The sequence below is a fragment of the Aplidium turbinatum genome, chromosome 3 (assembly GCF_918807975.1).
Source record: "Aplidium turbinatum chromosome 3, kaAplTurb1.1, whole genome shotgun sequence".
In the NCBI taxonomy this organism is placed as follows: domain Eukaryota; kingdom Metazoa; phylum Chordata; class Ascidiacea; order Aplousobranchia; family Polyclinidae; genus Aplidium; species Aplidium turbinatum.
The window spans coordinates 10,310,609-10,379,051 of NC_137474.1; the positions used below are offsets into that span (position 1 = coordinate 10,310,609).

At 37.9% G+C, this 68,443-nt stretch overlaps 3 protein-coding genes and 1 non-coding gene across 4 annotated transcripts; all 4 read right to left on the reverse strand.

Annotated features, from left to right (window-relative positions):
- Positions 1-257: 257 nt before the first annotated feature.
- Positions 258-376, reverse strand: LOC145767659 (5S ribosomal RNA). Its single transcript, XR_014288828.1, has one exon. It is a non-coding gene; the product is annotated as a 5S ribosomal RNA (ribosomal RNA).
- A 2,217-nt stretch (positions 377-2,593) lies between these two features.
- Positions 2,594-10,810, reverse strand: LOC145767057 (uncharacterized). Its single transcript, XM_082578796.1, has 4 exons — positions 10,280-10,810; positions 7,760-7,968; positions 5,467-5,559; positions 2,594-5,314 (listed from the first exon to the last, which is right to left on the reverse strand). Exons 1-4 carry the CDS (start codon positions 10,746-10,748, stop codon positions 5,165-5,167), a joined length of 921 nt encoding a protein of 306 aa, XP_082434922.1. The 5' UTR covers positions 10,749-10,810; the 3' UTR covers positions 2,594-5,164.
- Positions 10,811-13,974: 3,164 nt separating this feature from the next.
- Positions 13,975-14,634, reverse strand: LOC145766531 (protein FAM200A-like). The gene has a single exon (XM_082578256.1). The coding sequence runs from the start codon at positions 14,632-14,634 to the stop codon at positions 13,975-13,977; it is 660 nt and encodes a 219-aa protein (XP_082434382.1).
- An 8,662-nt stretch (positions 14,635-23,296) lies between these two features.
- Positions 23,297-44,645, reverse strand: LOC145766532 (fibronectin type-III domain-containing protein 3a-like). The gene is made up of 22 exons (XM_082578257.1): positions 44,535-44,645; positions 44,156-44,234; positions 42,651-42,892; positions 41,859-41,940; positions 40,469-40,939; positions 39,638-39,693; positions 38,892-39,055; positions 38,250-38,309; positions 37,334-37,472; positions 34,430-34,608; positions 33,840-34,089; positions 33,376-33,514; positions 31,721-31,852; positions 31,270-31,428; positions 30,824-31,008; positions 30,200-30,316; positions 29,267-29,416; positions 28,788-29,098; positions 28,245-28,448; positions 27,666-27,832; positions 26,995-27,122; positions 23,297-26,581 (listed from the first exon to the last, which is right to left on the reverse strand). Exons 1-22 carry the CDS (start codon positions 44,643-44,645, stop codon positions 26,126-26,128), a joined length of 3,981 nt encoding a protein of 1,326 aa, XP_082434383.1. The 3' UTR covers positions 23,297-26,125.
- Between the last annotated feature and the right edge of the window lie 23,798 nt (positions 44,646-68,443).

Genomic DNA, 68,443 nt, shown 5'->3' on the forward strand with positions numbered 1-68,443 from the left:
TCAATTAAAAGGTTACGATGACAAAATCTTTGGAGTAAAAATTTCACGATAAACCAATAAGTGAATTTTGAACGTTACGGACAAACATGGTGAAGGATACCGCCATATACTGTAGCTGCCCAGGCTAGGATTCGATGCCAGGTTTTTCGCGAAATGGTCTCCTTTCATGACGCAAAGTGCATAAATTTTAGTCCAAAATGAAATAGTATCGAGATATCTTTCATTAAAGATCAAAAGAAAAGAAAAGAAAACAAAAAAGCCTACAACACCTGGTATTCCCAGGCGGTCACCCATCCAAGTACTAACCAGGCTCGACGTTGCTTAACTTCCCAGATCGGACGAGATGGGGTGTTCTCAACGTGATATGGTCGTAGGCGTCAGTGCAGTTTAAAACAACGCTTTTATCTTGCTTTCTGAACAAAGCTCTAAAAGCAAATTGAAGCAGTCTCGTTTCAAACGTACAGTATATATTTTTTTTTCAATGAGGAAATAGGTTTTTCATTGCTCGAAGCTGCAATATGTTTCGTCTGACTCTCTTCCGGAGCTCGTCATCAGCATAGAGTCAACGTTAATGTGTCAAGTAAACACTTTGCAAATACAAGTAAATACATTTAGGTTGATTTTATTCTACGTTGTATTCTTTGAATGCAGTGTATTTTTGTAAAAGTGTGTTTATTTGCGGCCCGAAAATCTCACTGGTATCGGGCCCAATTTATTCTCTCAGCGGCGCTGCTTGTGTTCCATGAAATAGTATCATTATTATCATTGGGGTTGTGATGTTGTGTCTTTGTGAATTGAGTTTTCACTCTGTTGCCCCCCAATTGTCCTAACAAGTTTCGTGAAATCTTTGGTTCCCATCAAGGTTTGGTTTGGTTTTGAATCTTTTCCTCGGACTGACAAAGCCTTGATAGGTAGTTTCGCATACTTGTAGAAGCTTTTGATGCAAGGCCGGTTACCGAGATTGACAGAGTGAAATATTTTGATTGTTGAAGTGTTGTTGCCGGGGAATTATTCCATCCATTAGTTGCCACTGAATGGAGAGCTGTCCTAAAATGAGTTGCTCAATCGCATACCATGAGAGCCGAACCAGCGCCGCTTGATCTTGAGTCGGGCGCGTACCACTGAGCTATCCAGGATAAAGGAATTTTTGATCGTAAAAACTCAAAAACTCTCCGGTAAGTGGAGCCATCGAGCTTTTCAATTTTTGTCTTGGCGGACCCCTTTTGGTGTCTTCGAAGCGGCCGCGGATCCCTGAAAAAAAATTATCTGAAATTTTTGTATATCTAGTCTCCATGGAAACAAATGTTTTATTAGTTTCGGAAGCGATAAACTTAGAAGAATTTTCCAAAGAGCTGCAGTCCCGACATAGCAAGTGTCATTTCCAGCCACAACAAAAAAGTCTTCAGGCTACCATTTCATCATCATCATTTATGAAGCTTTAATCACCGACGCCCTAGTGCTTCTGAACTGTTTTGATTGTTGTGAAACGCCTTTTAAAAGTCGCTACCGATACTGCAACCATAAATCCTCATTTCTCAATAAATTTTAAAGGAATTGCTACGAGCTTTCCAAAGCATGGTCTCTTAAAGACAAAGATATAGAAGTAATAGAACCCAACATTTCGTGGTCTATTCATAGCTATGCCCGACCTTGTGGTGGTGTCCGAAGTCTCTGCCATTTTCGCCTTGCTGAAAAGCTGGCAAGATTGCAGGCTGGCCGCAACCACCTATTAAGCCCTTCGCGTTGGAGAGTAAGTGTCTTCATCGCAACAAATTTAAGCTGAGCACTGCAGCTCTAACAACACCTATGCTGCAGTCAATCCAGATTCAGTTAGGGTCAGAATGCTCAGAGCTACTTATAGTAACATTTTCGAGTTTTCTGTGAGTTTTGCTGAGGACTGAGCCATGCTAATTTTTATCTACGCTTGCTTAATATTTCTGGTTTCTCTTTTGCATGTAGTTCAGCACCTTTTGACGACCCGCAAAGGTTGAAACTGGCTGTATAGGTTACTTTGATAATGGTGATTCAATCAACTCTGTATATTGACAGTTTTTCTTCCGTTTCTGTAGGTGTCCATACACAATAGAAGAAATCTGCTGCATGTAGTAACATAATCATCAAAGGTGTAACCATGTCCGTATCAACATACCGAATGTGGGATATTGGAACTTGCTGAAGATAAACTTTTCAGAACGAAATTCCAATTGCATTAAAACTTTGGTAAATGAAACTAGTAATAGCTAACACAGAAGCTATTATCTGGCTGGTGAGCTATAACGTTCATCGCTGTTTTGTAGTTGAAAGATAAAATACAAGCATAAATCACGTCTACAAAAAACGCAAGTACTGTTTTAGTTTAACAAATAACGTGCAAACAGGGAGTTTTTCTAATGAGCAATAACTTTTTCTTTGCATCGTGCTAATTAAACATGAGTGTAATAATGGGGAAACAATATCGGGAAAGTTCTCAAGTTGCAGTTGTTGTTTTTTGGAGACTGAAACACTCAAGATATCGTTTTGCCTTTTATGTTCGTGATAACACTTTGAATAAACCCAAACTTATTCCGAAGCTGTAAGGGAACACTCTGCATGACAGTGTCTTATCACTTTTATTATCGCATTTGCAGTAGCCACAATGAAGAAAAGTACCTGCTACTGTAGGCCCTACGCTATACATAAACACATCAATAAGCAAGAACAGTAAGAACATGCATCAAATTTGTGAGACTCCTTTCAGGACTCATTCCCAACTAACTTTAATTCAAATGACAAAGCACAAAATACAAAGCTTTCTGATGATAAAGGCCATTTCATTTCTAAGTGTAATCGTGGTTTAACCCAAAGTTTCGATAAGCAAATCATAATAGCAGTCCTCCACCTGTCGTGTATTGTAGCCAAAGCATAACAAATACTTTAACTTTATTTTTGTTAAATTTTTATTTATTTTTACTTGCGATTTTTCTGCATGATTTAAAGTTTTGATGTACAGATTTTAATTTTGTAATATCACTTTTGTAGACGAAGACGTTGCAGTTGAACAAGTTTCGAAGAATTCTTATTCATTTTTCGTCGACAGAAGTTTGATAAAATCCCTATTAATTACATTACGTAGCAATGGATTTACGCGCTACAAGTGAAATTACGATGCCTTTTTCAAGACAAATAAGCACCATATGACATTTTTTAACTTACGCATTTTTAGCTTGATAATCACTTTTTCAAAGTTTTTAATAGAAACCATAAACAGACATAACTAAGCAACAACACTACATTTAACATTATAAAAACAAAAAACAACAAGCGAACGTTTTCGGCTAGTCATACAGCCCTTTTCAAGCCTATAAGAAAAATACATTATTGAAAGAAATGCTAAAGAATCACATAGTATCACAGCAAAATTATGGTCAAATCTAAACATTTTAGAAACTGCCTCGCTCACACAAAATGATAACTGAGAATTACACAGCGCAACGGGTCAAGTATTTCAGAGGTAAAAATAATTGATTGTTCAGACAAGAACTCAGGCAGATTACGCAAGAAAGACAGAAGCACAAGAGATAGTGGCACAAAACAAAGTAATGCGAAAAGCACAAGACGTGATAATTTAATCAAAAAACTGTTAAAAGGTAAGAAGCTCCGCAAGCAAATAATTGCCTGTTGAGCCCTGGGTTTAAAGATTTGATGATCAATGCCTCATGAATTTTGGTTTCGAATTCGGACAAACACTTACGTACAATTTTGAAAGACTGCAATGACGGTTTATTATTTGAGCACGATTGGCAGTTTCTAATATGGTCTTTAATTGCACTGTTTTTATTAAAATTAGCCAAATTCAAATGCTCTCCCACTAGCCGAAAACGTTCGCTTGTTGTTTTTTGTTTTTATAATGTTAAATGTAGTGTTGTTGCTTAGTTATGTCTGTTTATGGTTTAAAAGAGTTACCTCTCTACCCAAATTGTATTTAATAGGAACATAACAGAATATTCACATTTTTCTAACTACTAAAAAATCTCATCAATTAGCATGAAATTTGCTGTTACCCAAGTAAATTTTTATGAGACAAAATCTCGACAGACTTCAACTTCAAAGCTTGTTTTGGAAATCTTGAGCAACCAAATAAATTTCAGTAGGCTACAAGTTTTATGACGCAACAACCTTCATCATTTCGATAGCTCAGTTGGACAAGAGCCGGAATTTGCAGACAAAGAAACAACAAGGTCAAACAACCTCGTTCAACTTTCGGAGTGTGCACTTGAGCGAGGCACTTCATGGGAAGTTTTCCATTTAGCGGGACCTAATGAATGTAGCATAATAATTCCCAGACTACACTTCCACAACAATCGAAAACTTCAATCTGTTCAACTCAGTGACTGAACATTCGTCAGTGGTTTAAAGGTTTGGTTTTAGTTTTGAATCTTTATCTTCGAACTGACAAAGCCTTGATAGGTTATTCCTGGTAGTTTCGCATAACTTATACAAGCTTTTGAAGCAGGCCCGGTTACCGAGATTGGCAGAGTGAAGTTTTCCGATTGTTGAAGTCTTGTTGCCGCGGAATTATTTCATCCATTAGTTGTCGCTGAATGGAGAGCAGTCCTTAGAATGCGTTGCTCAAGCGCACACCCCGAGAGTCGAACCTGCACCGCGTGATCTTGAAGCTTCCTCACGAAGTCTCGCGCTAACCAACTGAACTATCAGGGCGGATGTAGAAGTAAACGAAACTGCCGGAATCAAACTTCTAAAGAGGCTTTTTTGTCTGGGGATAAAAATTCTCACTATCAATGAAAGCCTGAAAACGTAGTGGGCTTCAATTGTAGCTCTCGTGGGCTTAAAAGTTTACAAACAGTAATAGCACTTGTATAAGTTTGGGATGGTTTCGGTTAGCGATCCGGTTGAAACCAAGGCCTAACCGACGACGCTATACTGAACTGACTTACGTTTGTAAAACATTAACTGAAAGAAAATACAGAAAATAGGTTAATTTTTATCAAAATCGGGCCCGAGAAGATTTAGGGGCCCATAACCTTGACTACCTTTCTTTTTTCCGGAAATGAATTGAAAAGTTTTAAGGAAAAATCCAATCGTTCCACTGAGTGCAGGTAGTCAGTAACTACGATGATTTTACAAACAAGACGGAAACAATTAAAACAACAAACAAAAACTACAATCACATAAAAAAATGAAAAGCAAATGTACTTAATATCGATAAACCAACCACACTTAACGTTGTGATAACGTATTTTGTTTCAGTTACTATATTTACAACTTTATTATCATGGTTTGATTTCTTCTGCTTGAAGTGTTCGGACATAGCCTTCTGAAAAATAAATAAATACATTTACAATAATACAAATTAGGCACAAAAACAATTTGTAGAGCAAATAACATGTTGAATAAATAAAATCAAAGAGTTTCCAGAGTTCAGTAGCCAACCAGTAGTTGTTGATTTCGATTTGTCTGTTTACTCACCCATCCTCCTTGGTTGACGATCCATTCCAACACGTTTTGTTTTATGTATTCGCTTGAAAATTTGACAACCTCTTCAACCAGTTCAGAGTGACCCTGAAACAAAAATACATTTCATTAGCTACGAGCTGCTGCGTGGCTTTTCTCGCTTAAGCTTCACTCTTGTAATTGTTGTTAGTTTGAATCTTTATTCTTGGGACTGAGAAAGCCCCTGAAAGGCATTTCCTCGCATTTTCACATACTTGTAGAGTAGAGGCTTTGAACCACTGACGCAAGGCCGGTTAACTTAACGAGATTGGCAGAGTAAAGTTTTCGATTGTCGAAGTGCTATCAGATGCCGCTGAATGGACAGCAATCTTAATAATGATGCGTTGTTCAAGAGCACACCCTGAGGGTCATGCCAGCGCTGCTTGATTTGACGGGTACTTGCTGCACAAAGTTGGGTGCTCAACTAACTGGGTAATCTGGCCTGCAATCAGCAAACATTGGGTTGTTCTGAACAATATACAGAAGAACTAACAATACCGTACATACAATCAATATGGAAACACCCATTTGAAAATTTTATGTAGCTCGTGGGCATTTAGTAACGCGATATAAAATTAAAGGACATTTAATTCCCGCATATGCACAGATTACCAGTAATGTAGGTTACAAATATACCAGTATCTTGTAGCCTATTATGTTGTGAGTGACATTTTTGAGTGTTTTATTAAAAGGAAACCTACCCCTGGAAAGGCAAGACTTCCTTAAAACCAGAAAAGTGAGTATGTAATTGTAACAATGGCATTCATGTGGTCTATCACCCACAGGAAAGAACATATTTCCAAGCGCTATGCATTATTTTAGTATTGACAAAGGAGGTCAGGTGGTACTTTTGGACCTGGGCCCGGGATGGTGGTATGGTGATGGGATGGTGGGCCCGGGATCGTGGGTCCGAGATGGTGGTATGGTGATGGGATGGTGGGCCCGGTATGGTGGTATGGTGATGGGATGGTGGGCCGGGGATGGTGGTATGGTGTTGGGATGGTGGGCCCGGGATGGTGGTATGGTGGTGGGATGGTGGGCCCGGGATAGTGGTACTTTTGGACCTGGCCAATTCATTTAGCAGAATATTCGTAATGGTGAGTAAAATAGAAAGCTTTGCTTCTAGCACTGAAATTTTTTAACGAATTTTATGTAGGCTGCTGAACAAATGTTTTGATACAAATGTCCACCAGTTTGCTTTCATTGTTTGTCGTATCCAGGCTTACACCCGGTGGTTGAAGATTTAGATTAACTGGACGGGAAGGCAAGGAAGCCAATCTTTGTGTTCGCCTTCAGGCATGCCTTTAAGTGTCCTGCCAGAGACACAGCCGCAAGGTTTTGAGCGGTGTCGAACCGGAGCCCCTTCGATTATATTTCCAGGGCTCTCACCACTCGGCCATGCATAATAATAATAATTATCGTGTTTTTATTTGCGCCCGTCACATGAAACTGAAATGCCATTCAGTTTCATGTGACCTTTCACCTTTTCGGTTTACCAAGCTAAAAGTTAGCCTCGTTATCCTTTAGTTTGTTGCGTATTAAATTTTGAATACCAACAAAAGTGATAAATTAACCTTAAGTGAAAACGTGTCCCTGTATCCACATTAGCTTTTGGTAGCATCACGATGTCATAAAGTACTTTCAGGCTCTTATATAGCAATGTCACTTCACTTATACCTCATTTGGTGAGATTTGCGTGGCAAATGTGTTTTTTAATAGCTATGCTGCACTCACATGTGACGCAAACAATCGATTGCCTTGGACATCAATGCATCGTGTGTACCGGAGTCGATTTATTGACTCGCTAATGGAACATGCAAATTATTCCATTTTTGTAACATAATCTCTTCAGATTATTTAATTTTTATACCTTAAAAATGTGCGACGAATTTGTAATTAATTGCAGTAATGCTGAAAATTGAATGAGGCTGCTCACCAGGCATTAAATTGAATTAATTGCACCAGTAGAACATCTCATATTATTTAATTGCAGTAATATTAATTCTATGTATTGATTTGTAGCCTTTAGTCGTCACACAGCTTTAATTTGCATGTGAGAAAATTTATAAATGCATGTAGTTTTGTTTACTGCACCATTGTCATTGATTTATCTGTGATATCGCTTATACGTTGCTCCATGATAGTTATTTTAAAGGATGTCTATTTAAATATAGAAAAATATCACAGCAGTACACATGGGATCTAACTGACATGTTAACTAACTAACTAATATGTAAAACTAACTAACATGGGTAAATAATAAAGTCACCTGTAAAACACAGTCCAGTGCCATGGCTCCAGCTAGGCAAAACAGGGAGAGGACTCTCCCCCAGGTAAAATCTTTGGACTCGAAACCAATTACATGGGTTGCCAGTCGAAAGTACAAACGTTTTGTAGTTTGTTCCGAATCGAATACAAATCCGATTTTCTTGGAAAGGTTTTTGTAAACACTGGGATATGTAGTTTCGAAAGAGTGACCTGCCAATGACAAATAGATGCACTCAAGAAAAAAATAACAAGTACTGTTCATAGAACTGTCGCAAACGTTCTGTGTAGAGAGTCAGTGCAAAGAAATTACTTTGCTTTAATGTCAGCAACTATACTTTTATGCAAATATGATACGTTTCATAAATACGTAGGCTACTGTTTGTTTAGATTAGAGAATAGCTGTTTTTCTGCTTGCATAAAATCTATAGAATTAATGTAGTACTTTCTTAATCGAAAAAAAAAAAAAACGCTATAAAACAGGTTGTTGTGCTTATATAACGATAGTCAAAAAGTATGAATTAAAGCATAATCTATTCTGCTTAGGCTATATAACAATCTATAGCGTGACAGGAAGATTGCCCGTCGGAAAATTGCCCGCCGGAAAATTGCCCGCCGGAAAATTGCCCGTGTGGGAAGATTGCCGTCGAGAAAATTGCCACCCGGAAAATTGCCCGTCTTTGAGGAAGAAATAGCTGCGAAAAAAATCCAGCTGTGAGTCTGTATTGAACCATTGTTCCTCAAATAGTCTAAACTTAGCACCCTTGCAACCAGATTGGTGCGACGAGATTTAATTATCACGTTTTGACACTGATCTTTGTCATGTATTAGAGAAAATTCATGAAGTAGCCTACTTTAATTTGTAGCAAACTTGAAAATGCACATTAGGTAATTCGCAGTAATAAAGGCACATCACATCATAAATTTATCATTTAGACATTGAAAGTAGCAACAACTTTCATGTGGGAATGACAAGTATGGGGAAGGTTTAATTGATATCAGAAATTTACATGATTATTATTGTTGCTCATGTGTTAACCAAAGCGATCATACAGAAGGCAAATAATGAGAATACATCCATCAATTCATCTACAAGAATGTCTTTTCAGCGGTTACTTTTTATGATGGTCACCATTTTGGGGTGACAAAATTTGAGACAATAGCTTAATCCGAAAGAAGACTGTCCTCAGAACTCAGTGTAAAGCTGTATACTTTTGTCGGCATGAGATAAAGAGTTGATACTTATATTCCCCAGAAGCATTTTTTCATTTAGTTTTTGTATTTGCAGATTAAATTTATCACGCCTTTTATCACAGCTGGGTGCTAAGTTTAAACTATTTGAGGAACAATGGTTCAATACAGACTCCAGCTGCACTTTTGTCGCAGCTATTTTCTTACTCAAAGACGGGCAATTTTCCAGGTGGCAATTTTCTCGGCGGCAATGTTCCCACACGGGCAGTTTTCTGGCGGGCAATATTCCCACACGGGCAATTTTCCGGCGGGCAATTTTCCGACGGGCAATTATCCGACGGGCAATTTTCCTAGTGCCAATCTATAGATGATGTAATTTGAGTTGAAAGTGGCTAAAGCATAAAGAGGCTTTGTAGGATTGATGTAAACTAATTGTGTTCTGCGTTGCACTCAGGTGTCTGTTTGTGGGCGTTACAGTATACGCTGTATTGAAAAAATCGGTCATCATAAGTGTATGTTTACATTTCCTACATGCGAAATTCAAACACGTCAGTTTGAGTAGGTTCCTACACTGGATACGTCTGCTAAACTACATTGCAACCTACACAAACATACAGCCATCATTATTTTTGTTGCTTTCGCCAATATTTTAATTTTTAGTACTAAAAAGTGCAATTATGAAGCTATCTTACTCATCAGTCACGATTTGCTGACAAACTATATCGGACTAAACCGGCCAGCGTGTTTTCATAACTATCGGTTTTGTTATAAACCGTTTATCGCCGCAGTGCTGTAGTCAGCTGTAATAGTTGCTGACGCACAACTACTGTTGTACGGTACATAAATAAATTCGATTACAAACTTTTGACAGCGATATATTATAAGATATGATCTAATGGCACAAGTTCAATATGAAAATATTGCGAAAGCTTCAAATATTGTAGGCTACATTTACATTATTGATGTGGAGATTTTAAATTTTCTAAAACGCAGGATTGCATTTAAAACAGGCTACAACAGGCAACAAGGATGTGATGATTTTACAAGTTCTAATGGAGTAGCAATTTGAACTCAATTTAAACTTTGAGCAAATTGAAATTTGCAATTGCTACTCCATTAGAACTTTTAAAATCATCACATCCTTATTGCCTGTTTTAGCCTGTTTTTAATGCAATCCTGCGTTTTTTATAACGACGTGCCATTCCATGTATTAGGCTGCCACCTTTTACAACATCACTCATTTCCTTATTACAATATTTGGCATAAAACTCAACACATATAATCTTAGAGTCAGAAATGTTGGTTCCGACTCTGATTCGTGCTTACTGCTTACCGATCGTCGAAATGGAGCGGGATAGCGCTTGGTCTTTTGCTGAAGAATATTTCGTGACGTAAACCTTCTTGCCAAATCCAGAACGTTTTAACTTGCAGCAAATGTAGTCTCGGCATAAGCCGACGGTCAAGTCCATTTCCTCCTGGCTAGGAAAGAAAAAAGATGGCTTGTTTCCCTTTTGACGTGGTGAATGGCTTGGAACAGATGTATTTGCAAGATTTGATAAGTTGGTTGCAGATAAGTCCCTTCGGATAACCCAACTGGTAACAGACGATCTTTTTCTCTGTTTGTTAAAGCAGCATTTTTCACCAGGTTCATCTTGTGCTAGAGATCTTTCGTGTGATTGGGAAGATGTTTTGTTGCAGTTCTCGTCCATGGCTACATCATCCGAATGTATCGCTGGGCTGGTGCTAATTAAACAGTCATCGTTCACGCAGCTTTCTAATTCCATGTTTCTTTGCATCACCATTGTGATTTGTGAACCACATGCACAGTAAATGTTTAGTTGCTTAAATATTTTACAAATTTAATAGCTTTATCTCTGTTAAAAAAAAAGAAAATTACTTTGATTGCCACTTATTTCCTGTACACTATACCATACATTAAACAACAAATCGCCTTAAAAAGTAGTGGAAAGGCCTAACGCACAGATCTGAAATTGCCTAGGTTTAATTATACAAACATTAAAGCTACCAGATGTGTCTTACTGAATATCTGACTGCCAGCTTACTGTCTGCATTAGCAAGTTGCAATGCTCAAGGCGACAAAATCTTAAATCTCCCTTCATAGGTCGAATGATGTTATTTCTGATCTCGCATTTTGAAATTACAAATTTGTGGAAAGTTGTCGCAGAGTAGCACGGATCTGGCCATGGGCTATGTGGTACTTTATGAAATAATAAAATTTAGCGCTGGACCTAGGTTACTCACGAGGTGTGTGGGCAGTTGCGTATATGAATAAACAGTAAAAAAAAACAAAAAAAAAAACACAACAGTAAATTACATGTTTATGCTGACGAAACATTCGTCTGGAAGGTGTGTGTAATTTGCAAAATATAGCCCATGGTCGTGGTTTTAGCTGCGGTTTACCAACAGCGCACTTCCTAGCAAAGCGAATTAAACCGACGAGCCTATTAGCGCTGCAATTGTTGGCGAGAGGCCCATCAGCGCGATATGCAATAAGCACTGACGAGATTTTATTCCATTAGAAGTGTAAAAACGTCACAAACGTGACAGTTGTGATGCAAAGATACGAAATGAGACAATTTTGAACCACAAAATGTCGCAAAAACTTTTGTGTTGTGATGTAATTAATGAGATAATCCTGGTCCTTCACGATATGATGACTATTTGCAATTGAGCAACTAATAGACCGTGAAATGCATTGAGACCAAAACCTACATTACTTTTCTTGCAAAACTTCAGCAACGTTGTTACCCAATTTCAACATTGAGTGCGCCAAAGGGCAAGGATTGTTGCGGTTTTACCCTGCCACAAAGCTTGACGACCTTAAAAATAAAATGTCAGCTTGTTTCCAGTCCTATTATTTCTAACTTGGTTCGGTTCCAGAACGGGCCATAACAAAAACTTCAAAAATGTTACTGATTGATTTTCTTCTATAGGCTATCTACCGACTGGCACATATTATGTCAAGGTGGAAAAAAACTTTTTTATTGTAAAAACTGGTTTTGGCAAAAAAGCCAATTGTAGCCTACTGATTCACGTTTTTACGAAAACCTGAGTAGGCTAACTATGACACTAACATCAGCACAATAGCCTACAATACACATTCACCTCCTATCTTCATACCACAAAGAATATTCAGGCTATAAATAACTAGCACAAAATGTTTAAGATAAAGTTTGTTTTAATGCGTTTTTGTCTTGGTTTTAGTTTTCTTTCGACATGAAGACAGTAGCCTAAACTTAGCATGAACTTAGTAATGAATTTCATTTTGGTAAAAAAAGATTTGCAAACCTCTATTTTCACTTTAGTTCAGTTGCTATTGTTGCGTACTTTAATGTAGCCTGCAAGTCTGTACCGATTGTGACTTCGCTCAACGTGAACGTTGCAAGTCCATTAAAAACATGAGTTTTTTCCTCCAAAGTTTTTGAGAACATGGGGTAGAATTGTGGACGGGTACAATATGGTACTAGAGAGAACTATTGAAAGTTAAAATCGTCTAGAAAATTAATCTTTTAACATTGATTCAACGTTTGCAGACGTTGAACCAATGTAAAAGACACTAATTTCTGCCTTGTAAATAAAAATAGTGGTTCAAGTACATCTATTGTGACAAACGCCACTTGGTTCTATCTCACAGCGAACAATCCTTACTGTACAACAAGGTTGCTGTAATTCTGGAAACACCATTTATTTTTATCTCGGTTATTACATACTACATTACACTGTAAAGTACTAAGTTATTTTGTCCATGCCGATTCACAAATAAAATGTGTCAGTTCAAAATGCAAAACAAGTTACTGACAAATTTTTCAACATTCCACTGACAATTTCAAACCATTTGCAGTCAGTTTTTGCTTCAGCGCACAGAAAATTTCGTATCTGCTAGACCAGGGTTTCCCAAACTTTTTGGGCAATGGACCCCTATTTGTCAAAGTGTTTTTCGCGGACCCCAATCTTATGTCGCATCAATTTTCCGCCTAACCAGCGATAAATGTTAATACAAATAAAAATAAGTAACACTGAATCATGTTTATTAATCGAAATGACAACATCAATGGGATGGATGTGATTGCTTCTTACTGCACAACTTGTCAATTCTTGGAGCAATTTGTGACTAGCAAACACGCAATTCAGAGTCTACGATAAGTCTGGACCGGTATTTTGCCTTCATATTTGTAAGAGCTGAAAATGCTGTCTCACACATGTAGGTAGTGGCAAAAGGTAATAACATTTGGGTAGCCTTTTGTGAGAGCAGTGGATATTCGTTCTCAACACTTAACCAGAAAGATGCAAGAGGTTTTTGATTGAAACTAAGCATTAAAGTTCGGTCAGATGACAATTCAGCCAATTCTTCTTTTTTGCGTCCTGACAGATCAGTTTTTGCAGCAACAAAAGGGTTTAAAATCCAGTCAAAATTCTCATATGTCTCTTTTAAAAAGTACTTCGTAAAATGTACAGAAAGCAATTCCAAATGTTGTTGAATGTCAGAGAAAATCAAATCTGTATTTATTAAAGGTTTGTTGGCAATGTAGTCACACAGAACAGGAAACATATCCACAACATTTTCATTTATTCTCGTTTTCCATATGTTGAGTTTCTTTGTGAATGCTGTTATTTTGTTTTGACTGAGTAAAATGTTCGCATCTCTTCCCTGAAGTGACAAGTTCACTTTATTGAGAAGGTTAAAAATATCTGCCAGATATGCAAGTTTCCCAAGCCAAATTTCATCGGCTACTAGTGAAGCTAAGTCCGCATTGTGCGCTCGCAAGAAAATTAAAACCTCCTCTCGCAGTTCAAACAGGTGTTCTACAATCTTTCCTCGCGACAGCCATCTAACTTCCGTATGGAGCAAAAGGCTTGAATGTTCTGAGCCTAGTTCATCGCAAAGTTTCGAAAACATTCGGGACTGCAGTGGGCGAGCTTTGATAGAGTTGATAACTTTGACACATAAAGATAAGACTTCAGACAAAGATTTTCCTAAATGTTTCGCAACAAGCGCTTCGCGATGAATCATGCAGTGCGTTCGTATAATGTTCGGTACTTTTTTCCTGATAGGCTACGAGCTACAGCCCCGGAGTGCTTGCCGGTCATTGAAGCTGCACGATCGGTACATATAGCCACACATCGTTCCCATGACAGTTCTGATTGTGAAAAGAAATCACAAAGTACGTTGAAAACGTCTAAACCGGTTGTTCTGCATTGCATTTGATGACAAAACATGAAATCTTCTATCATTTCGTCTCCCCATGAATATCTAACATAAACCAAGAGATGTGCTTGGCTGGCAATGTCCGTACTTTCATCCAATTGGATTGCAAAATTAGTTTGATTCAGTCTTTCAAGCAGCTGTGCTTTTATGTCATTCGAAAGTTCATCGATTCTTCTTGAAATCGTGTTGTTCGACAATGGAATTTCTTTAAGCTTGGCTGCACATTTGCCGTCCAAAACTACTTTACACATGTCAATTGCTGCTGGAAAAATTAAATTTTCCGCAATTGTGTGAGCTTTCTTGGCTCGAGCCACCCTTAGCGCCACTAAATAAGATGCTTTCATTAATTTTTCGTTCGACACCAAAGATTGTGTAAAAGTTTCTTTTTGCTTTAAATATTCTTTCTTCTTTCTGTCAAAAAAAGCCTGTGGCTTTCCAGCTAGCTCAGGATGTTGAGCCATCAAATGCCGCTTTAACTTGGCGAAGTGCAAATTCAATTTAAATGGAAAATGGAAAATTTTAATGGAAAATAAATGGAAGAAATAATAGGCTATAAATGGAATAAATGGAAAATTTTAATGGAAGTACGGTACCGTACAATGGCAAGCCTGTTTTCCCCATTTTGTCATATCGTCAGGGACCCCCTGTGCAGTCTTTGCGGACCCCCAGGGGTCCGCGGACCCCACTTTGGGAAACCCTGTGCTAGACAACTTTCCAACATTTGCTAAGTATGACCAAGGTGCAGCTTGCTTCTTTACAAAACCTCAACCAAGCCATTCGCGAGCTGCAATTTGAAACGCTTTAGAAGTTTAGATCAAAACAGTTGCCAGTTGTCTAAACTTATTGATTTCCTTCTGGTTTTAGTTCATCTTTTTATGTCATTTCAACATCTCCAGACGATGTGAAAAGAGCAGTTTTTGCTTGTTGATTTTTCTAGTTTTTGATAACCGGAAATCCTTTTTATCGCTTTCAAAACTGTTGCCTGCACAACTAGCTGACTGACCAGAGGACTCGCTCAACTTAAAATTACAACCACTTTTTATACCACGGCTACTCTGCAATTACGTGCTATGACGAGAAATCACAGCAATGAGTGAGTTATGTTGATAGCCTTGTTTTTCTTGACTGAATTACTACCGAATCACCGACTCACGGAATCTGCCACATCAGCTTGGCAATCTTGTTTGTCAAAACATTTAACGTGTAAAGACGCATGACGCAGTAAACGAAGGTGGTTTTAAGAAAACTTGATAATTGCTTACTCTGATTGAATAGTTGATAGAGTGAAGACTTAATAAATTACCGCACAATTTAAAATTGGAGTAATAAATTTTATTTTTGTACCGAAAACTTAATAAGTGTGCTCAAACCAAGTTTTTTTGGGCTAAGGAAAAAGAAACAAAAGTCGGTACAGAGAAGCGTATCAAACTCAAGAAATCAATAAATTTTCAGTCGAAACAAACTAAAATTTTGTCTTAAAAAGTTTTCAAAATACGTTTGTCATGACTACAACTCCTAGGCCCTAATTTTTTACATTTTTGAAGAAAATAGTGCTTCACATTGGCCTGTTAGTGTTGTTTTTGTTTCGAGAGCCCAACAAAACGACATTGTGAGGATTTCCAAAATAAATCAGATCAATACAAATGATATTTGAATCTACGCAATATCACTTCATAAGTTTTGAAAATAATTTATTCAAACAGCTTGAACAAGCACATAAAATTTTGTTTTTGTAGTTTATGGTTCTTGTAGCTTTGCATTGTGGTTTGCTGATACATAAAGAAATTTGGAAACATGTATACAAACTATGTCATCAACCCAGCCTGATTTTATCATGGTAACTATGATTGAATTCAAAGTTTGCAGCTGTTCAAACAAAAACACTTCATTTCAAAATCCAAATCTGAGAAAAGTGAATGATTTTGGTATTTTAGCTGGAAATTTAATAGCCTGTTATTAGAGTGAATTATAAAAAAGCGATAAGTTGCAAAATCAGATAACTTTTGTGACCTAACGTTGTCAATATTCTTGATGGAACAAAGGAGACTGTCCGTATTTACTACTTTCGCCTGCGGCTACATTTGGTTTGGTGTTTGACTAGTTCGCTTCTAAAAACACAATTCACATAAAAAATTGACTTGTGCATCAATAGAGTTTGTTTGAAGAAGGAAACTATTTGTCTGCAGACGTTGAATTATTGTGAAAGAACACAAATTTTGGTAAAGGTTTTGTTGAGAAAGGACGTTTTTAGGTGTGATAACTGGCAAAGTAATCAGTATCTAACCTTTATCACACATTTAAGTCCTTTTCCGAAATTTATGATACGGAAAACTATTTTTTAATTAGGGAAATACTTCTATCAAATATTTTTTACAATAAGGTGAGATTCAGACCGAACATACAAAACTGTCTTCAGCATTCAAAAAAGTCGCATGAAAAATGGCGCACATTTGTTTCCTTTCACCATTCACACCAGGAATACAATTTCTGGTGTAAATGGTGAAAAGAAGCAAACAAGAAAACTAAAGACGATTTTGTATGTTCGGCATGAATCTCGCCTAAGTTTTACAACAAGGTGTGATAATAACCTTCAGAATCACAGCTTTAGCTTGATGTCAGATATTTTGTTCATTGCCCATCTACCATCCCATTGCTCGACTTCAAGAAGCTAAACTACTCTTTTACATTTTCGACGATTTATTACAGAAAATCTGAAGTCTACAAATACCATATTTATAATTTCTGGCATTCAATCACCATACACCAAAAGAAATGTTGTCAGTAGAGCAGAAAAAAGGCAAAAATGCGATGAAATCATTCGCTTCTTGGACAAACTGATGCACTGATCAGATAAAACTTGACAAAGAGTCCATTGAAACATGATTAACTTTTTGTCTAAAAAACAGACAAAGCCAAGTTGAATGGAAAAACAATTTCAATACGAACCAGCCTCAATTAAAGGTAAAGTTCCACGTTTGCGATTTCTTCCTCCAAGATGACATAGCGTTTGGAAAAAATAAAAAAACCTTGAACTGACTCCAAACCGCTGTCACCAAATCTGCAATGGCAAAGTGAGACAAGACAGCCGACCCAGATGCTCTAAAACAGGGGTTTCAACCTTTTTTGCTCCGCTACCCCCTCAGAGCAATCGCGAGCATACCCCTTCAGAGCATTTTTAACTTTGCGACCCCGAATAAAAATACTCAATAAAAGCATATTAAATGCAAAACTTAACCAAATTTGATTCATGACGTCATCCAGCTTTGTCTCGTTTTTCTGCTCTAATGCAAACTTCTGAAACCAAAAACATTTTTTTACGATGTTATTACGACTTTTTTATATTTCCTCCAATTATTTCCAATTCCTATCAAGCTTGGCTAGACTATAGGAGAAATAATGAATATGAGCTACATTTACGCATTTTTACCTGTTGAATTTGTTGCGATCTTTTATGTATTTATTGAAATCCGCTTCAGTGAGACAGTTGGTGCTGCATTTTTTAACAACCTTGTCAATACATAGAAATGTTGCTGAAAGAACTGTAAGACAAAATAGCCTACACACCGAAATTTTTCAATACCATTGGAAACGATACTGACAAATCCATATTCGACATAGAGTTGTAATAAACTAGCTTTTTGCCATAGCGTGGTTATTGGTTAACTTTAGTCTGCACAAAGCAATGCACAAACAATGCAACAAAGCAATGTACAAAGTAAAGCAATGCACAATGTTACAGTACAGTAGATGAAAAATATCGCATGGTTTTCTGTTGTTAAAGCCTTTGTAACGTCTGAAAGAACCTCAGGTAGCCTATAACCTCAGGTTGATTGGTCGAAGAATGGATAATTGCAAAAAACACAGTTTTTAATATTTTCTGGCAAAGAATAATTGAAAACGATACATTGGATTTTCAGACGTCTCAAAATCCCCGAAAAAAAAAACGACTTCCGAGCCCCAGGTTGAAAACCCCTTCTGTAGAAGAACTTAGGCTATGATTCAAATTCTTTGTTTTTGTCAAGGTCCAAGTTGCAGCAAAAAAAATCATTGTTTGATAAATGCAGATGTGCTTGATTAATGAACTGACTGCTAGACGGAGCACTTGAGTTTATTTGGCAAACTGATATGTCAATTTTTTTGACGAAATTGGTCCGTTTACATTCCCTTTTCTTCATGATGTCATCAGTGTAAGTTTGCAATGAATAATTTAAACACGATTTTTAAAGCAAGATCTTTCAGGGAAAATTTATTTATGCGAAAGAGCATTTTTATTTAGTTTTGATGAAATAAAATTTTACATAAAAAGTCGTCTCAGTTTTGCTTTACAACTTGTTCAGTTTAGTTTTGTTTTTATTTCTGACCATCACAACAAAAATAACAACATTTTTGCCTCCTAAAGCCCATACCCTCATCAATATGTGGATTTAGGGTTTAAGAACTTCCTACATTGAAGTTTTTGAAAAAAAGGAACCATGGTCTTCAAAGCTGCAGCCAATCACGTAGGCATACTAAAATAGCCTAACATGATCCACAGTAGCGCGGTAAAATCAAATATAGGCTACTTTTGTTTGTTTTTCATATCTTTATCCTGCATTGCGGGAAAGCGGACTTAAGCGCTATTCATCGGTGTACGCCTTCCGACGTACACCTGACCCACGCTGCAGCCGACGACAATGTCTGTTTCCGGTTGTCTATTCTACTTATGACTTAAATTTGGTACTACCCATCACTCGAGATCGATCACTGGGTAGAGGCAATTATAGTAAAGTTTCTTGCCCAGAGAAGCAACAGCAAGTGCGGGTGGCTGGAGACTGGAGTCGAACATGCAGGCTCTCGACTGCGAGCCCAACTCGCAAACCACTTGGCCACTGCTGCTTGGCCACTGGCCACTTTTAAGCACAGGAACATGGTTTGACTATTAATCGTCACCATCTAGCCACACAATTACGAACACAACGAGACTGGGGCTTTAAGCAGTTCTGCTGAAGTTTTCAAGTAGGCTATAATAGTGTATCATGACGATGTTTGCCCAATGCAGATCCACCAGCTCAGATTTCTGCTTTGAGTAATAACTTGATAAATAAGCAAACATTTTTACTAGAAAATTTGTTGCCATCTGAAGCATTTTCATCTAAACGTTCTACTATAGTCATGATAAAAATAGCAACAAGCGATGCAGCAAAAAATTTTACCCACGTCTCCTGTGTTGGGAAACACTAACTTTAATCCAGACTCTAAAAATGTTGATCTGAAACCTCACTAATTCCTGTGATGGTTCAAGTCTCAATTTATTTCATCTACCCTGCAGCAGTTGTAAGTTATAATCAAAAAAGCGCTTGGCCTACTATCGAACTTGCTATGTCGGGATATTGGATGTCTCCCTTTGTGTAGCCTAACTTGTTCTTTTGATGAGTTTCTGTGTAACGTATTACTTGTGTATGAATGACGTTAAATAAGCGGAAAACTTAATTATGACGCAACTACGGAACTCAGTTTTGACGAAAGACTGATGACGTCTGTATCCTCTGCATATCCGCATTTTGATTCCAGACAATCGCGTAACCGGAAATTTGCAAAATGAGGTTTTAAATTGGTAATATTTTCTAAAAAAACAAATTTTAAATTTGACTGGGTCGGCAACAAATGTTATTTGATTGCGATTGCCCTTAGATCGAAATGAGAAATCAAATAAACAAAAGCAAGAAGTGCTGTCACATTTTGAACGTACTTCATAACACAGCAGCATGACGTTTTTGAGCGTCATCTAAAATTCTAAATGAATGACGTCACCTCGTGTCAGGGGCAAACCCAACAAGCAGCCTTCGGGGGGTGATTTCAGCAAAGCACGTTAATCCGACCTGGCAAATAAGAAGTTCCTTTTCTGTGTTTTAGGGGGGCGATCGTCTCCCCTAAAACCCTAAAACAACTCATAACTATAATACCAGAGGTGCTAAGAAAGATATACTTTTTAAACCAAGAATGCATACAAAGCTTGGTCAACGCTCAATTAAATTTCTTGGAACAAACACTTGGAACAAATTACCGGAACAGCTAAGAAAAATTCAAACAATTAGTATGTTTTCTAAAAAATTAAAACTGCACTTAATGTCTGGGTATAAATTAAGTACCGGTAACTGATATAGTGCCATCAAACTGTTTTTACTTATTCTCACCGTATCTCGCTAATTACTGTATATTCGCTTTTTCCTTACCAGTAGCCTATGCTGTGTTGAATGTATAGCCTATGCCATTTTGTATTTCTGCATCGCTTCTTGTATTCCTGTTTTATATTGTACTGTTAAATTTCGTGTGTGTATTGTTTTTTATTTTGTAATGTATACAATATATATTTGCGTTCAACTCCGACACCGTTCCATGTCAAATAAGCTATGACACCACACGGGTGTGGCAGACTTGATGACCAGTTCGGTCCTTCTGCCACTCCCATCATCGTCAGCAAACATTAAAACAACCTAGTTCACATTGTAATCTTGTATTGTTTTTTCCACATGTGCTGTTGATGCAAATAAAAGAACTTCTCTCTCTTCTCTCTCTCCCCTAAATCCGACACTGCCCCGTGCAGCCTTTTTTTTCCAAAACTCAACTCATGAAAATGTTCTATTTAGGCTACGCCACTAATATCGCTAGTCTTAAAATATTAAGTCCGAAAAAACGAGACTGCTCCTGATTTTTGTTTATACTACTGTATACACTGTACAGTATATTCGATTCCGCTACGTTGATATGACTACTAATCAAAAACTAAGCTGAGCTTTGCCGAATCTATTTGATACAACAGGCTTAAAATTATGAAAATTTACTGTAATGTAGTCAAAGCGTTTCTAGTTTGAAATATAGCCGAGGGAAAGTTTAGCAAAGTACCGCAGATAAAACTTGCGTTTTCACTTAAATACTCTCAATGACGTCAGTTTAATGTTACTTCCGGTGACAGAATGAACCCACGATGGCCAGCATTTGCCGAGTAAACATTGTTTTTCGTGCGCACGTCAACACAACTTTGATGGATTGTTGTGATGGCCTGCAGGCCTTGTCATAACAAGAAACCTTATCAGTGCGAGGTTAGGTAAGTCATCACCCGTGCTCCCAATAAAACTAACTTCAGGCATGATATTACGGTATCAACTTACAATGGAAGGGAAGAAAATTTGTAAATTGCAGGTGGATAGACACAACAGTGGAGAATTTGAGCAAAATATTCTCAAGAGCAGATTTATTTCCGAAAACTACTTTTTTGCTCTCATTTTGAGTGTCCGAACTAAATCAGTTGGAGTTAGCTTTGCTAATGCTCAGGAAAGGGCAAATGCTCGAGTTGAAACAGCTGTGATAACCACAAAGTTAACAGGGAATGAAATACTGTAACAAACAGTATAGTCTATCCTAGTAACTTGACAACACATATCTAATTAGAGCTGTTTCACTTTTTAAAACTTAGCTTTCATTATAAAACTAGTAAAATGCATGCTTAATATCCGACATCGCTCATGCAACCTAGCAGGCTACATTTTTACTTCATTGCAAAAATTAACCACTTTCATTTCAAATTCTGAGTGATTAGTTTTGAGTTGTTGATGTGCTCAGCAAATCCAATAACAAGGGAATCACGTGTTTCTCGGCAGTCGAGTGCAGCAAGAATTGACAGCGATAGACACGTGTTTCGCCCATGAGGTTGGACTCATCAGTATCGCACCACTAATTCATGCCACAGGGTTCTCAACCGCTGCTTTTGTTAGTCAAATCCTTAGCCTATCTTGTCAAAAGAAAATAACTTAACTAACTGTCGCCAAGGACATGCACTGTTGAAAAAGAGCGATCTTCCTGGCATCAGCACTACGGTAGTGCTGAAGATCGCTCCTTTTCAATCAACAAGGGAATCGTCGCCTAAAGCTGTGTAAGTTTTACTTGCCAATTTTACAAACGTTTTAATGTTACTTGATTTACTATGAAAGGAATGGAGTTGTTAAACTTTTCATTTTTACATCGTTTTAATATTGCAACAATATGAAGTAATAGCTGCAAAAGAGTTCAAGGGCGGATTGATCAGTGGGTAAAAGCAGGCCCGAATTTAGGAAAGAGGGGGCAGAGGATGCAGGTGCCCTCCTTTTGAAGGGCCCCCCGACGTGGAAATATGTGATTTTGTGTTATTATTTCTTTCAGCCTTTGAAGTTTCTGCAAAATGCTGTGCAGTGCTGGATTAATGCTACTGTAGACGTAGAGGTGATAGTTCGCGCCGTCGGCGCAAAAAATTTTATTGCACGGGGCCCCCGACCTAAAAGTGCCCCGGGCCCCCCATCAGCTAAATCCGGCCCTGGGTAAAAGTAGAATTTTTGTACCAAAGAAAGCGGGGAGAGAAAAAATTGCTATTAAGAGAATCTTGTTCATTTTTGGGGATAAATTTCCTCCATTGTGTGTCTATCCACCTGCAATTTTCGGACGTAAGTGGGACAAAACCTTTTAAAGTTGAAAACGTGCATGAGTGGCAAGGTACCACTTACAGGTAGCCACAAAACCTCTGCATGTAAGTTGCAGCCTATCTTACGATGGTTGTTCATTACTCAAGCCATCCAAGATACCTTAGATATTTATTATCGCAATCTCCGAAGCGATGGGGCCGAACTGAATGCGGAAACTGTGTTCGTCAAATTCTATGATTCAAAGCCTCTAAAGCAGTGGTTCTTAACTTTTTGCCTTGTCGGCACCACCTTGAAATTACCAAACAGTTCTCGCACCCCCTCCTATGATTGGCTGAAAAGTAATAGTTGCCTACAGTTCGAAATTCTTGTTGAAACCTGGTAAAAACAACTTTGCTTCATGCGTCGTATTATAACGAACCTTAATAATTCAGCATTCCCACACCACCTAGGAACAGGTCTCGCACCCCTTAGTGGTGCGTGCACCCCTGGTTAAGAACCCCTGCTCTAAAGGTATGCAAAACTGCCAGAATTACGCTTCCAAAGCGTTTTTCTCAGCAGGAGAATAATAATAAACTCATTTATGTTAGCCAACGAGTATTCTACTTACGTGAGACTGCACAATTGCGCGTCAAGTAAGCGTCATACTTGACTGTCCTCGTCTGGTAACTATATGACAAAAAAAAACTGCAAGCTGACTTTGTATCTCAACAGCAACGTTTTAAATGAAAAGCGTTTGAAATCTTCAGATTAAAGCGATATGTTGCATTGCCATATATATAGTACAGGTGGTATATATTATAGATATTTATATGGTTGATGTTAATAGGGTGGCGAAAAGCTGAAATAAACTTACGGCGGCTACTGTACAAACACGGGCAGGAATGGCAAACTATAAAGATAACTTTGAGTATCGGAAAAGATGTCGGTGAGCTGAGCAATATACAGATCGCAATAGCAATGTACGATTTTCTAAACTGAGCATGGAAATCGATTTTTTTCTCACTGTAAGACGTTGTTCAACACGGTGCCATGTCAAAATCATGCAAGAGACAGGGAACAAGATGAAAACGGAGTGACGGATGAAAACGGAGTGACGGATGAAAACGGAGTGACGGATGAAAACGTAAAAAAAGGTCTTATACAGCGAAAATGAATCGCAAAGCACAATTTTCTTTTGCAGTCTTGCACCCAAACAAAGAAAACGATTCTGTAAGAACCAAGACTGACGGAATTGCGTTAAAGGACCTTTTACACCGGGTACAAGAATTGTGCATTGTAAAATCCGTCAAACTATCGCATAAGTTCCTAACCTTGATAACAGCGCAGATGGCAGCATTTTAAAGTCACTATTGCACTGTTGAAACTCATAAATATCTATACTCTTCTAGATTATCTGGGGGTACAAAAATACACATAATTTAAAACATTTTGATATTTCACCACAGAATGTAGGCTGCTCTGAAACAAGAATAAAATTGGCACAACGGGTGTTGTCTGAGTCCCTTAAAATATCTAATAAAATCACGCACTTTTGGAAACAGAAATAGATATGAATCACTCGTTCTTGAGGGGACAAACGGAAGATTCCAAATATCCTTTTTAACAAGCAGAGAAAGCGATGCAATGAACACTTGATACATTCATAGTGGACCTGTGTCTTAACGCAAGCAACAGCGGCGTGACGAATTAACTCCTTGAAACTGCAGTCTCATACTATGAGATTGCGTGTAAATACAGTCTCATACATAAGCCCTGGTACAAAACAGGACTAAAACATAAGGGTTTATAGAGCACCCTAGACCACAAAATCCGTCATTTTTACATTGAACATCGCATGTAAAAATGATGGATTTAGCTGTCTGGGACGTTTGGCTACAAACAACCAAGCCGGTAAATCGATCCTTTTTTACATTGATACAACGTCTTTAAACGGTGAATTAATGTGAAAAAAATCGTATTTGCTAGCTGGAACATACTCAATAAATTCATCTGAAAGAAAATTTAACTTTTTTACATTGTTTTAATGCCTGGTTGCTTTAAATAAACGTAAAACCGATTCAGCACGGCACGGAAATACTTAAAATCATTCTAGTTACGTTTATTGTGGCAACAAACCAACCATCGTAACAGCGCCGTTTAAAACTTTTTAACGTATAATCAAGGTAACCTAAAATACCTTTGGGACACAATTTTCTTCAATAAAGCTATAAAATATATATTACATATGTGGAGTCACTGTTTCCTTACTGATGTTAAACGAAATGGAAACGAAATCACAAAAGCAGTAATGGTTTAATCACAACGTAGTGTAAGGCGTCCTTTAACAAATATGCAAACAGCAAAACGAAACATCTTTAAGCACCATCAGTATTTTCGAGATCAGGGCAGTCAGAAAATCAGTTTTTTACGTTGAAACAATGCAAAAAAGGACCGATTTGCTGTGACCGATAGAAAACAGAGCAGGCAAATCCAACACTTTGATATGACGCATCATTGGTGGATTTTCGACAGAGACCGGTGACAGTGACATAAAATCTTGAGCAATGAAGAGCTTGCTTACATAATACATATGCTGCACTTAACATGAGGGAGGCGTTGGTCAATACAATGTTAGACAATGCATTAAAATCAGCAAGTGACGCTTGTGATGTTGGTCATCGTTTCAACGTAAATTAACAATAAACTTTACAATATAATGCTTGTTGACTGCGTTAAATAAAGCCTAGGCAAGACGAGCACACAAAAATATATATCTGGCATCTCTTAGTAAATCTAACACGACGTTTCAAGCGTCAGTTTTACAAAACATGTTGCTTTAGAGCTAAAGTTGTTAAAGCAAAGAGTAATAGTACTGCAGAGAAATTGCCACCCAACAAAATCTTTCGAGCCTGATCAAGTTATGTTCGTGCTTTGCTCGATTCATTGTGTTCATCTCAACTCTGACCACACGGTGTCATATCACCGCTCGTTTCAATGAATTATTTTTTTCTCTTTGTGGAAAGAAAACAGTAAGTTTTTACTAGAAACTCCGCCATATTTTCCAATGGAGGATGATACATGTTGGTACAGACATAAAGCTTTAGGCCTTTGAAAACTGGGATGAATTCGGGTTTTGAGGCAATGGATGGCAAGGTAAAAGGGCTTGGAACACTATTCAACAATTTATAAAATATAAAAAGACATGTTTTGTTTTGATAAAATCATTCACTTATGTTTGAGCAAACATTCAACGATTGATGACATAGAATTAATGTAACATGCTAAGCTTTCTTCCTGGGTATGATCCCAGACAACAAATCAGTTCTTTTGTACATTGATTCAACGTCTGCAGATGTTGAATCAATATAAAAAGGACTGATTTGCTGGCCGGAAAAGGACGATAGGAAAGGTGGTTGGGGTTGATAAGACGACTTGGGTCGTCGTTTTAATATGAAAACGAGATAATCTTAGAGCTATTTGTCTACAAATACAGGCACGCTAGCTAACGAGTAGCTAAAAGCCAACTACATTTAAACTACATTTAAGTAACGTAGATAGACTGTAGGATGCAAGCAATGAATATTGCACTTGAAAAATAGAGGATCATCACCATGAGAATCAGCCTATTTTCAGAAGATTCAGGGATGTCCACTTGAGAAATACTGCTTTCACTTTGCAAGGGAACGTGCTCCACGATTTCGGACTGTTTTGATGTTGCAGGAGGCTCGCACCGGAGGAGCAATCTGGGCTTCTCCGTCGCATCGACATCTTGTTCCAAAGGAAGAGTACGAAAGTGGGCACAGTGTCCTGATGGACCAGGAAGATCAACTTCTTGTCCATCCTCAGTAACTTCCGAACACGAGGAGCTGTCATCTCGAGGAGGATGGGAGCAACGGACAGATGATGAGCACCGACGAATAGCAGTGACCCGGATGTTGTAGGCAGTGTTTGGCAATAACTGATCTAAGATGTAATTGCTGGAATCGCATGAATAGACCTGAAGAAAAAAACATCAACGTTTGGAAAATCGTTAAATCTTTTTTTGCTTTGTTTACCCATAAACTTGTCGATTGACAGAGTGACCTGCCACGAAACTGACGATGCCAATGCAAAGGAATGCATTAAATACCGACGCAATACAGATTGGACGCTTCTCATTCAAAATGCGATATCTAACGATGTGGAAATGACCAATATTCGTCCGCTAGGGTTTGGGTGCTCATACCTTGCGAAACCAACTTGAATTCTGCCTCGATAACTGGCTACAGTTGTGAGACATCGTTCAGCAAAACGCCACTAGTAAAAGGTTGAACAGCCATCTCTGGCACAATTCTACATCAATAATCGTCATTTAAAACTAAAATTTTCATCTGATTCATCTAGCGCCGTCACTGCAACAATCGTACTCACAATCGTGAATTCAGGATCGTTTTGTTTTCCGAGGCTCAGACGGAAACGAACCGGGTCCCCTTTGATCGCGTCTATCTTCAGCCAGGTCACGTGACACGACGTCGCCTGTACGTCAGTGATCGCTGGAGCTGCAATGTGTAGAGAATGTTCTAGAATGGTCAGGTTCGAAAGCACGATCCAGGATTAGCAAAACAAGTAAAATATGGATAGAGCGTTATGTTGTCTTCGGCTCAATTTGAATTAAAACATCATTTGAAGCAGTCGCTGCAATGCTTTGTCAATTTGAGTGAAAAAAGTTCAAAACTAAACTAATGCTCAGCAAATGTTTCGAACACAAAACTATTTTCATTCATTGTCAGTGTTACAGATCTGGTGATTTTTTTTAAATGAAAACATCATTCGAACATCAAACATGCAAACAGTTAAGTTTTCGAAGCATTTCGTAAACAAGTGTTTCCAAACAGAAAATCAGTCGTAAAAACGACTGATTTGCTGTTTGGGTTAGTTTCAGCACTTTGGGCTCTGCTTTTTATTCCGCCTATGGTAAGTTTCAAACGCAAGCCCATGTAATCCGCAAATATCAAGGGCATTTGTCCACGATTGCGCTTGTTCAACGTCAAAAAACATTGGTTTGACGTTCAGCAAAAACAAAAACTGAGCATGGACGATACCTTCCAGCATTGGAGGGAGTTGGGGTTGGGTGGAAAAAGAATACTCTTGAGAGAAATGACCAAGTCCTTCCGAGTTGCAGGCATTGATACGAAATTGATAGGTTGTGTTCTCGCTAAGCTTTGAAACTTTGTACGAGTGGTCTGAGCCCTTGTACTGTGTGACAAACCTGCGTACATTCGATAACAATTAGAGTAATATTACACTGCAAAACTCACACGCATTGAAAAACATTAACGTGATATTTCTCCAATTGTTTTTTCAATTTCTATCTCTTCCACGCAAGACAAAGTCAAGTAATTGCACTGAAACATTTTGCTCTGCTAAGTTTACAACAAGTCTTAAACTGAAGTTTCAGTTTCATTAATTATATCCTGTTTACATGTCGGCTACAATGCGAAGACATATTGGTATCTACTCGTTTGTCGATCAGGCCCTTTGAAATTCTAAAAAAATATCAACTCGTCGACACATGTTGGTGTTAACGAAATTAATTTTCGATTACGAGTTACAAAAACTCTACTGAGTAGAAATTAGTGTTAAAAAACTCTGACCAGGCGCCAGCCGTTTAAAACTTTCACCTTCCATGCTTGTCCCTTCTTTGCAGAAGATAGTGTGTTCCGTCGATGAACTTTGACCTATTTCTCCACCTGAGCTTGAGGCTACTCGAGGTCATTTGCACACAGATCAACTCTGGGGCATCGGGAGGCAGTGACTTGGTTTTGACTTTCAATGGAGAACTAAAGCACCCGCAACCGATCTCGTTCGTAGCGCAGACCTTGATACTGCATACAAAAAGAAATCCGTATTTAGGTGTTCTTATAACGTTATACAATACAACAACAATGATGAATATGGCAATTTGTTAAAGCATAGAGGCGGTCATTTCTAGGTAGCAAAAGGTGCCGTTTCCCCACCGTTTCAACGTTGTCCGTGCCTTACAATCGGTAGAATAAACACAGATGTCATCCATCCATCACCAACTTAACACATCCGGGTTAGAATAGAAGGTTTCACCGGGTATCGAGCCGGGGTAGCATTATTGGAAGCTGGTTGCCATATCCACACCGGCCATCACACCGAAAGTTTGGAACGAAAGCCGATAAAACATTTAGTGTCTTTACCTGTAAGTTGTATCCGAATCAAGGCCACTGATGCAGTAGTGAGTGAGGGACCCATCGGTTTCATATAAGTCGCCAGTGCCGCTGCTTGGCTGAGTCTGAGACACGTGGATTTTGTATCCAGTTATCTCCGAGCCGTTGCTATTGGGTTCGTCCCATTGAACTGCGATTTGTGACGCGGTGGTTGTAAAAGCAGCGGTGACGTCACCACCGACGTCACAATGACGAAGGTTCTCAACGGGACTCGGGCACGAGGGCGGGGTTGTGACGTGACCCACGTCGGATGAAGAGCTCGGACCAACTCGATTGACAGCCTGTGAGGTAAAAGCTTTGATGAAAACAACTTTTTTCATATTTTCCAACATAATTTCTAGGTTTCTTTTTTTAAAAAGGTCTATACTTAAAAATTTGATAAAAACTGGCGCCTTATAGTAGTCTGGTTATACTTTTGTGGTTTCGGCTGCATGTGGCAAATCGCTTACCACGATGTTGTAGGAGTAGGTGGTATCGGGATCCAGGCGTTTCACTTCGTGTACCAACACAGGGCCGGTTTCTTCAACCGACGTCGCCCCTTCGGCATCAGTCCACTGGAGGCGGTAGTTGATTATTTCAGCCCCATTGCATTCGGGTCGCTGATGTAAAAAAAAATTAGCTGTGATCCTTGAGAATGTGAAGACCCAGTTTAAAACTGTTAAAATAGCGAAAGTTACGTTAATTTTTACTTTTTTCACACCGAAAAATTATTGATGGTCGCTTTCTTCCCAGATAGCAAAATCCGTCATTTTTACATTGACTCAACGTCTGCAAACGGATTTTGTGGTCTGAGTTCTGATAGGTCACTATCCCATCAGCTGATTTGACGCAACAGTTTCGCAAACAACAACAAGAGTTGGAACAGCTGGAGGCGACGGACTGCCCACGGCCAAACAACGCGGACAAAACTTTACGTTTTAACACGTTGTTGTGTGGTTTGAGACATCGCAGCAAAAATCCAGGTGGCGACAGGAAAGCAGTAATATCTATTTTACATCGATTTTGTGTCTGTAGACGTTGAATTGATGTAAAAAAAATTTGATTCTATTGCTGCCTGGGCAATATGGACCACCTGGATTTTGGGAAGAAGAATTAAAATTATCGTATGTTCGTTTTAGTTAATCTCTCTTTAGCAAAGGCGGTAGACGAGAATGGCGACTAGCACCTGTTCTGGTGCTGGCACACTAGCAATTTAGCCAATGCCCGGTAATGAGGTATGTCTGTAGCTTTATTATGAGTAAAATTATTGCGATTGGAATATTTGGTTGAAATTTTCAGCGGACAATCGCGATTAGGAAAATAAATATGGTATTTTTTACCAAAATTTAGCATCGAAAATATGAATACAAGCATTAATTTTGGTGTGAAAGGAAAAAACGTACGTTCCATTGCAAGTGGATTAACGTTGAACTGAGCACGGTAGCCTCAGGTGCAGCCGGTTTGTCCGGAACGTCAGGGCTTGTGACTGCTTCGAGTCTATCCGACCATGGACCATATTGCTGAAAAATGAGGCAAAAATGAACTTTTTATGACAAAAAATATCTGCAAGAGCAGGAAAATTAGTTACATCTAAATGAAGTTTTAAGCAAAAATTTAAAGACATCTTTTTTGCAAAGGCTACAAAGGAGATTAAAACAAATATGAAAGGAAATAAAAGTCGCCTTGAAGTAATTGAGATATCAATTTCTGGCTCATAAGTATTTGATGATAGGGTTAAGAAAAATTGAGTGCACTGTTATTTTCTAAAAACCAAATACGTTCAGATGATGTGTTATTATGTAAAATTTCCTCGCAGTTATTCGGCAAACAGAAAGCCGGGTTTTTCCACCGTGCGCAGAAATAAAATATGTCAACAGCGCTCGTGTTTTAACTAGGTACGACGTAAAACAGAATAATTTTCAATTTTCTCCTCGAAATTCTTACGCTATTAAGTGCCTATCGCATTACAGAAAAAAAACTACATCATTAAATGTAGAAAAAATGTCACAGAGTGACACTCTGCTTACCCCGATCGCATTGGCGGCTCTCACGGCAAAGGAATACTTCGTACCAGGCAGAAGCTTGTCAACCGTGCATTCTAAATCAGGCCCTTTGTATGCCTGGGAGGGCTGTGAGTTGCTGGTTTCGGAAAAATTAAGGCAATTCAGTTCGTACTCGTCTATGGCGATACCTCCAGTGTAGCGCGGAGAGTCTACAGTATTGATTGAAGTGATTGGCAATGTATGTTTGTTATCTTGGCATGACAAGTACTGTAATAACTAAGAAATTAAAGCCCAGAAGACACTTTGAGGTAGTTTAATTAGTTTTAAAGGTAAAAGTTGGTGCTTTGTTTAAAAAACCACGCATCCAAAAATAAAATAAACTCTCCTTTTTGGGCAGACAGTCTTAGCATTCCAACACCTTTTCACTAAAGTTTTATCGGCAAGGAACACTGACATTAAACAGCAATTACCCCATTTGATGATCAAGCAAGTAGGTTTGGGGCACATAGCCAACATGGGTGGGTTACACCGCCCAGGGGGTGCGGATAGGGTATTGATAGTCAGCACATCAGAAGGCAGACTGGTGCCTCCGTTCGTACGACATAGAACACGCAAACGATAAGTGCGACCTGTAACATATTCATGCGTTCTGTGATTGAAAATGCATTCAACATCGTTGATTTGCGATCCAAAAAAAAAGAAGATATTTCGGTTTTTGTAATCAAACTTTGTATTTCATTCTATGAGTTTTAACCCAGACAGCAAAATCCGTCATTTTTGCATTGATTGCAAGAATGGCGGATTTTGCTGTCTGGGAAGATTTCTAGAAATAACCAATCAGTAACTCAACTAAAGAGATCAAACAGTTCTTATGTTTTCCAATTAAACTGAAGAATCCTGTGTAGCAACATAGAAACTTACCTGGCTCAAGGTCATCGGCTTGGCATTCCTTGTCAGGACCACTGTAGATCGGCCTCATGGCGAAACCTTGATCTTGAGCCATTTCCACCGTGTACTCGTTTACTGCTGTACCTCCAGTGTCAGCTGGGGCGTCTGCAATGCATCGAAATAACTCAATTTGTCATTTTCATCGCTACAATGTCACGTGATGTCAAATCGAAGTCTGGGGTGGCAAAAGGATAGACACTCGGCCCCAGAGGCTCATATGACGACGTTACAACAAAGGTTTTCGACGCAAAAGTGATGTAAAAAACCACGCATTTTTTTCAAGTCGCGGATACACAGATAAATAATCACGAAATTTCAAACAGTATTATAGCAAAGAAGATTCGGATCAACGCGCGGGAGGGGGGGGGGATGTTCAGTTGGGCGGACTAAACTTTTTCTCTCGAAAATTAATGCGAAATGAAGCAAATAAGACAATTTTTTTTGTATCAAAATGAAATAAAGACACGTTTCAAAATCTCGTTTGCTTCGTGCAGTATAAATCCAAAGTTCAAGCAGCTAAACCAACTTTAGAAGTGAAATAAACAATATTAAACAACGAGGCAGTTTGGCCAAAGCTGCATACAAGAACGCAGATTGCGTGGGAGAGGCTGAGACGACAACGGATGTGTCAATGATAAAATCAAGATACTGCAACCCGTGCACTAAATCAGTCCTTTTTTTTACATTAATTTAAGGTCAGAAGACGTTAAATCAATGTAAAGGACTGATTTGCTTGGTGGGGAAATATTGAAGATGAAATGCAAATGTCTGAAATAGACGAAGATGGGATATCATTGTAAAAAAGAAACAAATAGAAATACCTGCGTTGGTGTAAATGCGCGCTATGTAAAATGGAATGAAAACGCAACGTAAATAAACGTTTCAGATGTAACAAAAAGTAGTAAAGAGAAAAATACACTGAATCGATACGGCGAGAATAAGATTAGTAAATGTTATGGGAAACGGACAAAGCATGATGTGACAAGATATGCTAAAAGACAAACCCTAAAACGCAGAAGAAGTGATAAAACAACCGAACAAAACAAGCACTTTAGCTGCAGTGACAATGAAGAAAGCAGTGGATGTCAAAGCCGTGACACATGGTTCATTACTTGCGGAAGGCTTACGAAAAGAAATTCACCTTTTGGGCAAAATCAAACTAATCAACGAGCAAACTGCAATTGATAAGCTTGCAGCGTGCGTAGGAAGTCATAGGATGACAAGTCATACGACGAAGACATTGCGTCGCGCTGATACAATAGACGAGCGGAACAGCATTGCTCAACGAGCGAATCAAAGCTTTTTTACATCGATTCAACCTCTGAAAAGGATTGATCTACTGGCTGGGTCAATCAGCATGAGAGCGCAACAAAGCACCAATCCTGTTTTCTGTCACAAAACCACAACAATCGTTATCTGGCGACACTAGATCAAGAATGTCCTGTTTTTACAACTTTTTTTTTTTCATATCAGCGGTCGTCAAATAGCCAAAATACGATCGACAGTAAATTGTGCCAAAAAACAGCACATTTCAAAATAGCTGGCATTGTTTTCCAAATCTGGAAGTTCTTGACAACTTAGGCAGAGTGTTTATTTCACTCATTCGACATAAAAAGCACAAGGCTTACCCCAAGATAGCTTGAAGGACCGAGCACGAACGTTGCCTTTGATTTGCACCTTTGCAGGAGGTCGGGGTCTGTCCGATCTGGTGGAGAATGAAACGACTTCGCTGTGCTTTGTTTTGCCTTCGCTACTGCACGCAGCAAGCTGCAAACAAACAAAAGATGATGTTTCTCAATTTGTCGCACTGTGAACTGCACACGCTAAAACGCATCGGTGTCAGGAAAAACTACCGAGCATTTACAGAAGCAATTACTTGGCAACGCAATGTTGCTGAAGCAGCTTTAAATCGATATTCTTTGTTGACCTTATTTTAATGTAAACAAATGCCGATCAATCGTGTTATGGAGAAGATTCGCATGAAGGGAACACATGCAAGAAATCCTCGAAACTAGTCTTTTAAACTTAATAAAACTTCTGAACTTTTACAATCAAACTAAAGTTTTGTCGCAATGAAAAGTGGCCAACTTACCCTGAATCTGTAGCAGGTAGCTCGTGTCAAACCCTTGACGACATATTTCATCTCATCACCACGGTAAACAGAATGAAAGCCGTAACCGTTTGAATCGTCTTCCATTTCTAACGTATACCTGGCAGCGTCTTCCTGGGACTTTGTCCAAGCCAGGGTTAGGCTCTTAGTCATGGCCTTAATGAGACGAGGTGGGTCCGGGGAAGGAGTCACAGGGCCACTGGTATCATAACGTACCACAGGGCTCCACGCGCTAAAATTTGTTTCAGTGTCATAAACTGATTCGTGGAGATTTATCACAATAAAAGGAAAATGGATAAGAGAGCATTGAGCCAGAATTTGATCCGAGCAGCTAATTCAGCATTAGCTGATATCATGTTAAAGAAATAAAATATTTATACCCAGACAAAATCTGTCATTGAAACAGTGATTAACGTCTGCAGACGTTGAATCAATGTAAAAAATGACGGATTTTGCTGTCTGGGTACAGTTTGGTAAATTTTCCACTTGTCTGTTACATCGCAAAACGAGATTGATTGCCAGTCGGAAGACTAATTTCTCTAAAATTGTAAATCCTAAAACATCGTACGCACCTTTTTCCCAATTTGTTCTCGGCTGCCAACCTGAATAGGTAGGCATGCGCTGACAATAACTTGGGCACTTTGACTTGCTTTTGAGATACTGAAAAAAGTGGCCGAAAACCATTGCCTTGTTTAGCTTCATCGATTTCCAAGTGGTACTTATGTATCCTCTCGCCGTTGTCATAAGGTGCCTGAATGTAAAGAAATGTCATCTTTACAAAAAGGTTAAAAAGATGCATTGAAACCGTTTAAAATCAAGTATCGCTTTACTTTTATTTTCTCTACGCTAAGCGATATTTTCTAAGCGATTGCAACGATGTCAGATTGAAACATTTGATCAATGCAAAATGACGTATTTTGTTGTCTGGGCAATAACTATTCAGTATTCAATGCAAGCCTCGCGGTGTAGGCCTTGTCAAGAGGTTGGCACATCCGCAAGCAATCGCAACTTAATGCATAACAAATCCAAGCTGAACATGAAGCGGTTCGTTTATTTAACACCAAAGCCCCATAAATCTAATCGAAGGTTGTGGGCAACGTCAGAATGCCTGAAAGTCAGTGAACCGTGCAAAGGGAGCAAAACATGCGTCGTCTTTTTCACGCCTAGTTAATACGCTGCATTGCGAGACACGGAAAATTAAGTTTCGGAAATTAAAATCAATCGTTTGTTTACGTTGAATTAACATTAATTGCTTGCTTGGCAGGGCCGTTCAAAATCTATCCCAACCAGCCGCTTCAAAATGAACAGTTCTATCGCATCATTACGTTGGCAAAACTTTGTGCCATTTTTATTTACCCATTCGGCTTAAATAAGGCAAAAAAAACTTCCATTTCTTGAGCTATGTTATCAGTAGTTGATCTCTTTGCCATACTCAATTACTGGAGGTTTGTTTACATTCGCGTCGTCTTGGACATAGCTCTTACGTAGTTCTCGTGACGCAGTGCCAGCATAAATCGGAAATAATATTACTTGAATTGTAATTTCTACCACCTTGTCACAATTAATGACGTGCGGAAATGAAGAACCTCCATACACAAACTGTGAGGCCTTGAAGCAATACTTTGCGATTCGTTAAGGGTAGGTTAATGAATTGCTTCAGAAATGAGTTGTTCAGACGTAAAATTAACGTTCAATGAAATCGCAATGGCCTCGCTCCAGTGACATGCACCCAGAAAGCAAACCAACCCAGCCTGCAAATCAGTATTTTTTACATTTACATTGTCTGCAGACGTTGAATTAATGTAAAACACGGTACTGAGTTGGTGGCTGAAAATTGACAACATAACCGTTTTAGGAGTTGGTGAGGTTTTGAAGGCAACAGAGGAAGTCGGACAGAGCTATGACGGTAGCGGATGAATAAATATATCGCGAAACAATACTATGATTCACTATTTGGAAGATGATTTACGTTGTCAATGGACAAATAAGAACAAAAAGTAGATATTTTTCAGCATTAGTAGGCTAGGATTTGTCACATAAAGATAATAACACGCCATTGATTGCAGCATCTAAGAATACCTGAAATAATCAGCGTTCGCATATGCAATCATTGCTTTCATGTTTACGGGGTGGCAATGGTGTCTCACTTAACACCAAATTAGCTTGAAATCCATTTACAATTGTAGACCTCAACCAGTTTTCTAGACACACTCTATGTACCGCATATACTTGCAGTGGGGCGGACTTCGTAATTACATACAGTGCCGGCAAAAAAATCTTTAATTTCAGTCGGCAAAAAAAAACTTTACATGTAAAATCTGCACAAATTCTTAGCTTACTGTTCCCGCCAAAAGTATTACGTCACAAAAACGCTTATAGTTACGTCATTAGCTACTCTCTGGCAACACTTCACCGTAAAGCCATTGCTCTGCGTGCCTAGAGTTGCTTTCCAGCTTCGTGAATAGTAATCGGGTTGAAATCGCACAATCTTTTTCATTTTTTCAAAGTTTCGAGTCTTGCAAAAAGTTTTCAAAAACTAAAAATGGGTCGAAAGAAGAAGCAAATGGAAGAAAAACCTCGTGCCTTGACTTTGTTAGAGAAGGGAGATTCTTTGATTGCTGTAGCCAGAGATATTGGGGTCTCAAGAGAGGCAATTTATCAATTAAAAAGGTGAATTATTCACTCATTGTAATAATTTTAGTTGATACATTGCCTCTCTTGAGAACCCAATATCTCTGGCTACAGCAATCAAAGAATCTCCCTTCTCTAACAAAGTCAAGGCACGAGGTTTTTCTTCCATTTGCTTCTTTTTTCAACCCATTTTAGTTTTTAAAATTTTTTTTGCAAGACCTCAAAACTTTGAAAAAATGAAAAATATTGTGCGATTTCTACCCCTTACTATTCACGAAGCTGGAAAGCAACACTAGGCACGCAGAGCAATGGCTTTACCGTGAAGTGTAGCCAGAGACTAGCTAATGATGTAACTATAAGCGTTTTTGTGACGTAATACTTTTGGCGGGAACAGTAAGCTAAGAACTTGTGCAGATTTTACATGTAAAGTTTTTTTTTGCCGACTGAAATTAAAGATTTTTTTTGCCGGCACTGTATGTAAAGTTAACATCCGTCCGCCTATTTGTATGAAGAAAGCAGAAGATTTACATAAATTTGAGATTAGAGCAATGCTTCAATGGCGCGCGCGTAATCTGTTCATTGAATTTCGTTTGCTACTGTTACGCACACCGCCTATACCTAGATGCACGATATATACAGCGGATTTGAATATTAGGATAACGATGATTATTATACAGCAACGACAAAACGCGCAAGAAGAAATTAAATGCACGACCTTCGCAAACCGCAAAAGTTCTTTTGGTTACAATTTTAACCGAGTTGCAGCTGAGGTTATTGCCTACAGAGAACAACGCGAAATGACGGGAAAAGACGTTACACACAAAACAATCCCACTCTTTACCTACCGACCATTTCAATTGCAAACTGTTTTTCGTCCTCAACTGAAGCTTGGGAGGCGTGGGCGCATCAGGAACTGAACTTAACGTGCGGAACGTGGTGGTTTCGGTCGAATGGCTCCGTTCGCAGTTGCACGTTGCATAGAGCCTGAGCAGAAGGTGGGAATTTAGTGGACCGTGCAGCATGAGAACAAAGTCCGTCGTTTTGAAGGAAAACTTTATTGGATTTTCCCAGAAAACGTTGCAAGCGAAAGAAAGCACTAAAACACAGCTGCTCGGGTATGCAGATATCAGAGAGCAAAAAAAAACAACAACACAAAACACTCGGTATTGTTAACGCAAAAAATTGAAGTTGTCATTCTGAATCACCGCACAATGTTAAGCCATGAAAAGTTACAGCACTTCACAGCAGGGAGGGAGCCACGGGGGGCTTGGGAGAGCAATCGCCTGTCCAATAGTTTATTTTACCTTCCCCCGATACAAATGTTTTTAATACTGCAGTATTACAAAGTTTTAAGGACTGGAAATATTTTCCCCCAAAAGTTACTTTGTCCCCCTAAAGTCTTCTTTCCAGCTACATCACTGTTTTTTAAACAAATGTTGCAGTAGAAATGAAGTGAACCAATGAGAGAATCTATGTGTCGTGACAATATCAACGAAAACTAAGCCAGCGACAGGTCAACCTGTGCAAATTTACCAACTGCCAAAAGTACGTGCTTGTAAATGATGAATTGTTGTAACAGAAGAATTCGGAGAAAATATGATACAACGTCCTCTCGCACCGCAAGGATATGTATTTATCTTCCAATCTTACTGTAGAGTTATGCAAACTCATCCTTCTGACATTGATTCAACGTTTTCAAAACAACGTAAGACGTTATGAGGGCATGAAGAAAATTGAACAGATTCATTTTAACAAACTCACTTGACAATGTAATCTGAAGATGGGCGCAAATCTCTAAGCGTGTACTTCGATTCTTTTCCGCTGAAAAGATAATTATTATTATGACGTCACTTCGACTCTCAAGAAAAGTGACACAAATATTTGCCACTAATTAATTTGGTAAAGAATCTTTGTCAAAACCCATACTACAAAAAGCATTTATCAAAACGTATCACAATGTGAAGGGAGAAGTTGCAGCAGTATCTAACGAAAGCACTTCACTGGATTTCGTCTTCGCTAAACGAAATTCTTCACTAAGGGATTTTAATTTGAAAAGCAACAAAATGAATTGAAAAGATCACGAATTTTGAATCGAAAGAGCTTTTTCGATTCCTTTCGAAATGCTTTGATTTTAAACACTGACAAGCAGCCGCCATGGTTTTACACTTTAGTTCGTTGGTAGCAACACAACTGTAAACCATTGAGGCGTATAAATAATGTGCACTTTGAATTTTACGCCACTCTCTATGTCATGAGGTTCTTGTAAGTTTAAATTTCGTTTTTTAATTAAATATATCGAAATGGAAATGATGTGACTATTGTAGAAATGTAAACTTTTCTTTTTTGGTAGAAACAAGTTTTTGATAAAAGTTTAGTGAAAACAAAAATACCAACTCTACGCACCTGTAAACGCAACGAAATTTCCCACTATCTTTTCTGTTTCTAGAAAAGTGCAATTCAAACATAACATTCAAATTTCCAAGGTCTTTCTTGAGTTCCTTGCTGATGCTTTGAACTGGAAGAGAAGCCCAAACTACCTTTGCCGAGCGATCTTTCAAATCGCAAACCTTCGCAGTAAAACATGAAATGGCAAAAACTAAAGCAAACGGAGACTGATTTTTGAGAAAACAATCAAGCCGACGAAAAGGTGCCATTTCTGCATCCGTTACATGATAATACACACCAAGTCACACCAGGTACATACACAACAATACAAAGTGAATTAAAAAATTGTCTGACTTCATATCCAGTCCAATACTGCAGCTAACTAAACTTAAAAAAGCAGCAGCAGATCTGGATAAAGTAAAATTTTATGCTAGATTACGGTATTTTGATGTTTAATGCCATTAATTTTAAAAGTATTCCGTTTGTAGTTAAAACAACAGCAAAAAAATTTCTAATCCCACTTTCTACTGTTTTTCAACTATGGAATCTATTGATGTGGTTGTGTAGTGTTTCAGATAAACTGATACATGTGCCTGTACCCCTTGGAAACGCTGGCACATCACCCAGCGCTAGCTCATGAAGATGTACACGAACATCACGTACGAAACGTTAGCTTTACCACAAAAGCCAAACTGTTTCGTTTCTAAGCACAACACGATTGTGCACAATCGAACGTTCTAGAATTGAGAAAATCAAATGCTCACCTCCGGTTTCCGTAAAGCGGTCAACAGTTCAGCTACAGTCTGGTAACAATGGGTGTCTGCAAAGCAAGGTAGAACCGTATGAAACCCAGCAATTCGTAAACAACTGATTCAGAGTTGTGTTCCAAACAGCAAAATTGGTCATTTTTACATTGATTCAATCTCAAAGTCTGCAGAAAAAAATAACCAATTTTCCTGCCTGGGATAAGACTTCCAAAGAGCTGAATATAGAACTCGCAACAGCATGTTGCAGACATAGATTGATGTAGTGAAATTAAATCTCCATTGACAAGAGACTGACACGGTGACAAAGTACACTGCGTTTCCACAATAAACAATGGAAAGCTGTTGCTTTAAAAGTGAGCAGTGAGCACACATTGCAACTTTACGTCAATTCAACGTTGAAAGATATAAACATTTTAACAATCACCCCAAGTTCAAAAATATCAATGTATCCATGTAACCAATGTAGGTTTAGGATCTTTTGAACAGTGGTCCCCAACCTTTGTTGTTATTATTGACCACTTTTGAAGAATTAGTCAAGAGACGTCTAACCTGAACGGAAACCTTGCAAAATTACCCTAAGCATACAAATTTTAGTGCTTTTTCCTAAAATCATTGCATTTATGAACTCCTCTGGATACTAAACCCTCTCAGGCAATTTTACCTTAAATACTAAACGAGGTCTGCTTGTGAAACCGCAAATCCCGGATTGGAAACCATTGCAGCAGATGGAAAACACGCACAAAAAATCGAAAATGCCGATTGCATAACAAACTGAACAAAAACAAAGTCATTCGGTTGAAATAATTGCAATTTATGAGCTATACATACCTGTTTTCGGTCGTTCGACATCTACAGACCATTTGTCTTCATCTGCAGCAGAGGAATGGCTGGTAAGAACCTCAGTGCTTGGATGCTGCATTTGGAAACAGTGGGAGTTGGGATTGAGAGTATTGGAATTACTTGGCACAGTCAATGGAGGAGTTGGCGATAACTCAAGGTTTACAGGAGACTTGGAAGAGTTATATCCATTTGAATGTAAGGAGTTTCGGAAGGCTTTCGGACTCCCACTTGGTGAAGATGAAAAAGAAGATGTGGACGCGGGAGAAGAAGTCATTGAAGATGGATAAAAAGTAGATTCGCTGGATAACTGCTGAGAGGAGACTTGATCATCTTGTAGTGGCTTTGGCAGTAGTTCATGCGGACCTGGAGGATGGGGGAATACATTCTTTGGGATGTCCGAAGGAGGAGTTATGACCTGCATATTTTGGTGGATGGAGCTCAAGGAAGAATCAGACAAGTCTGTAAAAAATGTTGTACTACTGTAATTCTTCATTAATTAATTTACACTTAAATTAACTATACTGCAAATTATTTTACAATTTTTGGTAACAAACAAGGATAAGCGTATATCCCTCTATCCATCTCGGAATTTAAAATTTCAAGATTTAAAAATTTGAATTAGTCCTCGTTGAAATTATCTGCTAACAATCAAGCAATTTTCTAAAGAGGTTTTGCTTTTTGCTCAACTACCAAGCGATCAACCAACTTATAATTTCTTGCGATTAGATGTAGTTGCGTAACAGGAAATAAATTATAAATCGTCGAAGAACAGCACATTGATGAATAATTTCCACCAAACACACCCATAATCGAATACCATTGAGTAACAGGCTAAACAGGGCAATCCCATACAGAACCACCTGGTGACTGCAGCTCTTCGCAAGTAACAGTAACTTTTAACAATTTAATGAAGCTGTAGTAGAGCTTGCAAAACAGGCTTTAAGAAAAATAGACAAAGAGTCTATTTAACTATGAAGTCAAACCAAGCATATTGGTGTGAAATAATTTATTAAATTTTACAAAAAAATACTCCAAGTTCTGACTTGAGGCAAGTTTCATTCTAAATAAAGATTTCGAAACTTAATTGTCGCATCGAAGCTGGGCGACAGTGCAGAAAACCTTGTTTGGACTTTACACCTGCAAATCACTGCTTTTTTGATTCAAAGATATTGAATCAATGTGAAAAAAGTTGATTTGCCTGAGCAGGTTGTTTGAATGCTGTGACAAAATACAATTGAAATTTAACGTTCAGAAACTTTTCCAAATAAAGGCATCACATCACAGCAGTTGCAACTTGCAATGTATTGCATAAGGGCAAGTGATTTGAGAGGTCCAGCTTTTCAAAAGTTTATTTAATTCAAAATAGAAAAAAGCCTACCGGAAATGTACATTTCTTCAGGAACGAACATGGGGTGATGATAATAAGGAATTGCCTCTTCAGGTCTGCAATTTGGCATCATCTGAAGAGAATAGTAATTTAAAAGTGAATAACATTCCAAAACCTTGTTAATGCATTTAAAAGAAAACAAAGAAATCTGGAAAGTGTTCGCATAACGTGGGGGCAATGACTTACACGGTAGCAGATCAAACTCTTCATTAAAAGGAAGTTTCGATTCATCGTACAATTTGAGCAATATATACTTTTATATAAATTGTTGCAAAGTTTCATCTATTCACAACGCATGACTGCGACATAAATTGTTTACGACAAAAACTTTAAATCTGCAGTTTTACATGACCACCCGGGTGGTATACGCGGAATGGCCCGTTTCGGTGAGTCCGATTCGGTGAGTCCGATCCCTCAACGGGAGATTTTTTCAATTCTTTTTTTAAATTATCGGGTACCGTAACCTAATTATCATTGCCGTTTTAGGATTAGGGGTTAGAGGTTAGGAACTCACCGAATCGGACTCACCGAATAGTAGCAAACCCGGTATACCAGGGTTCAACAAAGAGGTTAAGGGGCTGTTTCAATATGATGTGATATCAACTTCTCTATCCTCCGTTTTATATAATCCCATACGTGAAGTTTGTCGCCAGCCTAGATAAGAGTTCTAAAGCTCTCAGAAAGATGATATTGGAACAGCCAAAGTAACGCAGAAAGTGTAAAAAAAAACACAACATCATTCAACAAAAAATTCATTAAACTTTACAATATATGAGAACTTACAGTTTGAGGATACATTCCAGGGATAATGTGTGTCTGCTGTACGCCATGCATAGGTATTTGCGCATGGGGGTGTGGCATGGTTGGCACGCCCACGTAGGAAAGTTGACCATCCATTGCAGGACTTGGCAACACAATGACACGTCGGACACCGTTTTCTTCGATGACTTGGGACATGTAACCAGGAGGGACATAAATAGGGGGGATAGCACCGTTGTGTGACACCATAGGAACTTCCGCAGGACCTGGCGAGAAGATTTTTTTAAACATCTGGTGGAGAGTGGTTGGCATTCACAGGCCTTGGGGAGAAGTGTAAATGCGCAGACTGTGGGCTTTTCACAAAAAAAAAATTATTCCATAGAATGCAAAGTCGGCTTTCACAACATCATCTTCACTATCTTAATGTTGAGAGGTCCACATAGCCTACTGCAGCCAAACCGAACACGAGTGACTTGGCTGCGATGATCTGACAAGAAAACTAACTTCTATGTTGACACTTTTCTATACAAGGAGTTAATGATAAAGTCGTGCAATTAGGCCATCACTTCGTTCGCTATCGTATGAAGAGCGCAGGAAGCAAACCTTGCCTAATTGTATTCACTCTGCTCGGTATAAATATGCCTCATTGGTATTTTTTTCATTTGTGATAACGCATTTGACCTCAGCACTTTTACCAACCCCAGCCAGACAGCAAAACTCGTCATTTTTACATTGATTCAACGTCAATTTGACTGTCTAATGCAGATCACATGATGTCTTTTCACTGCATTTCCCTGAAAGACGATTGAGGTTGAAAAATGATGCAATTGCATTCAGCTGCCGTATAAAGTGCTAAAACGTGTGTATATATGTTGTTGTGCATCATTTGAGGCTTAGAGAAAAGGACCAGAACTTGGTTTCCTTTGGTTGTCACTCATGACTCAGGTTATGATTATTCACATGATGAGAGACCTCCAAAGCGTGCTTATCACAATCTCACTAACGTTTCTTTTCAAGCCTACAGCATGCATCCAGTTCAATGAAATCTCCAAGCTAGAGAAACCCGACATTTTTACATTGATTCAACGTTTGCAGACGTTGATTATGAAAAGGACGTCAAGATAGCAACATAGCAACTATATTGTTTGGCTTTTGCCAAGCTTGTGGTGAAAGCGTCTGTCCAACGTGCAAAGGGACATCGGTTCGATACTCTGCAGAGCATGTGATGTCATCTTAAAAAAAACACTTCATCACATAATTTAATGCACAAATTGACTGCTTTGTCTTTTCAGCAACCTAAACCAAATTTTAACCACCAGAATAGGTGTAGATAGGACGGATCAGTAAAAAGTGATAAAAAACTTCCATTTTTAGCTGTTACTTACGGTATTAAATGTAACGTTTTGAGCTATGATACAGTAGCTTAGTATAGAGGGTACCAGTAGTCGATAAAAACTACACACAAGTGGTGGATTTAAGGGAAATCGCATCCCCTGCTATGAAGCAAGAAGAAGAAGAAGAGAACCTACCTGATATATTTTTGCAAGACCCATCTTCCCTCTGGATTGTGAATGTTTCGCCAGGATTTACTTGGACAAGAACCACGTTCTGCAACGAAATTATCAACCTTTACCAACATTGTTTAATATACACCTGCTTTTACTAACTAAGGTCAATTATTTTGGCAGTTGCAATTTCGACTCATACATAATTTCGACTTCGACTGATAAGATTTCAGAACACGTTTTCAATCAGAACAAATAAACGCCTCGATTTTCTTTCGTGGTCTAATGCCAAGATAACTCATCAAAATTTGAAAGTGTTCAGTTTTACATAGAATTAATAATAGTAAAATAATAAGTGTTCAGCACACACAGCGTAAAATAAACAAACTTGTGCTTTCAATACCTGGGGAGGCTGACAATAAGGGGTGAAGTCCCCATCAGGTAAGGACACCTGCAACTGATCAGACTTTCTGTCGTTGGGGCAGCATTGTTCGGATGACTGGCAGGTAGCCATGTCTTCTGGCAAAAACACCATGCCTGGACTTTTCGGCTCAATTTTTTATTTCTTTTTTATTGTACAAACGACTTGTGATAAAGACAAAACGGTTATCCAGAAGTGGGAGATGTTCTTCTGTCAGCTCAGCATGCAGTATAAAGGGGTGTGGTAAGCTTATTTAAGTCATACCAGCCCACAGTTTAATGCAGAGTTAGGAAAGAAAGTCATAGAAAAACAATTGCCAGCAAAAGCTTCAGAGCATTTTTACCTATTTGTCTGAAACAACAATTAATCAAAATGAACTTTAAGCTGGCATTTCCGCATTTTTCTGCTCAATGTCCGCCAGAAAAAGTTCTGTATTTTAAGCAAATCTTTGTGAAACTGGTTAAACGGCGCAAGAACAGACCGGCACCAGTACCATTCAATATGAGAATCAGAATCCCTAAACAAAGTGCATCTGTGCGGTGTCCTGCCTGTTTCATATTCCCTGAGGCAATGCAACACCATGCAAGCAATATATCAATGCGTTAAAACGAAGACTATAGTCTACAACCCTAGTCTGTGGCCAGCACTTTTCTTGCCAAGCCAAATACCCTTTGGACAATTTAGCAACACAATTCCTGTTAAAACTCCTAGTAAAGTTTATTTTTTATCACAAGGTAGTCTACCTTCAATGCGAGACAAAAGAATTCTCCATGAAACATGCATTGACAAAATAACCTTCCTTGCAAAACTTAAGGTAGAGGCACAAAGCTAACTGAACAGGTTTCTTGTAAAACCACAACAAGAATGCACTGTCTGCATCACGTCACTTTAGCTCAAGCGAACAGAAGTTAAATGCCACCTCAGTCAACGGGCACGTCAGGATATAACACGTTCAAGAATATTATTAGAATTGAGAAAAAAAAAATAGTCAAGAACGAACGACGCAAGAGAGACCATCGAAAATTACAAGTGGCGTAGTGTGAGAACAGACTTTTGGAACACTTTCTCACAAACACGTAAAGTCAAGTCAACCCAAGGGAGATGAGCAAGCGAAAGTTTCCCATCAAATAAACTTAGTTTTCGCTATGTCATTCATCGGTTTTACGTTGTCAATAAGATAAATTTCAAAGAAAAAATCCATTACATTTTGTGATTTAATTGACCTTCCTAAGCAAATGCAAAACACACTGAAGGTTTTTGTTGAACAAATGAGCCATTTTTCTTCTTGTCTGCTTTCGAAGTGACAAAAAGAGTGGTTTAGGTTCAGAAGCACTGGTGAATTGGTGATTTCCGATGATGAATCACTTACATAACTACATCTGTAGGTGTGCCAACATCTCAACCTGGGTTGCCAGGTGGCCTAAAATTACGACAAAAAAACAAAAACAAACGACAAATTGGCCTAATTTCATACGCTGTGTCCGATGACTAGCAAATCATCCTGACATTTATTTGTGCCACCGTTTAGGTTCCTGTGGCATCAGTGAAGTGCTGGACCACAGATAAAACAGTTTTCTATTAATTGCAGCTGTATAAACATGTCCAAATTTTCGCCTAATAATGTCCGAAATCATGAAGGATTACCTGGCAACCCTGATCACAACAGCTATGCAGTCACAAATAACAGGAGTGAACGTAAAACTTTCAGAATCATGTAAAACTCTCGTAAACATCACGCAGCCACTGGGTAGTCTAATCTGTCATTTTACATTGATTCAACGTCTCCAGATGTTGATAAAATGACGGATTTTGCTGCATGGGCTGTTACAAAGTGCGCTATTTTTACAAGCCCGAAATCGTAAACGCCGGTTTTCATAGTCGCCATGTGAGCTGAACGCCTTCTCAGCCATCAAACGTCTTTTTCTACGTTGATTCAATGTATCCAAACGTTAAATCAATCTAAAAATCGACTGATTCGCTGAATGAAATACATCTACTTTCCACAATACCTTGCAGTGTCAAGCCAAGCCGAAATGACCAACTTCCGTAAGAAAATCTTCTATTCTCTGCTTAAATTTGGCCTGAAAACGATATCTCACTGATGATTATGATCATTGATCAGTATTATCTCACTGGATTTTTTTTATGAAAAACTGGTTTGCTTGCATTGAAAAATGTTGGACGTGACACATTACCATTTCTGCTGTAAGCAAACGAGGGTTGAACGACTCGCACTTTCTGGAATTCGTTGCACTTTGTTTTGCATGTATAACACAGTCATACATAGAACTTCTATTGATTCGTTAAATAGAAAAGCATTTTGGTCAGTGAGGTCACGAAACGAGTTTTGAAGAGGAAGTGACACTCTACAAAAGCCGGTTGACATCCGATTTGACTAGTATCGCGCTTCACTGAGTCAATTCGTATCGAGACTCTAAAAAATTCTCTGCAACTGGGGTTGACAAATGCCACGAGCAGTGCGGCATCCATCTCAGTTATGTACATTGTACAATGCAACAAAATTCAGCTATGTACGAACATTATTCAAAGCATACTGCGAGATTGTGCATTGTGCAAGCGGTAGTGTCGACAAACCAGACAGAGATGATTTCATGAATCGTTAGTCGCCAGCTTGGCACTTGAATAGCTTTTGGCAATTCCCTTTTTAAATCAGTAGGTTCTTCGTATATGCTTTCAAACCGCGTCCACGAGACGCATTTAATTGGACTGCAGGCAGTAAATACTAGGCAAACCATAAATAACTGAAAACCAGTTTAGAGAAACGGTGATTTTGCTTTAGATGACAAATAAAAATATTCCAACTCTGCCGTACAGTTTCACACATCTATGAGAATATTACCACTTGAAAAACGTCATGTCTGTGTACAAAAAGCCAATATTTTCCGATTAATATAGCTCATGATCTATTGTGAAGATAAATGCATGTTATAGTCGCACAAGAGAAAACGGATTAAAACTAAGAAATCTGATTCCTAAACCGTGACAAGCATCAAACGTCATATATCGATATATTTATTTTGCTTTCTTACCCCTTCCCCCATACAACGCCTAACAAGCGCCTTGATGAACTGTTCGCGCCGCACAATATTTCTTTGGTGTTTTTGCAATAGTAATAAAGATGCATAGTTTGGTATTTGCAGAAGGAGTCGTCTTCTACCGGGGTAAACGTCTCTATTTTTGTCATATTTAAAATGAACGGTAAAGCAAGTTAACCAATCTTTAAGCATGTCAGTAAGTGTACTGGCAGACACAGCTACGTGCTCTTCAGCAGTGTCGAACCGGCGCCCTTTCAAGCGCTGAGCAAAAGCTATGCAACCGGCTAACGTCTAGTTCATGTAACAAGTAGGATCGTACATTCATTATTATCAGCAACAAATCAGCATGTAGCCCGTTCAAACACGTTAGTTCTTCTATCTGTCAAAAGTAAAAAAAAACTTCAATTGAGGAGCAAGTCCATTGTGAGATAAGAAGCGGACCTCAAAGATAATAAGATTACATCATTTCCTTCCACACAGGAAAGCTGACTTATCGTCAATGAAGCGTGTGTGATGACTAGAAGCCGACAAGACAACAAACAATCTTAGAAGTTAACACAAATACCAGTTAGCGGGGCTGCCTTGCAATTTCGCAGCAAGTCAAAAAGCCTCGAGTCAAAAGCAGCTGCATATGAAAAGGCTCTTTCGATCGATGCGCGCACACCACCGAGAGACTACAACGTCTACATTAGTGTACAAACGACTAGTTTGCTGGCTGTAGTTAAACCGTGATACTGTACAACATTTCTGTTCCATTGATTCATCAGTTTGCAATAACATTGTAGCTGTAATAAAAATGCAGCAACAACTTTTTTGAACAAAAAATCCAACCATACGTAACGTTCACCTTAAAAAAAATTGCCTGCAGAGGAACAAACCTGACAAAACATTAATCAAAATGTTACCCATTTTAATGCATTTCACATATTACTAGTTATTTTTCTAACTATATATGCAAACCTGAACACTACAATTCGTACAGTCAAAAAGACATCAAGCGCTCTCAATAGAAACACAAAAGCCGCACAGGCATCAGGCATACAACACGTTGTTGTTACAGACAGCAAATTTCCCAAGGCCACGTCATCACAAAGGAACGTAAACGACATCCTGCAAATACTTTTGTCACAGAGACACAACAGTACACGTTCTCGAAGCGTAGTAGACACAACATTAAATGCTTTGGCGGTGAGCGTCACTGCCAAGAGCAACATTATCACATTTTTTGAAGGATTTTATCATTTCAATTAATCATTTTGACGTTTCGAAAAAAATCTGTTTTTCGTCACTACCAAGAGCTGAGTTTCTTTCAACAGCAACATTATCACAATGTCACATAAACTCGGTTAGTGTGGGATATTTGGGTGTAGACACTGGTGTACGTGACGAACTGGCAATCAATATCAAAGTGGGTTAAACGAGACAAAAGAACGACTAGCTATGAATTCTCCGTCAAAAAGAGTGCCGGTAATGCGAAGACTTATATGGCTTTGAATGCATGCCCAAACGACGACGTTACTACATGATAAAGTACATACAAATGTTACAAGCCCAATACCACCTTCTAAGTTACGAAGTTCTGCAGTGCATACGCAGTGACTGCATGCAATTTACCAAAATCATGAGTATGCTACATGTATGATGTCATGCGTATTCACATCTGCTTACAGATGGAGTTAACCTGCCATTGCTGCGGAGTTGGAGATTAACATAGGATAGTACCGAACCCCAGCTAGAAAAAATTGCCAAAAGGAGAAACTTCTACTACCCAGAATGAAGTCCAAGCCATCAACTCGCTTATAAAATTCCAGTTAAAATACGAGAAAAATGTTTTAAGCTGCATAGTACAGAAAACATGCAAGCAAAAATTTCCACAGACGAAATTCATAAAACGACCAACTTGCGGACTCGATATAATCTTTAACTTTCTTCCGCAAATATTGTTTAGTCTAAGTTTTGTTTACACAATGCAGTTTCTCTCCGCTTGTAAACAGAAAGACACTTTTCAGCTGCAGCAAAGCACGTACAAAAAAGCCATAACAACACAAAGATTCTAACATGGACAACTTGTCAAAACCCAGGTACGGAAAGTCAATGTAAAAAACGGTTGATTTGCTGTCTAGGAAAAACGTGCGAGAATTTGAGAAGAATGACGAATTCTGAAATTACATCAATGTCATTCATGATTGCGCAGTGCACAACTGCACATACACGATGCAAAGTACAAATCTTAATGGCAAGCTCAGTGTAAATTGATCGCAAATATATAATGATCAAGCAACAGAGCATAAAGATTTCCTCAAGTTGTCTCATTGAGACAATATTGCAATCACAAATAACGTTTGAACAGCGTCTAGATTTGTTAGGTTAGAGAAAAAATACCATCTGCTCTTTGTCGTAGACAAGAGCTGTTGGTTTTATGATGCTGAAAAGGCTGCAATGGTGACACAGGAAATGCATAATTGCCTACTTCATACTGTGCCACGTGAATAGAAGTGCAACTGGTTGAACGTTCAAATATTTTGCTATCCTACGAGTTTCTCCAAACCAACAACAACAACAAAAAATATTCTAAGCAAAAACAAATTTAAAAACAGTTGAAATGAAGGTACGATTACAAACACCAATTTATCTAAAATGGTTCACGACCTTGATCAGCACAGCACCGTACAGACACACCCGTCATCACAATCATATAATGGCGATATAAAAGCTAATTTTACACATCATAAACAATGCAGTAGGTTTAAATTACAAAAAGCCATTTTGGCTAAGGTTTTATAGCTCACACTGTCTGTTCATGTAAAACTCTATACTTTCTCAGTACTAAGCTAAAGTAAACACTCTAAAAAAAGCCATTGCGGTCAGCTGCATATCAAACGCTTACTTGTTTCGAAAGTGCACTAAGTTGCGGGCAGTTTTAATGACCAATAATTGGCAATAACATTTCATATCACGCCCAAAAGAGGTTCGTGTCACTGTCTAAAACAGTTTTTTTTCAAGTGTCCAAAAATCAATTAACAAATTTTTCTTCAGTTTTGCATGGTTTCTTGAAAGGCGTTCCCTTTCTCACTGATGCAAGTTTGAAATCAACAAAAGCAATTGAGAACGCATTTTAAATTTTTATCACAGCAATGCGATATCAGCAATCTGTACAGTAGTAAGTATTGCTTTAAAAGTCATCATCATATCTCAGAAAATTTTCAGAAAAGCTTACGTAATGCCATAAACACATCGGTTTATCTGTAAAAAAAACTCTCATATTTTATGGCAAAGTACAACATGATTCGACTGACTGCAAAACACAGCAGCAGCTCTGCGTGTGGTTTGCCAACGCTCAGGAATGCAGCAACCAGACCAGACTTTCAACTTTTCGCTAAAAACCAAGCAGCAATTCAAACATAGAATGACGTTATTCACATGCAAGCACATTAGTGTCGCGCCAACGATCCTAGTTTCTGTGCTGGCTTGCTCACCGAAACGGAAAGCCATTGACTTTTTATCACTGTGACGTCCATAATCGTGAAAAAAGACGCAATTTGTCGCCGGCTAAGAAAACAGGCCTTAAACTTGAGGCATTGATGGCAAGCGGAAACCAAAACATAAACGATTGAGTGAAAAACCACATGAAAACGAAAAGAATAAAAAAAAGGTGTTTAGTTGCTTAGCACTCTTCCATCATGTTTCATTAGCTACGCTAAAATAACGCCATCGTTACGGTACGTTCACTCGTTCAGTGTAAGATTTGTTCAGTATTTCACTAGCTTTTTTGCTTTTGCAAGGCCAATGATAGCCCATATCTTTCATAATATTGACAATGCATGTTTTATGTAACAACTGTACTTCAACCAAAACAACCCTAGATGGTAAATTTAAGTTCCTTTTTACATTAATTCAGTGCCTGGAGATGTTAAATCAGTGTGAAAAAAGAACTGATTTGCTGACAGGGAGAGTGTTCCATTTCAGGATGATATCAGACACCCATTTGGTCCTTTTTAAGTTTTTAATAAAGACTGATGTGTTGGCTAGGACCTTTTCCTGCCCTAAAAAACCAACTCTGGAGACATGAAAACAAGACCAAGTTGAAAAAGAATCACATTCAATGGCATGCGCTTTGTCTTCACAAATGGCACAAAAATGACACTTCAAAACTTAAATATTTGCTGGTCTTTTCATGGCCTTTTTAAATCACTTTAACGTCAAAATAAAAGGTAAAAATGAGGAAACAAGAATGTTGTGGCATCCAGTAGAACAAAATGAAATAACAGCAATAACACTTGGCAGTCTTGAAATACTTGCCAACAAAATGTTATTACATTTTCCAAGATGCTAATGAAGACAATTTGCTTTCAGTGTCAAGAAAAAGTAATACGAGAGAAGTTGTAGAAGTTTTGCAGTGCCTTAGTTCACATTATTATGTCATCATATGAAAACCAAAGTGGGTTCTGACAATATTTATATTTTATCCTCATTATTCCTTGCACTTACGGGCAGTAAGTTATTACCTCTGTCTAATAGCTGGTTTCTCAAAGTTATGTTAATGCTAAATGGGATGGTGCAAAGCAAAAAAAGAAGTAAGACAATATAAAAGATATAACTTAACATTAAGCAAATTACAAGATTGGAAAGCATGATTGCATTAACAACCAAAATGAAGATAGTTTATGAGGGAGATCACAGCTAACCAAATAAGATTAATCAATGCAAACAACATTTGGAAAAATGTCTGCATTACTGGTACATAGTAAATCTGGTGGAAAGTAAAATTTCTGAAAACAAAAGTGTGACCTGGGTTAAAAAGAGTTTACCATAGATTTACTGGGTTGTATCGACAGCCACCTGGATATTTTTTACTTGATTTTACTAATTACAGAAAAAGTTTGATTCAATTTATAGTCATTCCATCTCAACAAAGTTATAGCAATGCTCTAATTCAAATATGATACTTTGTCATAATACACAGTGCAAAAATACCTATACTCAATAAACCAAAATAGAATAATTGAATAGTTGTTACAGCACTGTAGAATATAATATAACAGAACCACCCCTATTCCACCAACAAGTGCAAGATATTGAAATTAAAAATAACATAGCCTAACCTACTCATGTTAAAGAAATTTTCAGTTTATTATGACACTAAATAACTTAACGAGTAAAAGCCATTTACCTCATAGCACAAAGGAACATCATAAGTTGTATTTCTGTGATAGCAATCATGCTCTCCATCGGTTGTTATTTCTGAAGTAGAGTCCTCATTTATATTTGATGACATCACACAAGTACTCTCCGTGCTTTCTGTTGGCACTGGCATATTTATTCAAAACAGAAATAGAAAGCAAGTAGTTAAACACTACTAACAGAACACATTTTTGAATTTCTGAAAAACAGAAACATCATTTTGTGATTACCACAAAAGTATGCAATCACAACACCAAAACATACTTTCTTTGTTTTCTGTTATACCATTTTTTTTTCCAGTTGCCAAATGACACCATTTGTTTGATTGGAGAAATTTGGCTCGACCAGGATGTAGTCTATTAGCATAGGATTTATAGTAAAAGCCGGAGTAAATGTAGGACATGTACATTGTACAAGTTTTACTCTAGCATAATGATCTAAAACTTAGACAAAGTCCAAAAGTTATAAGATAATTTGCTCAGGGTACTTTCTGTGAAAAAAAAAACTACTAAGTGTTATATGGAATAGTAATTTTTAAAACTTTGAAATTTTAGCATTACAATTATCCATTAATTTGTAATGTAATAGGGGAGCAAGTCTTTTAGGCGCAGACAGTTAGGCGCCAGTCAAATAGGCGCGCACACTGTGGGGTCAGGATATTTAGGTGCGGAGCACTGCGGCGCCCGTTCATTTAGGTGCTATTCCTAGTAAAGTCTACAGATGCTTGGCAAGTAGGGCAATGCTTTTCACACAAATTGAACAGAAAAATATGTTGTTTTGTTAATGCGCGTGCATTTATTTGTTGTTTTTTTAACCACAACGTTATTTTACTCAATTAAAGTAGTCTTTGATTAAGCTTAGAGTCTTGTTTATATTGACACCTACGTCGCAAACAGAATTTATTAGAACCGCTGCTTGAAACGATTAGTTTTACGCATTCAGTACGATTAGTCGTAAAAATTTTGATATTGTTAGCTTATAATTGGAACAGTTGGAAAACAAGCCGGTTCATTTTCTTTTTGTGCGAGTGAATAACAACGATCAAGACAGTAAACTTATCGAAATAAAACGCAAAAAATCATGATTTCAAGCAGAGTGGAAACCCGCCAGTCAGTTTTATTAACCTCGTTTTGCTAATTACTTACCTTCAAAGTGCTAACAACGGCAAAGTGTTTTCTCTTCCGTTTTTTATCGAAAGTCTTTACAGTCTTTTATCGAATACCATATGTATACTCAAGTATGTATAAAGGTCGAGATGTTCGCAAGTGATTTTCACCTCAAAAAGACAGGTTTAACTTGTACACGGGACAAGCTGTTGTCTCCAGCTCGGTAGTTTTCAAAATGAACGCATATTTACTGCCGTAAAATCATTGCCGACGTAGATTAAAATGGCATCGGAGTTTGAAATGGCACCGGCCGAAGTAAAAGTTTTGAATAGCCTACGTTTATTCGCAGTGATTCGAACTTAATTTTCAAATTTAAAGATTTCTTGTCAATTCTAAACTTTAAGCACTTGTTGAGCAATATGCAAAGCTCACGAGACAAAACAGCGAAAAGAGCTGTTTTAAGAGATCAATTTTTTTATTTCGGCGTGTAGGATATAATCGTTCTTATTACGTAACATTCCATGATCGTTGAAGTCGATGTCAAACCTTAGCGGCCGCATATAACAATGATGTCAGGTTGGCTAGGTGATCATAGCAGTAAGACACGTCATTAATGCAGGCAATATCTGCGACCAAGACCATTACCTTTTCTTTTATCGGTTTTCGATTTAATTCTCACACATTGTGAATAAAACAATGCGTTCTGTTGAATCATAATTGATCTCACAGCGGGAAGACCTCGTTGAAAATAGCGCGTCTAATTTAGCTAGTTTACTTAATATTGCAGTGAATAGTTACGTGACTATTCCAGCAGCGGAAGTTACTCTACCATCTACTTTGAAATTTCCATACCGTAGGCTATTTTTCGCTTTCGGCATTCTTTAAGTGCGTTTAAATGATCTAAATCTTTTTCGCGAAGTGTTTTATCTTTGAAACATCACTGGTAATAGCCTAACCATTTTTGTTGCCCCTCAACCATAAGTTTACGAGGGTTGCCCCCCCCCCCCCGAAAGTCGGCGCGTATGGCTTTATAACCTGCAGGCTTTACTAGGAATAGCACCTAAATGAACGGGCACCGCAGTGCTCTGCACCTAAATATCCTGACGCCACAGTGTGCGCGCCTATTTGACCGGCGCCTAAAAGACGTGAACCCTGTAATAGTACCAGTATATATGTGTTGCATTGAAGAAAGTGGAGTACTCACAATCCTCACATTCAAAAACCTCTGTATAATCTGCTTGTGCATTCTTGACAAATTTTGATCGACTGTAACTTTTCAACTGCTATGCCAGCACAGACAGTGAAACTAAGAGGTTTTGTAATTTTTATTAATACAAGGGCATCAATAACACAGAATTAGTTTCCATTTCACTGGAAGGTATTGTGTTTTTAAAACAACTCTTTGTTGTCATTTAAAACACATTTGTCTTCAAACCTCATGAAACAGGATTACCCATTTTCAAGATCTAACTACATTTGGGTACCAGAAATCCACATTAACTAGTCATGGGTTGACTTGCTTGGAGAGGTGGAGATTCATGCACAATGCACACATCATCAAAATAGTTAAAATCATCACAAGAGTTGGATCAATTACAATTGTAATTGAAGGTAATTAATTAAACATTTTTATGTGCTTGTAATTATAATTGAGACATTTTGTTGTCATGTAGTTATCAGTGTTGTTTCAAAAATAATTTGGTCAAAAATAAATTACAATTACACCTGGTAAGTTGCATGCATGATATCAGTACTTTTGTTGAGCCACTAGTTGAGATTCAAAAAAAGACTTTTACAATTACATTGCAACTTAACCTTTATCAAACAAATTGTACTTGTCTTTTGATAAAATCAAAAATCATCGATAAACATAAATATTGAAACATTTAATTTTTGTAATTGAAAAGTGTAATCAATTACGTAATTGTAATTATGATTTGAAAATCTTAGAATAATGTAAATGTAATGTACAGTAATTAAAATTTTGATGGTGTAATGGTAATGTAATTGAACTGAAAACTATGTAATTAATCCAACTCCAATCTTCACCACACTTTTAAAAATAGATTTTGATTGCACTGTTTAGTTTTCAGCTCTAGCATTGGTGAACCCTGATTCTACTTCTCATTTAATTTATAGTAATACATATCAATTGGTTTGATAATGGTTTCATAAAAATTAATAAAAAAGATTATTAACAACCATATACCCGAATAAGATTGTTCACCAGACATTTTAATTATAAAATAATTTCTTGAGTTCTTCTGGTGAAGTGGTGATTGCAGAGTTGCAGACTGGTCTTTCACAAAATGTTCAAATGATAACTAGCTTAAAGAAATTGTTTTATAACCTTAAACCCGATTAACATTGCCCATAATTAATTTTCCTGTGCAGAACTAGGTTGACTGACGTTAACTTAGACTTGTTTACCAGCCAGAGCTTTGCAGTAAAGGGGTTTGCAAAAATACAATACAGTCATAGGCGTCGACATAGGGTGGGCCGGGTGGGTGGCGCCCACTCTGCTGTGAAACGAGGGTGGGAAAAATATGTTTCGCCCACCCTGTTTTCATGACACTTATGAAGTGTTCGTTACAATTACTTTCGTTTTTGTTAAACTCTGAACTATCCAACCAACTGCAGCGCAACTTCTTGTTTTGCGCTATGTCTCTCGCTAGGTATCCGACAGAACAAAGCAATTTTGCAACAACGTTGCATTGAAAAAAGACGGTACTCACTGCACTGTTGTTGCTACGGTAACTGCCACACGCTGGGATCAACGTAAGGGAATATGAATATGACATCATAATGAACATGACAATAAAATAACCGATTCAAACTAAAGACGTACTGAAACAATCGCTTTTTTACAAATCTTTCCTCACAAACTTGTTGCTGGGTATAAATTGGGGCACCGTGCGATGTTGTCATTTCATTATTGAAAAGTTAAACATGAAGCAAAGTCAAACATTTATTCGCGCATCCCTAAAACCAGCTTCCAAAAGGCGTCGATAGCACTGAAGAAGGCACGTCCAGCACGAATGAACGTAGAGATGACATTGATGAAGAAAGCTGTGCTTCAAGCATGGACAGTGGTGAAGTCAATGTCTCAGGCAATGCACCATAGCCATGGATCTCTACCTGCTCCAGTTGACGTTAGCATGCGGCCGGATCAGCTTCCGGCTTGGCAAGGTCATGTGTTGCAAAGGAAGCTTTTTTTCCGAATTCCAGTGGATGCGTCTTAACCCTGATGGTACAAGTTTGTTACTGTAGTCATCTGTCCGAACATTTTGCGGCAAATTCGAAGGCGCCACTTTAAAGATAACAGGTCACAAGTCACATGCTTTTTAGGTCGCAAAAGAAAACATAAAGAAGCTTGTTTAGTTCAGCAGCGCTCATAAGATCGCAAGGCGCAACAAGGCAAACATCAAACCTATTAAAGCTCTTAATTGCTGCAGCGACGCTATAAAACGCAGTCTTTGTGAAAAAGACTAACCATTGCAAATTTGCGAACATACACATTCAATGAAATATGTTTGAAAACTCTCGCCCACCCAGAATTCCTCTCTTCTAAGAAAAAATTGACGCCTATGAGTACAGTGCTTAATTATTCATTTTGTTGCTAGAAACAGTAAATTGACTTTCATAGCTTTAAGGCAGTGGCTATTTGACCGGCTCCGGTCTTTTAATCTGAAACACTATTTGACCGGTCATGACGTCACTACATAAGCGCTTTTTTCTTTTTCTCTTTCAAAGCAACAGACGAAAAGCGCCAAGATAAGTTCTAAATTCAACACGTTTTCTTTAACGCAGTCCGTGACGCGTGCGATACGTCTCCGGCTGCCAATCTAGAGGGGATGAGTTCGATACCATCCGGAAGCATTTTTTTTTTCATTAATTTTTTATCTAAATTTTGACCTGAAGCGCATTTATGTGGTCAATTTTTTAAAGAAGTATTGTATATAATTAACTTGAGAGAAAAATGTAGGGTCGTTCGGCAACACACAATCACTTATGACGATCGGAAAATTACCAAGAGAAATTCTCAAATTCCAGCAAATTAAAAAAACTCTAACAGTATTACTCACATTTGAAAAGACATAAAAAATGGGCTGTAGGCTACTCAAATTAAAAATTGACCACAAAAATGCGCTTCGGGTCAAAATTTAGATAAAAAATAAATGAAAAAAAAGAATGCTTCCAGATGGTATCGAACTCATCCCCTCTAGATTGGCAGCCGGAGACGTATCGCACGCGCCACGGACTGAGTTGAAGAACACATGTTGAAGTTAGAACTTATAAAGGCGCTTCTCGTCTGTTGCTTTGAAAGAGAAATAGAAAAAAGCGCTTATGTAGTGACGTCATGGCCGGTCAAATAGTGTTTCAGATTCAAAGACCGGAGCCGGTCAAATAGCCACTGCCTAGCTTTAAATATGCAGTCAAAAGTTGATAACTCAAAGCTCTTTAACTTGAAACTCTCCCTATCTCAAAGGAGGTTGACTGGTCCCTGTAAAACACCAAAAAAATGTATATGCAAAACACTATCCCTAACTGTGGTTAACTTGAAGTGTTTGTGTGCCCGAGAGCATATGCAACACTCTCTATCTCAAAATTTCTGCAAAACATCATTTTTTTGGTAGCATTACTCATGTTTGATAGCTCTGGGATTAAAACGATAAGCACTTGCTTCAGACATGACACATTCATAGCCATGACTCCTGGCATTGAAGTCACAGTGGACACATCTGATGAAAACGACATCCGATTGCTAAGCTCATCAGGTGTGTTGCAAATGCCGTTGTGATTTTTGACGACACATATGAAGACTATGCAAGAACTGATGACATTCTTGAAGCAGTAACAGAAAAACACAAGATAGCTAACATTGCCGCAAGTGATGACAACGACCTGGAAGCCAGACTCATAACCACAGCAACAAAGACTTGATCAGTGCATGGGGATACAAGACTTTTTACAAATGCAAGATAAGTCAGCTGAGGCTTTTGTCCATTTCAGGAAACTTGAAAAATACATTGCTTTGAAAAAAGTGAAAGCAGTGAAACAAACTGCTGTTGACTATTTGCATGTGTACCAATAATATTGCATAGTTCTTGTTGTGGCGTCATTGCAAAGTGTTTTTTGCAAACTATATATGGATAACTCAAAATAATTTGGTTGCCCCCTTCAACTTCAAGCTAACAAACTTTGATTGTATTGTTTTAAAAGAACTAATTTTAATTGAAATTTGTCACTCAAATTTGATCAAACTAAATACTGACTACGGTAGGAACGGTATTTAGCTTTTGAAAAGCTGTCTTATGTAATGTCTGGAATCAATACTTTGGTAAAGTTTGTTTTATTAATTTTACAGCAAGAAAGTTAACTTTTAACCAAGATCCATTAAAAATCTTACATCACATGCTGTAACTTCCAACAACTTTACCATTTTTGAATGTACTCACCTGGGCTTTTATAGGGCTACAATCGCTAGATTGACACTATCTGCTTTGTAAAGCACTAAGGAGCAATGCATATCTGCAATGGATACGACGATACATAAAAACGAACATTATTATTATAACTCCATCATCAAACATTTGCGTTAACATCATGTGCATTATTTGTGTAAAAATGCTTTATTGCTCTATGTAGATGTCGTTAAAAAAGATGCAGGAGGGTCATTCCATGTCAACTCAACAGGGTGTGGAAGCTTGACCCTTGCTTTACCTGGGTTTTAAAAAGAAGCGATAAAACAAAAACCTTTTAAATGTTTCTTTTGTAAAAGTTTCTTAAAATGCACAGGTTACTAACATTGATTAAATAGTTTTTAAGACCGGTAATATATTATTTTCACTAAATTTTACTGCAATTAATACTGTTGTCACACCTTGCACTTTATCAGAATAGCTTATATATACTTTCAAAGAAAACAGATTATTTTTCAGCTTGTTAAAGCTATGGTAACTTTGGTGAAGTGTTCAATACGGGGTGTTTCACTTCTAAGTTAAGTCATGATTTATATTGCACTAATTAACTAAAGTAAGCTGGTTTGTCTTTGCAGAACTGTATCAAGATTATATTCAACATCTCACACAATCAAACTCGATTGGTCAAGTAAGATAACTACACATATCATGACCCTACTCCCTACTCTCTCTCAACGCCAGCAACTAGCAATGAACAAACAGAGTTGCCAAATCCAAAATAATTCTGCACTATCTGCAGTCAAACTTAAACCAAATAGTGCAAATACAGTAAAAAAATAGCCAAATTATCAATCAATCAATTATTTTATTTTTCGTCATTAGCGCGTCCGGGACGAAAAAGATACTAACTACAAAAATCGATATAAACCTACCAGCACGTTAACGAACGGGAAAAGGTGGTGGCAAAGGTGGCAAAACCTTGAAAGGTTTAAAATGTGCCTGAATGAAAAATTATGTAGTAGGCTATATATCAGTAGTTAGCACAGCCACAAAACTAGGGACGTTACATTACGGGACGCGCAACTCCGTTGTTCCTTCAACATTAGAAGGGTCAATTGCCAATTTGACAATTTTTTTACGCTTTACTCCTGGCTTGCTTTCAAGTAAAAACCTTAAATTACTTTAAAACCAACTTAACTCTTCTTATATAACCCATAAAAAGTAAAATATTTTGTAAATTACAAAAAAACGTAACCCTTCTAGTGTTGCGGATAAGCCAAAAGCGGATGAAGTTTCGCATTCCTATGATCTACAATCCCTACACAAAACCCCAAAAAAAAACAAATAGCAAAAAATAAAACAAAATAGAGAGAAGCACAAATGTAGTGATGAATGACAGCCTAATGAAAAGTGTTGTGGATTGAATTTGCCAGTTCCAATATTGATGTGGATGAGCAGTCATAATAATAATAATAGGATGGAGAAAGAAAACCGGACATAAAAGAAACCCATCCTCAGGCAAAAGCCCGTTTCAATGTGGCCCAGGAGAGCAGGTGTTGAGCTCTTTCTATGGTTAGATTGCACATCACACAGTAGCCTAAGACGATTGAGGTTTGATATCCAGTTTAAGTTATTGTTTCTTGTCTTGGTGGGTGATGGAATGGATGAGCTGGTAGATGATGATGTCCTGATGGTGTTGATGAAGCTCTCATCCCCTTTTGCGACGTGTCGTGTTGATTATGGAGTATTGCGTTTGCTGTTAATATCTACAAACATAAAAATACAGCACAAGCAATCGATAGTATTGTTAGGTAAGCCTAATCTTTTGTAAATAATTTCGGATTTCTACTAAAATCTTCACAAGAATGCAAGAAAGCCTTTCTTACGTTGTCTTTTTATTGCGTGTCCGTTTTGCTTAAATGTTGTTTTAGTTTGTGAATAAAAAGTGACTTTGTATCAGTCTTTCTAATTGAAGAAGGCAATTCGTTCCATGTTTTTGCACCTGTGAATTCTATTGAATGTTGAGTAAGCGTTTTTGAGAAGTATGGAATGTTTAGACTAGAGAATCATTATCATGGTTTCTTGTAGACAGGCTGGGAACCTCTTTGACATATTTAAAAAGGTTGGTGAAGCAATCTGGTAGTAAATTGTTGTGAAATTTAAACACGAAAACACCAATTTCCAGTTTGAACAATTGCTCAATTAATATCGGGATCTTGCTACAACTATCATTGTTGAGACGGAAAATACGATGAAATTTGTGTAATCTTGGCAATTATGCCAAAATTCCTTTGAAGCTTTTACAGCAAATGTTGCATGTGTGGTTTCCATGAAAGGTTTCCATTCAGAGTCAGGCCAAGGAAACTGATATTTTGTACTCTCTCAATTGGTTGATCATTTATACTTAAGATTTGCTTACACTTATTCGCACGTAAACTGCTAGTATCAAATACCATGTATTTTGTTTTGTTTACATTCAGTGATAATTTATTTGCTACAAGCCATTTGACAACTTCTTGCATTTCTGTATTGGCCGCTTCATGCAATTTATCCACACTCTTACCTGACAACAGAAGATTTGTGTCATCCGCAAAAATGATAAAATCAGTACAATTTAAACAATTTGGGAAGTCGTTAATGTAAATTATGAATAATAGGGGGCCTAAAATAGAACCTTGGGGCACACCACACTTTGTCTCTAATAGAGTTGAAACACTACCAGAAATTTCTACTGTCTGAAAACGATTATTTAAGTAGCTTCGAAACCACTGGAGGGGTGTTCCTCTGATACCATAGTGATAAAGTTTTGTCAGAAGTATTTCATGATTTACTGTGTCAAAAGCCTTTGATAAATCTAGGAAGATGCCAAGGGTTGTTTCTTTATTTTCCATTGCTTTGTAGATCTTGTTGGTTAGCAGTGTAGTAGCCTGGTTCGTGGAGTGGTTATGGTTATGTCTAAAACCAAACTGCTGGGTGTAAAAGAAATTACGCTGATCAAGGAAATAGTATAATCTTGAGTACATGACTTTTTTTAAGATTTTTGAGAAGCAAGACAAAAGACTAACTGGTCTATAGTTACTGCAATTGCTTGGGTCTCCTTTTTTTATAGATTGGCACTACTTTACCGATTTTAAATGCTTTTATGAAGTCACCATGTACCAAAGATAAATTAAAAATATGTGTTAGTACTTTTATTATGTTATCGGGGGTATGCCTTAAAATTTTGCCTGGAATGCCATCAGTACCACAACTTAACTTTGGTTTCAAAGATATAATAAATCCGTAAATTTCTTCAAAACTTGCAGGTTTTAAAAATATTGATTTGGGTGGTGAATTTGGAAGATACTTGGAAAAATGATCAGCAGAATGGGAAATTTTTTCAAGTAATTTTTCTGCCACAGAAGTAAAATATTCATTAAAGTGATTGCATTTTTGTGAAGTATCACTTACTACCTGACCATTAACAGAGGTGGGCAAAAAGTAGCGCCTCTCCCGCTACCGCTACTTTTTTGGTAAAAGTAGCGGTAGCGGCGCTACTTTTTAGTTGGAATAATGTCTTCAGTAGCGGCGCTACTTTTTTTTCCAAAGTAGCGGTAGCGGGAGAGGCGCTACTTTTTGCCCACCTCTGACCATTAATGCTAATGGGGAAGTCACTTTTAGGTTTTTTCCTTCCAAGCAAACTATTTATGACACTCCAGGTCTTTTTAAGATTATTTTTGTGCTTATGCAGAAGGGTTTTTAAAACACTACAAGGATTTTTGAGCTTTTTAATTGATTTATTCAAAAATTTTCCCGAAAAGACACCATTTATAAGACTAAAAATCCAAATCAACAACTAGCAACCTTTAAATGTCAGGAGTGGGCAAACTTTTTAACTCGCTGGCCAAAAATTTATCAAAGTTTGACAGGTGGGCTAGATGTGAGTGTAGGCTACCGACTGCTGTCTCATATTTATACACCAGCGTCATATTCTGCAGTGCAGTCAGTGCCGGATTAAGAGTCTGCTGGCCTGTAAGCACATTATAAAAGTGGCCCGAAAATCAGGGTTGCTAACTAAAAAATTAGAAATATCAGTGTTGCCAAATCATTGTCACAAAGATCGTTGTTGCAACTATAACACAGGGTACCGTGCAAAAACTTGGTCATATGCAGGGCCCACAAAAGGGGAGGACAACCGGTGCATTGCACCGGGCCCGGTGAGTTCAAGAGAGCCCGACAAAATGTCTAAATTCACACGATAAAAAGATTGACTTCAACGATTTTGCATAAAATATTGTTTTTATATTAGTTCCGTATGTCGAATGGGACCCCTTATGGGTAGCCTAGGTTATGCCCTTTTTTAAAATTACAGAATTTTCAATTTTTTGAGTTTAGGGGGGCCCGACAAAATGTTTAAATTTGCGTGCTCAGGTCGATTTTGCATAAAATATTGTTTTTTGTATTAATATTAGTTTTGTATTTTGAATGGGCCGCCTCATGGGTATGCCCTTTTTTAGAACAACAAAATTTTTATTTTTTTGCGTTTAGGGGGCCAATAAAATGTTTAAATTTGCGTGTTAAGGTCAATTTTGCATGAAATTTTTTCAATATTTTGAAGTTGGTATTTATTATATGAAGTTGGTATTTCTTATATTGAAGTTGGTATTTCTTAATGTCATGAACAATAGCAATGCATTCATCCTAAGTTTGCTGCCCTAGTCTCTGCAGATTTCAAGGTCAGAAATGGTATTGTATGTTAATGTAAAGCTGTAAGCACACATATGCAATGCTATGTCAGCCAAGTCGGATAGTATTGCAATTTTTATCTTCGAAATGGCTGATTTTACCCACTTGCTGCCATGGTTACAATCAAGTGTTGACAGAGTTAGGAACGGTTAGAGTTAGGAAAGGTTAGGGTTTCGATCTTTGCCCAGGACTAAAAAAAATATCCAAAATACCAGTTTTCGTTTTCAACAGCTATAAACTTTTCCTCAAATTAGGGCAGAATTCCATATCTGACAACGCTATTGAGGCTGTATTTACACTATGTAGTGTTTTAGCATTTTACAGCATTTTATCTTTGTGTATAACTAGTGTGTATCTGTGAATTTAAAGTTATATTTACATACTAGTGCATTGTTTGTGAAATAATGGAGTGTTAATACTTTAACCTAATTTATCCTTTGTAAGAACGCGCACCGCAAATTTTGCTTGTGATTGGTGAAATATCACGCGACATGTCGCGCTGGGGGGCCCGGAAGCAACATTTGCACCGGGGCCCGGCAGGGCTCTTGGAGGCCCTGGTCATATGCCTAACTAAATATCTTCTTTGCGCGTTTTTGCGATTGAAAACGCGTTAACTAGTTTTTGCAGGTCAATCTTATGGAGTAGATCGCTTTCAATACACAAAAGTGCCAGTGTACCAAGACGTTATTGACACATTGTTGATCGTTCAACGTCTTTAATTCGTTTCAGTTGTGAAAACGAGCGTTCCCCCGAGCAATTCGTAGCCATTAGAGACAAGTACGTTCTAAGTGCTACTTCAGTGTTCGGAAATGCATTATAAACACCAGTAGTGTGCAGCATTTTAAACATCTTCTGGGCACTTCCTGTTGCTTGCTGCTGTTTCATCGCGTCTTTGCTCTTTATATACCAGCACATAAACTGACGAAATTTTGATGGGAAGTCGGAAGCCAGGTCCTTTGAATACACACCAACTAAACCTGCAACATCGATGTCTGTAACAGATATGGAGTCTTACTCGGTCAAAACCCTAAACCTCTGCAGCACCATGAAATATATATATCGATAAGTTTCTGTAGTGCACTCTTCAGTTGGTCGTTGTTTCGTTGCGTCACCCAACGGAAATGCGAATTTTTAAAAACGTCAAAAAGGAAGTGGCAACATGTTTCAATTCGTCTTTTTTTAACGATTTTTGTAACCTTTAATTCATCTGGAAAAATAGCGCTTATAAGATAAATACTTATTAGTTTAGAAAATAATTATTTTAAAAACATGACCAAATTTTTACTGATTTTAAAGTGGCCTGGATTTTTGACTTGCCTGTAGGCACGTGCCTACTTTGCCTAATGGTTAATCCTGCACTGAGTGCAGTCCAGTCCTCTCAGAGAGAGAGAGAGAGAGAGACAGTCCTCTCATATATTCAATTGTTTATTTTCAAGTCTTCTACAGAATTCTTCTACTCATAATTGGATTGCGACAACTCAGAATTTACATTACAACTATAGGCTACCTACTGTCCAAGTCGGTAAATAAAATTTTCAGCTAGCTTCGGATTTCCTCAGTGATCACTTGCTAAATTAAACTTGCTGACTTGTGACATGCCAAGTTGCCGCTTGCTCAGTAGTCTAGTTACTTTCTCAGCTTCATCATTTACCAACTTCAGCCACTTGCTCAAATGTTGCTAGATACCTGTGTCCAGGGCCTCCAAGAGCCCTGCCGGGCCCCGGTGCAGATGTTGTTGCCGGGCCCCCCCAGAACGACATGTCGCATGATATCTCACAAATCACAAGCAAAATTTGCGGTGCGTGTTAATCCACAAGGCCAATGCACACATGGTGTTCTGGACAGTGTTTCTATTTTTAAATCAGATCTGTTTAAAATATAATACAAAGAATAATTAGGTTTAACACTCCATTAATTCACAAAGAATGCAGTATTATAGTGGTGTTTACAAGTTTAAATTCACAGATATAGGGTATATAGCCTACCAGTTACACACATAGAAATGGCAATACTATCCGGCATGGCTGACATAGCATTGCATGTGTGCACAGGGGCGCCACAAGCGGGAGAAGGATGCCCCCTGCCCTCAATTTTTCTTTGATGGGAGGCAATGGTGCCCTTTGAAGGTCATGTCAGCTACTGCACATTTTGCAATACTATATATAACAATTTCTGCTATTCGCTTTTAGCCTAATTATAATCTTTCATTTTTGCCTCAAAATAATATCCACCACACAAAATTCTGTATCACAGTAGGTTACATCATTATAACATAGCATGATGCCCTTCCATGTGATTGTTCTTTGTATACCGGACTCTTGTATTATTAACTTACTCGATAATGAGCTGATAGAATCATGGATTAACATTATCACTATATCTTATCTCAAAACGTTTAAAAAAATTGGCCTTTCAGCCACAAAAGTGCCCTTTTTTCATAATCTTGCCCCCCCCCCATTCAAAAATCGTTCCGGTGCCCCTGTGTGTGCAATGTGCAGTTTTACAGTTTTGCATTAATATACAATACTGTTTCTGACCTTGAAATCTGCAGACACTAGGGGAGCAAACTTAGGATGAATGGTAGAAATGACACTATCATGACACATCATATATACAAAGTTCTTTTCAAGATCAATAGGCTGTTGCTTCTTATTTTCACTCCTTTGGTTTTCTTTGCTTGTCTGAGTGAAACTGCATTTAAGCAGGATTGAGAGTCACTTTCTCTTCATTTCCACAACAAGTGATCAGTACCCAGAAGTTACCTATAGAATGTACCTACATCTATCACTAGGCTATATTATGTATCAAGACTTCACAGACATCCTGCTTAGTGCATACATACAGAATGCCTGTTTTGAGTCAATGTTGACACTGTTCCTGAAATTCAAGAATAAGATTGGAATGGCCTGGCCAGAGAAGATGTAGGGTTTTACCTTTATGAATAGCGAAGAAATAAATAGCAAAAATAAACAAAAACTTAAGAAATATAAAAAAATATTTGTTGATATACTAAGCATATTTTTGAAAATCAGCACCTTTCTGCAGTGCTGGAAAAAGTAAGTTGCACTGCAATTAGGACACTTTGACTCTGTCTAAAGTTAAAAGTAACTGTACTTCAACAACAACAAAAACCTATGATTTTTTACTCAAACATCACACTTTCACTACCTAATCTTTTCACTTTTTTTTCGATTTCTGTTAGACTGTTATGACATTTAGCCATGCTACAAGGTCAAAAATTATTTTCCAGCACTGCCTCCATGAAACTTGCTTGCATTCCAATATGTATATACAGTATAGCAAAATGATTCAACAAATCCTAAAATCTCAAAAATACTGTAGATACCCCAAAAAAAACACTTGAACACTTTTGTACTGAAAAAGTGACAGTTAATGACCTATTACTCAGAAATTCTAACAATATAATATTTCAATACTTTTTACTATTTTCTAAACTCATAAAATATCACACTAAACAACAGTACCAGTTCAATATGATTACACATAACTGTCACTGCTTGCTTAACAGCCTTAAAACTTACACATCCAAATATTTACATTAAAGAACCCAGGCTTAAGACTGCAATTAAAACAGTGAAATAAACTGAAATATTCAATCACACTGCAATATTTGTGTTAAACATAAACAATGACAAACATAAACAAATGAAATATTCACACCCTCCAAATACCTGGCAGACATTTCCACTACATTCAGCTATGCAGGCCTTGCCGGAAGACTTGTTTGCTGGTCTCTGTCATGATTAAACTTAGACTTCCAACAGGATTACAAACCAGTGACTGCACAGTGCACATCTAACTAGTACTGTACTGGTAATTGTACTGTAAGAATGTAGGCTACAGTAGTACAGATACACAATTACACATCTTTAAAGTTGTCTGAGGATATTTCTCTGGCAGATGGTGCTGACCTGTGACTCATTAACACTGCATGTTTACCAGTAGGCTAGCAGCCCTGAAGTGTTTACAATAGACAATGAAAATTTGCAAATTATTTAATTTGACCCGGTGTTGCATTTTTAACAAGCCAAAGGAGGAAGTTCAGTTGGACACGTTTGACCACCACAAAAACTGCAAATTCAAGGCAGCCTGCACACAATGAAATATGACATAAAACCCACACTCTGAAACAGGCCTATTCACATAAAGCCTATAATATGTACGTTTTAGAGGAGCTTTTCTGGCCTTTCTACCAGCAAAATTTCTGATGGCTGTGTCAAAATCAATCGTTTTGGCTAGTTTTGATTCGATGCTTAGCCTGGCCAAATCAACATGACCTTAGCACTCAAATTTAAACATTTTGTCGGGCTCCCCTGAATTATAAAAATTCTGTACTTTCTAAAAAAGGAATGCCCATGATGGGCCAATCGAAATATGAA

What these genes read in the sequence shown, in the direction of transcription:
- LOC145767057 (XM_082578796.1), bottom strand. Translation starts at nt 10,748, where the DNA reads ATGGTGATGCAAAGAAACATGGAATTAGAAAGCTGCGTGAACGATGAC. An exon ending in CCGCTCCATTTCGACGATCG is followed by an intron (nt 7,969 to 10,279) that starts GTAAGCAGTAAG and finishes TGTCATTGGCAG; the next exon opens with GTCACTCTTTCGAAACTACA. An exon ending in TCGTCAACCAAGGAGGATGG is followed by an intron (nt 5,315 to 5,466) that starts GTGAGTAAACAG and finishes TTTATTTTTCAG; the next exon opens with AAGGCTATGTCCGAACACTT.
- LOC145766531 (XM_082578256.1), bottom strand. Translation starts at nt 14,634, where the DNA reads ATGGCTCAACATCCTGAGCTAGCTGGAAAGCCACAGGCTTTTTTTGAC.
- LOC145766532 (XM_082578257.1), bottom strand. Translation starts at nt 44,645, where the DNA reads ATGGCTACCTGCCAGTCATCCGAACAATGCTGCCCCAACGACAGAAAG. An exon ending in TCTTCAGATTACATTGTCAA is followed by an intron (nt 37,473 to 38,249) that starts GTGAGTTTGTTA and finishes CCTTCTGCTCAG; the next exon opens with GCTCTATGCAACGTGCAACT. An exon ending in AGAAGGGACAAGCATGGAAG is followed by an intron (nt 27,833 to 28,244) that starts GTGAAAGTTTTA and finishes GAATGTACGCAG; the next exon opens with GTTTGTCACACAGTACAAGG.